Below are 60,948 nucleotides of genomic sequence, written 5' to 3' on the forward strand. Positions count from 1 at the left end.
AGAGGCTACCAGACCTGTTGAGTTTTTCCACCATTTTCTATTCCAAATGGGCAGAAGTCAACATTGCAAACGCACCTTGATATTTCGATTTTGGGAATCAGCCAACGCAACAGCTTACCTTCTCCAAACCCATGTCGTTCAGCCACAAGTGTTGGAGAGAGCCTGCCACTGGGAGGAAGGCAGTGTCGCCGATCTGTCTGATGGGATTGTTGGATAGTCTCAGCTCATCCAACATGGACATCCCCGCCAGAGCGATGGTGGGCACTGCCGTCAGCTTGTTCTCGTCCAGGAACAGTTTCTGGAGCTCCCCGACGGGCCGCAGGGCGGTTGGGGAAATGTAGGTGATGTTGTCCCCTGTCAGGTGGAGCCAGCGTATCTGCTCAGCCCCCTCCATGTTGTCATCGGTCAGTCGGGGGATGGGATTGTGTTCCAAGTGGAGGGCGAAGAGGTTGGGTAGGAGCTTGAAAGCTCCCTTGGGTACGTATGACAACTTGTTGTGGTCTAAGTAGAGATAAGTCAGGTCGAGCAGGCCCTCAAACATAGCTGGCTGGAGACTGGATATCTCGTTGCCGGACAGGTAAAGATAAATTAGCTTCTTCAAGCCTCGGAAGGCACCAGTGTGAATGTCATGAATTCTACACTTCTGCATATGAAGCGAAACCAGGTTTTTTAAATTTGGGAATGAACCTTTGGGTACAAGGTGGAAGTCATTATAACGGATGTCAAGTAACTGAGCGTCAATGGGAAAGCCCTTTGGAATCTTTCGTAGACCTTTCCCTTCACAGCTAGAATGCTGTAAGTCATGTTGGCAGTCACAGAGCTCCGGGCACGGACGCTTTTCTTGATTACTTGTGTCCGGCTTACTCTCCAACTTGAGTTCCTCCTCATCTTCATAGTCCGAGGGCTGGCTGACACACTTCAGGTCAATCAGCCGGAGCGAATCCAACCGTTCGCCCCGAAATACCCCGGGCGTGCTGCAGAACACCTCAGCCTTGGGCCTGGTGAAGTTGGCCATCCATTCCCGGAAAGGCCTCATCAAGCAGTTACACTGGATTGGGTTCCCCGTCAAGTTGATCATCCTCAAGCTCTCGAGCCCCTCCAGGGGCTGCAGGGCCTGCAGCTGATTGGAATGGAAATCAATCATCGCTAGCTTCGGGCTGTGGATGAAGGCGGCGTGAGATACCTCCTGAAGGGCCATATTGTCCAAAGCCAGGCGCTTCAGCGATTGCATCCGGATGGACTCTTCTCCGAGGTACGTCATGGGGTTCTGGCTGAGGTCCAGTCTGGCCACATTTTTGAGCCTGGATAAAGCTTCAGTCGGCAGATACTGGAGTTCATTGTCATCCAGACTCAGTCTCTTCAGTGTCCAGAGTCCAGCGAAGGCCTCGTCCGCAATGTTGTTGAGCATGTTCTTGGACAGGCGTAGGTGTTTAATTTGCTGTAGGCCCTGGAAGACTAAAGGAGGGAGGTAGACCAGGAGATTCCCTTCCAGGTTTAAGAAGTTCAGGAACCCCAGCTGGCTAAAAGCACCAGGCCTGATCTCCTCAATCTTGTTGTTGTCAATGGTGAGTTGTTGAAGGGACATGAGGCCGTCAAAGGTCTCCTGGAAGATGAATTCGATGTTATTGAAGCCTAGGTTCAGGTAGACCAGTTGACCCAGTCCACGAAAGGCACCCTCTGCAAGGTGCTGAATGTTACATTTCTGTAAATTTAAGTGGGTGAGATAAGGAATGGGCAGGAAAGCTCCGTGTGGAATCAAGTTGATATTGTTGCCCTTGATATCCAGCTTCTTTGTGGCCTGTAACAGAGAGATCGTTAATGCAGAAGTCACACCTACGTTTTGTATCAGGCAAGTTTCACTTCTTTCTCTGCTATTGTCTTTACATGATGGATCGGACAGAGACAGCATGGACTGGCAAAAGGGAAATCATGCTTGACAAATCTACTGGAATTCTTGGAGGGTGTAACTAGTAGAGTTGATGAGGGGGAGCCAGTGGACGTGGGTTATTTGAACTTTCAGAATGCTTTCGACAAAGTCCCACAGAAGAGATTAGCGTATGAAATTAAAGCACGTGGGATTGGGGGAAGTGTATTGAGATGGATCGAAAACTGGTTGGCAGACAGGAAATAAAGTGTAGGAATAAATGGCAGGCAGTGATTAGTGGGGTACCGCAGGGATCAGTGCTGGGACCCCAGCTATTCACTATATATATTAATGATTTAGATGAGGGAACAAAATGTAAATTTGCAGATGACACAAAGCTGGATGGGACGGTGAGCTGTGGGGAGGGTAAGCGTCCTTTCTGGTTGTATCACAGCTTGGTATGGCTCCTGCTCTGTCCAAAACCGCAAGAAACTACAAAAGGTCGTGAATGTAGCCCAATCCATCACACAAACCAGCCTCCCATCCATTGACTCTGTCTACACTTCCCGCTGCCTCGGCAAAGCAGCCAGCATAATCAAGGACCCCACGCACCCCGGACATTCTCTCTTCCACCTTCTTCCGTCGGGGAAAATATACAAAAGTCTGAGGTCACGTACCAACCGACTCAAGAACAGCTTCTTCCCTGCTGCTGTCAGACTTTTGAATGGACCTACTTTATGTTAAATTGATCTTTCTCTACACCCTATGACTGCAACACTACATTCTGCACCCTCTCCTTTCCTTCTCTATGAACGGTATGCTTTGTCTGCGCGAGAAACAATACTTTTCACTGTATACTGATACATGTGACAATAATAAATCAAATCAAATATTTCATGAGACCAAGGAATTAACTAAATGCCAAAGATTGCAGGTGTAGCCAAGTTTTCTAGGTATGCAGAGGTTGATACAGTTAGGCTCCAGACACTTTAAGATATCATGTCACAGAGTCGCAGAATCCTACAGTGCAGAAGAGACCCTTCGGCCCATCGAGTCTGCACCGACGCATGGAAGGCTCTGACCTGCCCACCTAATCCCACTTGCCAGCACTTGGCCCATAGCCTTGAATGTTATAGCGTGCCAAGTACTCACCCAGGCACTTTTTAAAGGATGTGAGGCATCCCTCCTCTACCAGGCAGCGCATATCTCTCATATCTCTCTCATTGGTACAAAAGACTCCAGCAAACTAAGTAGAAAGTTAAATGTTTGTTTATGTTAAGAGGGGGAGCGGATTGTTCAGGAAGCAGTTTGTGAGAGGTCGGAGCCAGTTACGATCTTGGAGACCTTGCTCCTTCATTACGCTCTTTCTAAATGTGTTTTCCCTGAACAGCCTCTCTGTTGGAAGCTGGCCTCCCCCGGCAGGAACTCAGCACTGAGTGTGTCTGACCCAAGTCTACAGCAACTCAGTGAACCGCATCCGATATTTCCAACTAACTGGTCAATGGTAAACTCGCAGACTGACTGACGATGGACTTGGCCCAGCGATTCACAACTCCGCATATAACATGGACGAGAAAGGCCATTCAGCCCATCAAGAAAAAAAACCAGTTGATATTCTCCCCCATTCAGCCTCTAATTTCTGATCACAGGATTCAGTGTTTGATGCATTAGCGGGAAGTTAATTCCAGTGTTTGATCAGTCTACGTGAAGCGTTCAGTATTAAATGGGCTGATCGTTAGTGTAAAAGTGTCTTTGTTAATTAGATGTTAATTGTATCCTTAAGATACACAGGTGAAAGGTCATTGTTTAATTAAGTACTTAGAGCGCATAGAAACATAGAAACTAGAAGCAGGAGGAGGCCATTCGGCCCTTCGAGCCTGCTCCGCCATTCATTTTGATCATGGCTGATCATCGAATTCAATATCCTGATCCCCCCCTTCCCCCCATATCCCTCGATCCCTTTAGCCCCAAGAGCGATATCTAATTTCTTCTTGAAATCACACAACATTTTGGCCTCAACTACTTTCTGTGGGAGTGAATTCCACACATTCACCGCCCTCTGGGTGAAGAAATTTCTCCTCACCTCAGTTCTCAAAGGTTTACCCCTTATCCTCAAACTATGACCCTTAGTCTGGAACTAGGAACCATTGGGAACATTCTTTCTGAATCTACCCTGTCTAACCCTGTTAGAATTTTATAAGTTCCTATGAGATCCCCTCTCACTCTTCTAAACTCCAGTGAATATAATCCTAACCGACTTAGTCTCTCCTCATATGACAGACCTGCCATCCCAGGAATCAGCCTGGTAAACCTTCGCTGTGCTCCCTCTATAGCAAGGACACCCTTCCTCAGATAAGGACACCAAAACTGCACACAATACTCCAGGTGTGGCCTCACCAATGCACTATACAATTGCAGTAAAACATTCCTATCCCTCTACTCAAATCCTCTCTCACTGTACAAAGTGAGACTGCTGGGCAACAGGTTAAGTGTGTAGGAGTTGGGTGTATGCAACACGGCATTCTGCAAATAAGGGAACTATCAAGAAAAGGATTTGTGTCTAGTTTAACCACCTGGTTTGGGAATCCATTTATCAGTCCTAACCTCTGTGGAAGCACTGGTGTAGCTGGTGGAACCTAGGCTAGCACATGTAAATTATAGAAACCCTACAGTGCAAAAAGAGGCTATTCGGCCCATCAAGCCTGCACTGACAACAACCCCACCCAGGCTCTATCCCTATAACCCCACGTACTTACCTTGCTAATCCTCCTGACACTAAGGGGCAATTTAGCACGGCCAATCCACCTAACCCACACATAGAATCATAGAATCACTAGAGTGCAGAAGGAGGCCATTCGGCCCATCGAGTCTGCACCAACAAAAATCTCACCCAGGCCCTATCCCCGTAAATTTATCCCGTTAATCCATGCATCCCAGGACACTAAGGAGCAACTTAGCACGGCCAATGCACCTAACCCGCACATCATTGGACTGTGGGAGGAAACCGGAGCACCCGGAGGAAACCCACGCAGACACGGGGAGAATGTGCAGACTCCGCACAGACAGTGACCCAAGCCGGGAATCGAACCCGGGTCCCTGGCGCTGTGAGGCAGCAGTGCTAACCACTGTGCCACCGTGCCACCCAAAAGGGATAGAAGGATACACTGATAGGTTTAGATGAAGAGGAATAGGTGGAGGCTTAGGGGCAGTGTAAAAATAGTGGAGTTTAATTCTGTCCCCCGCCCCGCCTCTGTTTCCCAACAATAGTCATATAGAGTAGCCAAAGGAGAGGTGCAGCTGTTTAGCGACACTAATGAGCCTTTGTCTACCCTGGAGACAAAGAGTATGGCTGAGGTACTGAATGAATATTCTGCATTTATCGTCACTGAGGAAGAAGATATTGCCGAAGACAGAGTGAAGGAGAAGTCTGGTGGAGATACTGGAATAAAAATAGAAAGTGTTGGAAATACTCAGCAGAGCTGGCAGCGTCTGTGGAGACAGGAACAGAGGGTAGGATTTTCCAGTCCCGCCGAGAGTGACCCCCCCCGACCCCGCGACAGGTTTCCTGACAACAGGACTGATGAGCCACGCATAACATCAGCGGGAACTGGAAGACACGCCGCGCGGTGGAAAATCTGGCCCAGAGTTAATGTTTCAGATGCGAATCTTCTTCAGAACTGAGGTGAGGTGGAAATGTGATGGGATTCACACCATTGGAGGGGGGGGGATAAGGGGAGGAAGAAGAAAAGGGATAGGGTAGAGGGTGGGAGAGGTACAAAGATGCCATGGAACAGAACGCCAAGGGAACGTTAATGGTTGTAGTCAAGAAACTAAGAGTTGGTCCCGGGTATGTGTGAATGGCAGAATAATCAACAACTCTGTCTGAAAAATAAGATTCATACCAGCACATGGTAAAGAAAAGAGTCATAAAGGAGGACAGAGTTGTGCTCTGTAAGTGTTGAACTTGATGTTCAGTCCAGAAGTCTGACAAATGCTCAATTGGTAGATGAGGTGTTGCTTCTCAAGTGTACAATAGAATCATAGAATCTCTACAGTGCAGAAGGAGGCCATTCGACCCATCGAGCCTGCACCGACAACAATCCCACCCAGACCCTTTTCCCGTAACCCCACATATTTACCCTGCTAATCTTCCTGACACTAGGGTCAATTTAGCACGGCCAATCAACCTAACCCGCACATCTTTGGAGTGTGGGAGGAAACCGGAGCACCCGGAGGAAACCCACGCAATATTATGTACAATTCTGATCGTCACACTACCAGAAGGGTGTGGATGCTTTGGAGAGGGTACAGAAGAGGTTTACCAGGATGTTGCCTGGTCTGGAGGGTATTAGCTATGAGGAGAGGTTGGATAAACTTGGTTTGTTCTCACTGGAATGACGGAGGTTGAGGGGCGACCTGATAGAGGTTTACAAGATTATGAGGGGCATGGACAGAGTGGATAGTCAGATGCTCTTTCCTAGGATAGAAAAGTCAAGTACTAGGGGGCATAGGTTTAAGGTGCGTGGGGAAAAGTTTAGAGGAGATGTGCGAGGCAAGCTTTTTACGCAGCGGGTGGTGAATGTCTGGAACGCGCTGCCCGGGGAGGTGGTGGGAGCAGGTACGATAGCGGCATTTAAGGGGCAACTAGACAAATACATGAATAGGATGGGAATGGAAGGATACGGACTCTGCAAGTGCATACGGTTTTAGTTTAGGCAGGCATCATGATCGGCGCAGGCTTGGAGGGCCGAAGGGCCTGTTCCTGTGCTGTACTGTTCTTTGTTCTTTGCGTTGGGCTTCAGTGGAGCATTGAAGCAGGCCAAGGATGGACATGTGGACATGAGGACAGGATGGTGAGTTAAAATGGCAGCGACAGGAAAGTCGGAGTGGCGCTTGGGGACTGAGCAGGGGTATTTTGCAAAGCGGTCACCCTGGTAAACACAGGGTGGTGGGGGAGGAGGGAATCCTCAGTTTTGGGGAAAGGAAGACGTGTCAGAAACAAGAGCCGTGAATGGTGGCGTCATCAGAACAGATGTGACAGAGACGGAGGATCTGGGGGAACGGGGTGGAATCTCAGAGGGAGCAGTGGGTATGAGGAGGCGTAGGGGAGGTCGATGTAGGAGTCGGTGGGTTTATAATGGATAATAGGAGACAATCTATCACCAGAAATGGAGACAGAGGAAGGGAAGGAAGTGTTGGGGATGAACCAGGTGAAGGTGTGAGAGGGCTGGAAATTGGAAGCAAAGTTAATGAAGTTTTCCAGTTCTGAGGGAGATAAGGAAATGGCACCGATACAGTGTCCGGGAAACAAAGTTGGGAAGGGTGGGGGCAGGTTGAGTAGGAGCAAGGAATGTTCTACACACCCTACAAAAAGACAGGCACTACTGGGAGAGTGCGAGTACCCATAGCAACACCTTTTATTTGGAGACAAGTTCAAGGAGAAATTGTTGGATGAGGGAACGGGTGGAGGGGGCAGTGATGAGAGGGGTCTGGTTGGGCCTCTGCTCAGAGAAGAGATGGTGAGGTCTTGGTGTCCAGGTGGGGGATGGAGGTGAACATAAGAACATAAGAAATAGGAGCAGGAGTAGGTCATCTAGCCCCTCGAGCCTGCCCCGCCATTCAATAAGATCATGGCTGATCTGAAATGGATCAGTTCCACTTACCCGCCTGATCCTTATAACCCCTAATTCCCCTACCAATCAGGAATCCATCTATCCGTGATTTAAACATATTCAACGAGGTAGCCTCCACCACTTCAGTGGGCAGAGAATTCCAGAGATTCACCACCCTCTGAGAGAAGAAGTTCCTCCTCAACTCTGTCCTAAACTGACCCCCCTTTATTTTGAGGCTGTGCCCTCTAGTTCTAGTTTCCTTTCTAAGTGGAAAGAATCTCTCCCCCTCTACCCTATCCAGCCCCTTCATTATCTTAGAGGTCTCTGTAAGATCCCCCCTCAGCCTTCTAAATTCCAACGAGTACAAACCTAATCTGCTCAATCTCCTCATAATCTACACCCCTCATCTCTGGTATCAACCTGGTGAACCTTCTCTGCACTCCAAGGCCAATATATCCTTCCGCAAATAAGGTGCAGAGAGATTGGATGTTCGTAGTGAAGAGGAGGCGGAAGATGGATATGAAGATTGATGTCGAGATGGGTCCTGCACTGGCCTATCGAGTGTTTTCCAGCACTTTCTGTTTTCAGTTCAGGCTAGGAAACTCCACCTCTCAAAACCCAAACCAGGAAACCGGCACGGTGGAAGGAGTAGCAAACTCGATAGGTGCCTTTGAGAATCCGCCCAGTACAAACCTCTGGTATGGTGATGGGCACCTCCGTCAGCTGTTTCTTGATACAGGTCACCACTCGCTGAATGTTGTCACAGATGCAGTAAGGTGGACAGGCCACAGTCCTGCCCACAAGGGAAGTGAGGACAGCTCCCAGGAACCAGTGACTGGAACACAGCCAGAACATCTGAAAAAAATAAAACCACTCCAGTTAGATGAGTGCTTCCCAAACCTTTCCCAGTGTGACCCCCCCATCTGACTGCCTCTGACTTGGTGTATGCTCACCTCACTATAGGAAGGATATGATTGCACTGGAAGGGGTACAGAGGAGATTCACCAGAATTAAAGCAAATCACTGCGGATGCTGGAATCTGAAACCAAAAGAGAAAATGCTGGAAAATCTCAGCAGGTCTGGCGGCATCTGTAAGGAGAGAAAAGAGCTGACGTTTCGAGTCCAGACGACCCTTTGTCAAAGCTAAAAGGCACAGAAAGTGGGAGATATTTATAACCTGTTGGACTTTAACCTGGTGTTGTGAGACTTCTTACAGATATTTATACTGCAGGGGGAGGGAATGGAAGATGAGTCATAGCCACAGAAACCAGGGGAAAGGCTGCTAATGGCAGCCCATAGAGAGAATAGAAGCTGTGAATGGCCAAACGGCAGAGAAGCTGAAATCAGAGGGTAAACTGTGACAGATGAAGACGTGGGGGGACGGGGGAGATGGGTGGGAGAGAGGCAAAATTGAGGAAAAAGAGGAAAGAGGAAGCAAAGGGGGAGAAAAGGAGGGATAATTCACCAGGATGCTGCCTGGGATGGAGCGATAAGGAGAGGCTGGATAGGTTTGGATTGTTTTCTCTAGAGCAGAGAAGGCTGAGGGGGGACATGATTGAGGTGTATACGATTATGAGGGATATGGACAGGGTGAATAGGGAGCAGCTGTTCCCCTTGGTTGAGGGGTCAATCACGAGGGGGCAGAGTTTGAGGGTGAGGGACAGGAGATTCAGAGGGGATTTGAGAAAAGGAATTTTCACTCAGAGGGTGGTGGGAATCTGGAATGCGCTGCCTGGGAAGGTAGTGGAGGCTGGAAACCTTACAACCTTTAAAACATATTTGGATGAGCACTTGAAGCATCACAACATTCCTGGATGTGGGACAAGTGCAGGAAAATGGGATTAGCGCGGCTTTAGTGGTGGTTATTGTCGGTGCAGATTCGATGGGCTGAAGGGCCTTTTCTGCTCTGTACGACTCTATAACACTATGACGCCCCCCCTAACCCACAAGTTTAAAGGGTACGAGAGCTGTTGAGCAATGGTGGAGGTTGCCAGCACCAAAGTAAAACAAAACAGCAGTGTAGTAACTTTCGGTAATGAATTGGGAAGATGGTGGCGTTGGGGTGATAACGCTGGACTAGTAATCCAGGGGCCCAGGCTAACGCACTGTTCACATGGGTTCAAATCCCACCATGGCAGCTGGTGGGATTTAAATTCAATTAATAAATCTGGAATTGAAAACTAGTCTCAGTAAAAACCCATCTGGGTCCTGTAGGGAAGGAAATCTGCCGTCCTTACCCAGTCTGGCCTACATGTGACTCCAGAGCCACAGCAATGTGGGTGACTCTTAACTGCCCTCTGGAATGGCCGAGCGAGACACTCAGTCCAAGGGTGATTAGGGATGGGCAACAAATCGGGGCGGCACAGTGGCACAGTGGCACAGTGGCACAGTGGTTAGCGCTGCTGCCTCACAGCGCCAGGGACCCGGGTTCGATTCCCAGCCTCGGGTCACTGTCTGTGCGGAGTTTGCACATTCTCCCCGTGTCTGCGTGGGTTTCCTCCGGGTGCTCCAGTTTCCTCCCACACTCCAAAGATGTGCTGGTTAGGTAGATTGGCCATGCTAATTTGCCCTCAGTGTACCAAGGTGTGTAGGTTAGAGAGATTAGTGGGGTAAATATGTGGGCTTACAGGGATAGAGCCTGGGTAAGATACTCTGTCGGAGAGTTGGTGCAGACTCAATGGGCTGAATGGCCTCCTTCTGCACTGTGGGGATTCTATGAGTGATTTGAAAAGATTCCAGCAGCCACACCGGATATTCTGGGAATGAGCAGTTTCTAAGCTGAGACCCCGCTGTGTGGGATTGTCAAGCTGCATCCTGATAGATTCACACACCAGAGAAAACAAGGCTGAGCATTCGAGCAAAATGCAGACTCCCCAGAACTCGGTGCCAAGCCATCGCAGTCAGTCCGCGAGTGGCACTGAGCTGGCTAACCTTGGCCAGGTGTTGACCCGCAAGCGAGGCTCAAATTGGCATCGGCACAACCCGGCCACAAAAGGGTTGGCATTAACCCCCAGGTTCCCAGCTCCCCGCTTGCCAAGTGCCCCCCATACGGCCAGGATGCGGGTGGCACCGTGAGCTCGCCAGGCGAGGTGCCAACCCTCGCCATCGGAGTCACCGAAGGTGGAACAGTGCCCGGCCCTCAGAGAACGGAGCAAAGAGGGTAAATTAACAGTAAAGTTACTTACCTGCCGACGAATCAAATTTAAACACCTACCTTTGACGATGGCGGGGTCTGCCTGGGAGCGCGACTCGATTCTGTCACTACCTTAACTCGAATGGGCAGCGGAGAGGGAAAAAGGGAGCGTTTTGTGTGGACTGAAATGTGTAGACCTGTCCCCACCCTGCCCACCCCGCCCCCCCCCCCGCCCTCTCCCTCCCTCTCCCTCCCTAACTAATTGTTTTACCCACACTGTGGTTTCAGGAGCAGAAACTTGGAATCTGTTTGAGAAATGTCCTGCAGACAGGCAGCCCGGAGCGGTAGCCCGACCCTCGGGATGTGACAGGAGAGATTAGCTATCTTCACATTCCTGCCAGAGAGGGGGCCTGAAGTCCTAGCAGAGGCTGCGAGTGCTCGTACCGGAGAGAGAGGGGAAGGGGGGGTGTGGTAGGTGGAGGGCAGGGGGGGTTGGGGCTGAGAGACCTGGAATTTTCCACTGCCTGCAGAATCATCCAAGAATTTTTATTTCCTGAATTCACCGCTCTGGAGGCAGGAACAAAGGGATCTTTCTCCTCGGCCGTTCACTGGCTCTGTTTACTGAGACTCAGGCCTGACGAACTGTTTTCTGTTCGAGTTCATTCCTGTCGGGGGCACAGAGACGGGTCAATAGGCACTGCCAGTCAACCCCCTGTCGACATCCTGCACTAAGACTGACAGCTTAAGCCGGCTGTTCCACCGGGAGTGCCTCACTGGCAGGAGCGACGCAGTTCTCACCTCGTATGGGACAGGGTCTTACAACCACGTTCGCCCCAAGACCAGGAAACTCCCGCCCAAGGTTGACAGACCTTTCCATGGTCTGCCCCTCGCCTGCTACGGTTCCCGTGGCGGACGGAACGGGAAAATTCCATCCATGCTTTTTCCCAACAGGGATGCGGCGAGGGAATCACTGGTTAGCGATTTGATTAGACCCCCGGCTGATTTTCTTATCCCTCCTCTCCGACGCCGGGAGTGCAGAGAGCGCGTAACAGTTTCAACATTTCAACAAAACAGAAAGGTTGGAGGTCACCATTTCCTTCCCCATAAAAATGCCTCGGCCAATCAGACTTGCCTGGTTTGCACTTAAACAAAAGCTTGGCAGTTAACTGCTCCCTGGTGCATTCTCCATGAGAACCTGCCTCTACAAATCAGAGTTGCCTTGACAACCAATCAGGACCCTCTTCTCATGCAGTATAAATTGTCCGCTTTTGAGATTTGGTATTCTTGCGAATCTGTCCTGATGAGTTCAAGACCAAAAACTTCGACAGCATGTCTCTTTTTTCCAGCTGTACTCAGTTAATATTCAGGGCCCGGTCAGGAATTTCTGCTCAGTTGGGCCACTAGGGAGGGGTGTGGGGGATGGCTGCGCAACCTCCTGAGGACAAGCAGACGGAATCAGACTTGTTCTGACTGAGAGAGGCCATCCCCTCTCAATAGATTAGTGTCCTGGGCAAAGCTATGCGACCACGTGTGGCTGCACGAAACCCGAATGGTGAAAAACAGCAGCAACTTGCATTTATATAGCACCCCCAACATAGTAAACCACCCCAAGGCTGGTTATAGGAGTGTAATCAAACAAGGGGTTAACACTGAGTCACCTGAGGCGAGATTAGGACGGATGGTGACCGAAAGTTTGGTCAAAGAGGTAAGTTTGAAGGAGGATCTTACAAGAGGAAAGCGAGGTAACGAGACAATGTGGGTGGAGGCCTGAGCTTAATGCTCCCTCCACCCACATTGTCTGTATCTTTAAGACCTGGCTGGCTTTAGGGATTTGCATTCTAATCAGTATTCTGTACCGTGATTTTGTGTCTCTGTGCCCTGTTTGAGAGCAGATTTCCACTCCATCTGACGAAGGAGCAGCGCTCCGAAAGCTAATGGTATTTGCTACCAAATAAACCTGTTGGACTTTAACCTGGTGTTGTTAAAACTCTTACGGTGTACCTACACCACAGGGACTGCAGCGGCACAAGGAGGCAGCTCACCACCACCTTCTCAAGGGGCAATTAGGGATGGGCAATAAATGCTGGCCCAGTGAGTGACACCCACATTCCGTGAATGAATAAATGAAAATCCAGTTACCGTAACAGCAAGTTCAAAGGACAAAGAAAGAACAAAGAACAATACAGCACAAGAACAGGCCCTTCGGCCCACCGAGCCTGTGCCGACACAGGATACCTTTCTAAACTAAAGACCCTATGCCTCTACACGGTCCATATCCCTCTATTCCCTGCCTATTCATGTATCTGTATAGATGCCTCTTATATCTATTATATCTGCTTCTATCACCTCCTCTGGCAGTGCATTCCAGGCACTGGAATTCCTGATGGTCTTTGACGATGCTTGGTGCATCTCCACTAAGATGTCCTTCAATAAAGAGTTTCCAAACTCTTCTAAAATAATGTTTGCAAGTGACTCAGAGTGGATCGACAGTGGCTCTGTGTCTGTGTGGAACACAGTAAGGAGTCTAACAACACCAGGTTAAAGTCCAACAGGTTTATTTGGTAGCAAATACCATAAGCTTTTGGAGCGCTGTCCCTTCGTCAGATGGAGTGGAAATGTGCTCTCAAACAGTGCAAACAGACACCAGACAGTGCAAACAGACGCGCATCTCCATTAAGGACGGTCACCTCAGCACCTCACTGTACCGCAAGCCCACGGATAAGCTCACGATGCTCCACTTCTCCAGCTTCCACCCTAAACACGTTAAAGAAGCCATCCCCTACGGACAAGCCCTCCGAATACACAGGATCTGCTCAGAAGAGGAGGATCGCAACAGACACCTCCAGACGCTGAAAGATGCCCTCATAAGAACAGGATATGGCGCTCGACTCATCGATCAACAGTTCCGATGCGCCACAGCGAAAAACCGCACCGACCTCCTCAGAAGACAAACACGGGACACGGTGGACAGAGTACCCTTCGTCGTCCAGTACTTCCCCGGAGCGGAGAAGCTATGGCATCTCCTCCGGAGCCTTCAACATGTCATTGATGAAGACAAACATCTCGCCAAGGCCATCCCCACACCCCCACTTCTTGCCTTCAAACAACCACGCAACCTCAAACAGACCATTGTCCGCAGCAAACTACCCAGCCTTCAGGAGAACAGTGACCACGATACCACACAACCCTGCCACAGCAACCTCTGCAAGACGTGCCGGATCATCGACACGGATGCCATCATCTCACGTGAGAACACCATCCACCAGGTACACGGTACATACTCTTGCAACTCGGCCAACATTGTCTACCTGATACGCTGCAGGAAAGGATGTCCCGAGGCATGGTACATTGGGGACACCATGCAGACGCTACGACAACGGATGAATGAACACCGCTCGACAATCACCAGGCAAGACTGTTCTCTTCCTGTGGGGGAGCACTTCAGCAGTCACGGGCATTCAGCCTTGGATCTTCAGGTAAGTGTTCTCCAAGGCGGTCCTCACGACACACGACAGCGCAGAGTCGCTGAGCAGAAACTGATAGCCAAGTTCCGCACACATGAGGACGGCCTAAACCGGGATATTGGATTTATGTCACATTATCAGTAACCCCCACAGCTTGCCTCCTGGGCTTGCAGAATCTCACTAGCTGTTCTGTCTGGAGACAATACACATCTCTTTAACCTGTGTTGAATGCTCCCTCCACCCACATTGTCTGTACCTTTAAGACCTGGCTGGCTGTAGAGATTTGCATTCTAATTAGTATTCTGTAACTTGATTTCTGTGTCTGTGCACTGTTTGAGAGCAGATTTCCACTCCATCTGACAAAGGGGCAGCGCTCCGAAAGCTTATGGTATTTGCTACCAAATAAATCTGTTGGACTTTAACCTGGTGTTGTCAGACTTCTTACTGTGAAACTCCAATAACAGAGTATTGTCTGGCCGACTCTCTCTCTCTCTACTGATACCCTGTCATTGCTGTCTGCGCATGGGGCAAACCTCAAACAGCAGAGAGACTTAGTCTGGTTAGTGTCTCACACAGCCCAGTCTGTTATTGCACAAGGGAGAAAGAGATGGAAGGTAATGCGGCGAGTGTGAGATAAGGTCGGGTGGGAGGAGGCTTTTATGGAGCATAAACACCAGCCTGGACCAGTGGGGCTGAATGGCCTCTTTCTGTGCTGAACAAACTATTTCATTATCCTGAGTGCTGCTACAAGCATCAGACAGGGTCAGGTCTTGCCTAGACTGCACTCTTTTCTCAATGAGATAATAAATTCCTGTTTGAGATGGATGTAAAAGGTCCCAGGGCACTATTTTGAAGAAGATTTGATTTGATTTATTATTGTCACTGTATTAACGTACAGTGAAAAGTATTGTTTCTTGCGCGCTATACAGACAAAGCATACCGTTCATAGAGAAGGAAAGGCGAGAGTGCAGAATGTAGTGTTACAGTCATAGCTAGGGTGTAGAGAAAGATAAACTTAATGCAAGGTAGGTCCATTCAAAAGTCTGATGGCAGCAGGGAAGAAGCTGTTCTTGAGTCAATTGGGGGGTGAGCTCAGACTTTTGTATCTTTTTCGCAATGGAAGAAGGTGGAAGAGAGAATGTCCGGGGTGCGTGGAGTGCGTGGGGTATGGGATGCAGGCAATACGATGGTTAGCACTGCTGCCTCGCAGCACCAGAGACCTGGGTTCGATTCCTGGAGTTTGCACGTTCTCCCTGTGTCTGCGTGGGTTTCCTCCGGGTGCTCCGGTTTCCTCCCACACTCCAAAGATGTATCGGTTAGGTGCATTGGCCATGCTAAATTGCCCCTTGGTGTCCAAAGATTTAGGTTAGGGAGATTACCGGGGTAAATACGTGGGGTTACGGGGATAGGGCGAGCTGGTGGTCCTGGGTAAGATGCTCAATCAGAGAGTCTGTGCAGACTTGATGGACCGAATGGCTTCCTTCTGCTCTGTAGGGATTCTACGATCAGCCTGGTTCCTGGGCCTATATTTATACCTCAACCAACAGCACGCAGACAGATGATCTGGTCAGTCGCACATGGCTGTTTGTGAGAACTTGCTGTGCACATGTTGACTTCCTGGTTTATTTTCTGTTTCCTATTTCCTACATTACAGCAGTGATTACACTTCCCCCTACCGCATGGTAGGTTGTTGCACAAGGTTAAATCTCATGGGATCCAGGGTGAGGTATCTAAATGGATACAAAATTGGCTTCTTGACAGAAGCCAGAGGGTGGTTGTAGAGAATTGTTTTTCAAACTGGAGGCCTGTGACCAGCGGTGTGCCTCAGGGATCAGTGCTGGGTCCACTGTTATTTGTCATTTATATTAATGATTTGGATGAGAATATAGGAGGCATGGTTAGTAAGTTTGCAGATGACACTAAGATTGGTTTCATTGTGGACAGTGAAGAAAGTTATCTCCAATTGCAACGGGATCTTGATCAATTGGGCCAGTGGGCTGACGAATGGCAGATGGAGTTTAATTTAGACAAATGCGAGGTGATGCATTTTGGTAGATTGAACCAGGGCAGGACTTACTCAGTTAATGGTAGGGCGTTGGGGAGAGTTACAGAACAAAGAGATCTCGGGGTACATGTTCATAGCTCCTTGAAAGTGGAGTCACAGGTGGACAGAGTGGTGAAGAAGGCATTCGGCATGCTTGGTTTCATCGGTCAGAACATTGGATACAGGAGTTGGGACGTCTTGTTGAAGTTGTACAAGACATTGATAAGGCCACACTTGGAATACTGTGTGCAATTTTGGTCACCCTATTATAGAAAGGATATTATTAAACTAGAAAGAGTGCAGAAAAGATTTACTAGGATGCTACCAGGACTTGAGGGATTGAGTTATAAAGAGAGGTTGGATAGACTGGGACTTTTTTCTCTGGAGCGTAGGAGGTTGAGGGGTGACCTTATAGAGGTCTATAAAATAACAAGGGGCATAGATCAGATAGATAGTCATTATCTTTTCCCAAAGGTAGGGGAGTCTAAAACTAGAGGGCATAGGTTTAAGGTGAGAGGGGAGAGATACAAAAGTGTCCAGAGGGGCACTTTTTTCATACAGAGGGTGGTGAGTGTCTGGAACAAGCTGCCAGAGGTAGTAGTAGAGGCGGGTACAATTTTGTCTTTTAAAAAGCATTTAGACAGTTACATGGGTAAGATGGGTCTAGAGGGATATGGGCCAAATGCGGGCAATTGGGACTAGCTTAGCGGTTTTAAAAAAAAAGGGTGGCATGGACAAGTTGGGCCGAAGGGCCTGTTTCCATGCTGTAAATCTCTGTGACTCTATGACTCTATAAGAGATAGTTTATTGGCTGTCGAGTGCTGTGGTCCTGAGAGGCGGTATAAAAATGCAGCTGTAGTGACATTTACAGCACAGAAGGAGGCCATTTGGGCCATCGAGTCCAAAGTCTTTCATTTCACTTAACATTTCGAGGAAAATAAACCAGGATGTCAGAGGCCAAAAACTGTCCTCGACCCTCAAGCCCCCCCTCCCCCGCCCTCCGCCCCCATCACCCATCCACCCCTTGCCCAATCCCCCTCTGAGAAGGAAGGATTGGACACAATCTTGCTGTGTCTGGTTCTTGGTGTGTGTGCCAAATGTTTTATTAAAGCCTGGGATGTCTGCTAATTCTTGATTAAGGAGAATTAAAAGGTGTCTTCAAGGGAGAACTGTCACTGAAAAAAGAGCTCTAAAGAGGTCTTGGAGGGAGGAGTGTGTTTACCTGTTAGGAATCAACCTAGTGAACCTTCCAGAGGTGGCACGGTGGCAGAGTGGTTAGCACTGCTGCCTCACAGCGCCAAGGACCCGGGTTCAATTCCTGACTTGGGTCACTGTCTGTGTGGAGTCTGCACGTTCTCCCCGTGTCTGCGTGGGTTTCCTCCGGGTGCTCCGGTTTCCTCCCATAGTCCAAAGATGTGCGGGTTAGGTGCATTGACCTGAACAAGCGTCGGAGTGTGACGACTAGAGGAATTTCACAGTAACTTCATTGCAGTGTTAATGTAAGCCTTACTTGTGACTAATAAATAAACTTTAACTTTAAACTCTGAACTGCCTCCAATGCAAGTATCATTCTCTCTCTCCCTGTGCGATGCCCAAAAAGGGTTTTGGAAACCACGGACTTCCATTTGTTGGCCCATGGTTATACTTGGCAAGGTACTGAAGTGGTTTGCCATTGCATTGTAAGTAGCCCCTAAGTACTCTTAACTGTAGAGGCACGGTGGTATAGTGGTTAGCACTGCTGCTTCACAGCGCCAGGGATCCAGGTTCAATTCCCGGCTTGGGTCACTGCCTGTGTGGAGTCTGCACATTCTCCACGTGTCTGTGTGGGTTTCCTCCGGGTGCTCCGGTTTCCTCCCACAGTCTGAAAGATGTGCAGGTTAAGCGGGATTGGCCACGATCAATGCTCAGGGTTACTGGTATAGGGCAGGGGTGGGTGAGCCGAGGTAGAGGGCTCTTTCAGAGAGTCAGTGCAGACTCATTGGGCTGAATAGCCTTCTTCTGCACTGTAGGGATTCTATAGAATGCCCTGGATGCTAGCCCAGTCCTGCTGGAAGATGTAAACATCAGCTGTACACAATATCAGTGTGAATTGAAATGCTGCAATATTCTTGGTATTGTTCAACGAGTACAGAAAACAGAATGAATCTGTCGTGGTATGTAAAACACAAGCTTTATTGGAGCACAGTTTACAGCTCTCATTACAGCCCCCATGAGAAGATCACTTCATGTGATGATGCACTCAGTATCTCACTGGCGTATTAAACAGTCTCATTCAGCCTCTGATCTTCAGGTAAGTGTTCTCCAAGGCGGCCTTCACGACACACGACAACGCAGAGTCGCTGAGCAGAGACTGATAGCCAAGTTCCGCACACATGAGGACGGCCTCAACCGGGATCTTGTCACACTATCTGTAACCCCCACGACTTGCCTGGGCTTGCAAAATCTCACTAACTGTCCTGGCTGGAGACAATACACATCTCTTTAACCTGTGCTTAACCCTCTCTCCACTCACATTGTCTGTACCTATAAAGAATTGATTACCTGTTAAGACTCGCATTCCAGACATTATCTTATAATTGAGTTTGTGTCTATATACGCCCTGTTTGTGAAACAAATCCTGTACTCACCTGATGAAGGGGCAGCGCTCCAAAAGCTCGTGCTACCAAATAAACCTGTTGGACTTTAACCTGGTGTTGTGAGACTACTTACTGTGCCTACCCCAGTCCAACGCCGGCATCTCCACATCACAGTTTCAATAAAACCATTATACTACACCTCCCCCTGCCATCACACATTCCCTTTCTATATTGCAAAAATCAAGCAAACCACAACTTTAAACTCTGGTGTATTCATGGATTAGAATCACAGAAAGTTTCCAGCACAGAAAGAGGCCAGTCGGCCCATTGTGCCAGCACTAACTTAAAAAGTCGGGGAAAAGATACAGAAGTCTGAGGTCACGTACCAACCAACTCAAGAACAGCTTCTTCCCTGCTGTCATCAGACTTTTGAATGGACCTACCTTATATTAAGTTGATCTTTCTCTACACCCTAGCTATGACTGTAACACTACATTCTGTACCCTCTCCTTTCCTTCTCTATGAACAGTATGCTTTGTTTGAATAGCATGCAAGAAACAATACTTTTTAAAATTTGTTCTTTTTGCAGAAGGAGGCCATTCGGCCCATCGAGCCTACACCAACAACAATCCTATCCTATCCCCATAACCCCACATGTTTACCCTCCTAGTCCCCCTGACACTAACGGGCAATTTAGCACGGCCAATCCACCTAACCAGGACATCTTTGGAGTGTGGGAGGAAACTGGAGCATCCGGAGGAAACCCACGCAGACGCGGGGAGAACGTGCAAACTCCACACAGACAGTGACCCTAGGCCGGAATTGAACCTGGTTCCCTGGCGCTGTGAGGCAGCAGTGATAACCACTGTGCCACTGTGCCGCCCTCTCAGGATGTGTCATGTTTCCAGCGTCACTTAATTCTGTTTAATTTGTGCTCAACCATTTTCCAGAGATTTCAATAATTCATAGAATCCCTACAGCGCAGAAGGAGGCCATTTGGCCCATCGAGTTTGCACCAACTCTCCATCAGAGTATCTTACCCAGGCTCTATACCTGTAGCCCCACTCATTTACCCCACTAATCTCCCTAATCTAGGGACACTGAGGGCAATTTAGCATGGCCAATCCACCTAACCGGCACATCTTTGGACTGTGGGAGGAAATCGGAGCACCCGGAGGAAACCCACACAGACACGGGGAGAATGTGCAAACTCCAGACAAATTCCTGCACTTCCACTTCAGCTGCGCAAAGCTGCATGATAAAACCTGAAAAATGTACAAATCCCATTTTAATTGAACGGGCCATTATTTTGCAGGTTAATTGGGAATCCAAATCAGTAAATTCTCACCCCTCAAGAATGCACTGTGGTTACTCAAGTTTGTCAGTGCGACTGTTACTGGGGTTCACTCGGTGAGGAAGATGGGCACCTGGTTTCACAGCAGCATCAATTTGAAAGTATATTTTCACTGTATACACGTGACAATAATAAACCAAATCAAAATCAAATCAAAAACCAGCCACCCAGCTCAATCCCACTTTCCAGCTGTTGAACTGTGGCCTGGCAGATTGCAGCTCTTGAGGTGCACATCTGGACACCTTTTAAAGAGTTGAGGACCCACACCAAGGGTGGCACAGCGGCACAGTGATTAGCACTGCTGTCTCACAGCGCCAGGGACCCGGGTTCGATTCCCGGCTTGGGTCACTGTCTGTGTGGAGTCGGCACATTCTCCCCGTGTCTGCGTGGGTTTCCTCCGGGTGCTCCGGTTTCCTCCCACACTCCAAAGATGTGCGGATCAGGTATATTGGCCATGCTAAATTGCCCCATAGTGTCAGGGGGACTGGCTGGGGTGGATGCGTGGCATTATGGGGATGGGGCCTGGGTAGGATTGTGGTCGGTGCAGACTCGATGGGCCGAATGGCCTCCTTCTGCACTGTGGGATTCTATGATTCTATGACCACCCTCTGGGTGAAATCTCCCCCGTCCCGTGCATCTATTCTTCAGCCTGAGGCCTGTAACCACCCAATTTCTGCAGTTTTGTATTTTGTATTTTATTTCTGCTCTGCTTTGAACGTTAATATTTAAAGTCATTTGGGTTTTTTCACTTGGTTGACACTAATCTTAACCGAGCTATGACTGTGCTTGGATTAATTAGTCAATAATCCGTAGTGATCTGTTTTTCCAGATCTTGCTTTCCCTCTATTCTGGCCGCACACATGTTGATTAGGGCTAAGTTTTAAATTTTTACTTTTAATCACAGAATCGCTGCAATGTGGAAGGAGACCATTCGGCCCATTGGGTCTGCACTGACCCTCTGACAGAGCATCTTACCCAGGCCCACGCCAACACCCACGCATTTACCCTACACATTTGGGACACTAAGGGGCAATTTAGCATGGCCAGTCCTGCACATGGGTTTTTTTGACAATCGACAATGGTTTCACAGTGATCAGTAGACCACGTAATATTATCACTAGGCTATTAATCCAGAAATTTAGCTAATGTTCTGGGGACCCGGGTTCGAATCCCGCCACGGCAGATGGTGGAATTTGAATTCAATAAAAAATATCTGGAATTAAGAATCTACTGATGACCATGAAACCATTGTCGATTGTCGGAAAAACCTATTTGGTTCACTAATGTCCTTTAGGGAAGGAAATCTGCCGTCTTTACCCGGTCTGGCCTACATGTGATTCCAGAGCCATAGCAATGTGGTTGACTCTCAACTGCCTTCTGAAATGGCCCAGCGAGACACTCAGTTCAAGGGCAACTAGGGATGGGCAATGGCCCAGCCAGCGACACCCATGCCCCACAAATGAATAAAAAACATCCTTCCTAAAGCGACCAGAATTGGGGCCTAACCTGTGCCTTGCTTGTCATCTTGGGGAGTATCATTAATTCCAGATATTCCAGGATGTGAGGGTCTTGGGACAATGCAGAGGGGGATTGGCCAAAATGGTTCTGAGGATGGGGAAGATTTTAGCTCCAGGGTTAGGGTTGGAGATGATAGGGGTTGTTCTCCATGAAGTGAAGGAGAATCAGCGGAGATTTGATCGACGTGTACAAGATTGTCTACCTTATCCAAATCTGGCACAAAGAAAATCTCTCCCCAAACGCTGATGCAGAACTAGGGGACACAAATTTAAGACTTTGTGAGAGAATTGCAGGGGTTTTGAGAAGGTGAACCTTCCTAACGCAGCGAATGTTAATGACCTTTGAACTCGCTGTCCACAAGGGTGGTGGTTGCTGAGACCATCAACCACTTCAAAAGAAAATTGAGCGGCCGATTGGAGGAAATAAACTTGCAGAGTGGGGGGAGTGGGACTGACTGGATTGCTCTGTTGGGGGGCTGGCATGGACTTAATGGGTTGAATGGCCTCCTTCTGTGCTGTAACTGATCTTAGGGCACAGATGGCAACCATACCCCTAAGAATTAGAAACAAATAGGAACCTAGAAACTAGAAGCAGGAGGAGGCCATTCGACCCTTCAAGCCTGCTCTGCCATTCATTTTGATCATGGTTGATCATTGAATTCAATATTCTGATCCCCCCCTTCCCCCCATATCCCTCGATCCCTTTAGCCCCAAGAGCGATACCTAATTTCTTCCTGAAATCAGACAACGTTTTGGCCTCAACTACTTTCTGTGGTAGTGAATTCCACACATTCACCACCTTCTGGGTTAAGAAATTTCTCTTCACCTCAGTTCTAATCCTCAAACTATGACCCCTAGTTCTGGACTCCCCCACCATTTGGAACATTCTTTCTGAAACGACCCTGTCTAACCCTGTTAGAATTCTATAAGTTTCTATGAGAACTCCTCTCACTCTTCTAAACTCCAGTGAATATAATCCTAACCGACTTAGTCTCTCCTCACACGACAGACCTGCCGCCCCAGGAATCAGCCTGGTAAACCTTCACTGGACTCCCTCTATAGCAAGAACATCCTTCCTCAGATAAGGACACCAAAACTGCACACAATACTCCAGGTGTGGCCTCACCAACGCCCTATACAATTGCAGCAAAACATCCCTATCCCTATACTCAAATCCTTTCACTATGAAGGCCAACATACCATTTGCCTTCTTTACTGCCTGCTGTACCTGCACGCTTCCTTTCAGCGACTGATGCATGAGGACTCCAAGGTCTCGCTGAGTATCCACCTCTCCCAATTTACACCCATTCAAATAATAATCTGTCTTCCTATTATTGCTACCAAAGTGGATAACCTCACATTTATCCACATTATACTGCATCTGCCATGCAGATGCCCACACACTCAGCCTGTCCAAATCACACTGAACCATCTCTGCATCCTCCTCACAGCTCACCCTCCCTACCAATTTTGTATCATCTGCAAATTTGGAGATAATACATTCAGTTCTCTCTTCCAAATCATTAATATATAATGTGAACAGTTGGGGTCCTAGCACAGATCCCTGCGGAACCCCACTAGTCACTGACTGCCAATCAGAAAAATACCCATTTATGCCAACTCTTTGCTTCCTATCTGCTAACCAGCTTTCTATCCAACTCAAGACATTACCTGCAATCCCACGTGCTTTAACTTTACACAGTGGTCTGTTATGTGAGACCTTGTCGAAAGTCTTCTGAAAGTCTAAATAAACCACATCCACTGGTTCTCCTCAGCCAACTCTACTAGTTACATCCTCAAAAAATTCCAATAGATTCGTCAAGCATGATTTCCCTTTTGTAAATCCATGCTGACTTTGTCTGATTATAACCACTGCCTTCGAAATGCTGAGTTATGAAATCCTTGATAATGGATTCTAACAACTTCCCCAGTACCGACGTTAGGCTCACTGGTCTATAGTTCCCTGTTTTCTCTCTACCTCCCTTTTTGAATAGCGGGCTTACATTAGCTCCCTCCAATCTGTAGGAACTATTCCAGAATCCAAAGAATTTTGGAAAATAACCACCAATGGATCTACTATTTCCAAGACCACTTCCTTAAGTACCCTGGGATGAAGATTATCAGGAGCTGGAGATTTATCCACCTTCAATCCCATCAATTTCTCCATTTCTCTACTAATGCTGATTCCCTTCAGCTCCTCACTAAAACATGTTTCTCTCAGCACTTCTGGTACATTATTCATGTCTTCCTTTGTGAAGACTGAAGCAAAATACAAATTTAATTCCTCAACCATTTCTTTATTCCCCGTTATGAATTCTCCCGTTTCTGACTGTAAGGGGCCTTCATTCATTTTTGTCAATCTTTTTCTCTTCACATATCGATAGAAACTTTTACAGTCAGTTTTTATGTTCCTCGCTAGCTTACTTTCATACTCCATTTTCCCTTCTTAATCAATCCCTTGGTCCTCCTGCTGAATTTTAAACTGCTCCCAATCCTCGGGCCTATTGCTTTTTCTTGCCAATTTGTATGTTTCTTCCTTGAATCTGAATCTATCTTTAAATTCCCTTGTGAGCCATGATTTGGCCACAACTCCCTTATCACCCTTGCGCCAAACAGGAATAAACAACTTCTGGAGTTCATCTATTTGTTCTTTAAATTCCTGCCACTGCCAGTCCACTGTCTTTCAATACATGCTTCATACCACCATAGTTACCTTTATTGAGATTCAAGACCCTGGTCTCAGAATCAACTGCATCATCATCCACTTTGACAAAGAATTCTACCATATTATGGTCACTCGTCCCCAAGGGTTCTCTCACAACTAGAATTAAGCACAGTAAGTAGTCTCACAGCACCAGGTTAAAGTCCAACAGGTTTATTTGGTAGCACGAGCTTTCGGAGCGCTGCTCCTTGACTCACCTGACGAAGGGGCAGCGCTCCAAAAGCTTGTGCTACCACATAAACCTGTTGGACTTTAACCTGGTGTTTAACCTGGTGTGAGACTACTTACTGTGCCCACCCCAGTACAACGCCGGCATCTCCACATCATAACTAGAATTAAGCCAGTTGTTCACCCTTATTGGCCAGGTTAGAATAAAGATGGCCACTTGGGAGCGGTTAACAGAGACTGCCTGAGTAGAAAAAGTACATCTTTTCTAAAGACGAGGAGGGGCAAATGGGACAGAGAAAAAGTTGTTTTCCAACACTGGATATGTCCCTGCTCTTTGCTGCTGTCCTTTGCTGCGTTTATCAGTCGGCAGGAACGGAGTATTTTTATTTTATTTTTCTCGTTCCTCTCCCAGGCTCGCAGACAATGGCAGGAAGTGTTGGCTTCCAACCTCAGTTTCCTGTCCAACGCACTAGCAGGAGCCACACGGAGTCTTGTCCACAGTTCGATGGACCGTCCACTGCCTACAGCAGCCTTCTCTGACACCCAGCACCCAGGGACAGTGAGCCGAATAACTTGCTGGCAGTAACAGCCACACTGAGCTGTTTAATACCCCGACGGCAATGGGCCCAGCAGTGGACATTCTCGCCCGCTCTCCCTCCCCTGCGGTGAGTACAAATGGTTTCCTTTGTTACTGCTTTCTGTTCACTAGTACGGCGGAAGCAAAAGGCAGAGAAGACCCAGCCTGGCTGAGTGCTGGGGTCTCAGTGATTTACTCCCCTCTCTCTCTCTAATATTCTCCATCTCTCTCTCTCTCTTAGTTGTGGGTGGCACTCAGGCGGAGGTTACACATGCCACTCCCGGGTAGTCTGGGCTGGTTCTGGGCTGCCGTACTGATAGGGTGCCACTCTGCCCAAGGTGCCCTCTTTCAAATGAAACATTTGTGGATATAAAATATCCGCCATGTTATTGGGGATAACAATGGCGGTTCCTCCCAGCGACCTGGCCATTTCTCCACACACCTGACCAAAGCCAAAAACAGATTTGTAGCTGGGAATTTAACCTGCCGCTGTTTGTGGGAGCTTGCTGTGCACAAATTGGCTGCTGTGTTTCCTGCCTTGCGACGCAGGCAATGCTGTAAGGAGGGCTTCATTGGCGTATTGGGGCTTCCTGGGAATGTCAACATTGGATGAAAGCTTTCCTTTTCCCACCGAGGCACCTCTTTCTGTGGCTCCAGCCTGCTGACCAAATACTGAACCCTAAAGGACTCAGCAGAGGCCAGCCCCACCCCTAGACACTAGCCCCGCCCTCAGACACCAGCCTGCCCTCAGACACCAACCCCGCCCTCAGACACCAGCCCCACCCTCAGACACCAGCCCCACCCCCAGACACTAGCCCCACCCCCAGACACTAGCCCCGCCCTCAGACACCAGCCTGCCCTCAGACACCAGCCCTGCCCTCAGACACCAGCCCCACCCCCAGACACTAGCCCCACCCCCAGACACTAGCCCCGCCCTCAGACACCAGCCTGCCCTCAGACACCAGCCCTGCCCTCAGACACCAGCCCCACCCCCAGACACTAGCCCCACCCCCAGACACTAGCCCCGCCCTCAGACACCAGCCTGCCCTCAGACACCAGCCCCACCCTCAGACACCAGCCCCACCCCCAGACACTAGCCCCACCCCTAGACACTAGCCCCGCCCTCAGACACCAGCCTGCCCTCAGACACCAACCCCGCCCTCAGACACCAGCCCCACCCTCAGACACCAGCCCCACCCCCAGACACTAGCCCCACCCCCGGACACTAGCCCCGCCCTCAGACACCAGCCTGCCCTCAGACACCAGCCCCGCCCTCAGACACCAACCCCGCCCTCAGACACCAGCCCCGCCCTCAGACACCAGCCCCACCCCTGGACACCAGCCCCACCCCCAGACACCAGCCCAGCCCTCAGACACCAGCCCCGCCCTCAGACACCAGCCCCGCCCTCAGACACCAACCCCGCCCTCAGACACCAGCCCCGCCCTCAGACACCAGCCCCACCCCCAGACACTAGCCCCGCCCTCAGACACCAGCCCCACCCCTGGACACCAGCCCCACCCCTGGACACCAGCCCCATCCCCAGACACCAGCCCAGCCCTCAGACACCAGCCCCGCCCTCAAACACCAGCCCCGCCCTCAGACACCAGCCCCGCCCCCAGACACTAGCCCCGCCCTCAGACAGCAGCCCCACCCCTGGACACCAGCCCCACCCCCGGACACCAGCCCCACCCCTGGACACCAGCCCCACCCCCAGACACCAGCCCCGCCCCTGGACACCAGCCCCACCCCTAGACACCAGCCCCGCCCTCGGACACCAGACCCACCCCCCAGACACACCTTCGGGCACCAGCCCCGCCCCCAGACACCAGCCCCACCCCAGGACACCAGCCCCACCCTCGGGCACCAGCCCCACCCCCCCAGACACACCTTCGGGCAAGAGCCCCACCCCCAGACACCAGGCCCGCCCTCTGACACCAGTCCCGCCCTCGGACACCAGCCCCATCCCCAGACACCAGCCCTGCCCCCAGACACCAGCCCCACCCCCGGACACCAGCCCCGCCCTTGGGCACCAGACATGGGGAGAACGTGCAGACTCCGCACAGACAGTGATCCAAGCTGGGAATCGAACCTGGATCTCTGGCGCTGTGAAGCAGCAGTGCTAACCACTGTGCCACCATCACAGTTTCCCATCACACTCCCTCCATCACTGTCCACCACCTCCTCAGCCCAAGGATCCTGGGTCTAATTGTAGCATTGACTCAAGGGCCGAATGGCCTCCTTCTGTGCTGTAATTATTCTGTAGTCTTTTTTCCAGAAACATATTTTATTCATTACATTTGTAGAACTCCATTACTAAACATTGAAAAATACAGAGAGTGCAATAAAATTCAACTTGTCTCCACACACAGTGTGTTCCTCTCTGCAGGGCCTCAATTCCCCTGATATTCACAAGGTTCCCTCCATGTCTGGCATATTGCCCAAGGGGGTTCTGTACCATTCCCAGCCCCTCAGTTCACAGTTGCTGAAAGGTCTTAGACAGTGGCCTTCCGCCATTGTTTCTCTGCAGTGGCTGTACCAAGCTATTTTTGGGTGGCACGGTGGTTAGCACTGCTGCCTCACGGCGCCAGGGACCCGGGTTCAATTCCCAGCTTGGGTCACTGTCTGTGTGGAGTTTGCACGTTCTCCCCGTGTCTGTGTGGGTTTCCCATCCCTGGGAACAGCCCGTAGAGCACAGAGTCTCCGTCCCTGGGAACAGCCCGTAGAGCACAGGGTCCCGCATTACCGAGCTGCTCGGGATGAACCTGGACAAATACCACCTCATCTCTCTCCAGAACTTTCTTTACAAAGACACATTCCACAAGGAGGTGGACAGCGGCTGCTTCGCCACCACAGTCACCTTGAGGGTAGCGTGCAGAGGGGGGCGGGGGGGGCGGAGATCAGGGGCTGTAGGAAGGATCTGATGGGGAAGGTCTTTCTCACCACCAGCCAAGCTCGGTCTTGGTGCTGGTGTGTAAGTTGTGGTGATGAGGCGTTCTGCCAGATGACACTGACAGTCTGCTCAGGGAACCTTCCGACAGGATCCGCCATCTCCGTTTCCCTCAGGGCCTCGAGGACGTTATGTCCGGTTCACTGCCTGATGGGCTTGCGGTCAATGTTGTGCATAAACCTTTCCACGGGGGACAGGTGGTACGGCACAGTCCAACTACTTGGAGCTTCAGACAAGGTGAAAAAACTGGCTCCTTAATTATGCTGGCTGCTTTGCCCGAGGCAGCGGGAAGTGTAGGCAGAGTCAATGGATGGGAGGCTGGTTTGCGTGATGGACTGGGCTTCATTGACGACCCTTTGTCTTGGGCACAGCAGGAGCCTTACCAAAGCTGTGATACAATCAGAAAGGATGCTGGTTGTGCAATATAGCAGGTTCCACAGGAAATGTTGCCATAGGATGACCATTGGCAAACTGGTGGTGAGTTAACCCGATGATCGCCACACCTCAGGCGAGGGGCAAGGTGGAGAAGGCAGGGCCTCCATGGATGTCCTCAGCCTGTACGGGAATTGAACCCACGCTGTTGGCATCGCTCACCAGAAGCTGCGCAGCCAGCTGAACTAAACCAATCCCCGATAACAAGTTCTAGAAGACAGAAGGGATGCAGTGCCAACTCCCATCCTCCCTTCCTCTGGGTCGTGCTGACTGTGGTACCGAAACGTTGATGCCTCAGGTGCAAGGTTGGATTGTGATTGCCCGCAGGCTATTCGACCACTGAAGGTGTCACAGTCAAACCTGATGCTGCCAACATTCCCACAATGGGGAACTCCACAGGCAGCAAGAGAAAACCAGCCACCAAAGGAACCGGTGATAGGCGATGTGTGGAGTTTCCCCAACATTAAAGGGCGGCACGGTGGCACAGTGGTTAGCACTGCTGCCTCACAGCGCCAGGGGCCCGGGTTCGATTCCCGGCTTGGGTCACTGTCTGTGTGGAGTCTGCACGTTCTCCCCGTGTCTGCGTAGGTTTCCTCCGGGTGCTCCGGTTTCCTCCCACAGTCTGAAAGATATGCGGGTTAGGTGGATTGGCCATGCTAATTTACCCCTTTGTGTCAGGGGGATTAGCAGGGTAAATAGATGGGGTGACGGGGATAGGGCCTGGGTGGGATTGTGGTCTTTGCAGACCCGATGGGCCGAATGGCCTCCTTCTGCACTGTAGGGATTCTATGATTCTATAAACCCCAAGAACAAATTACCAAGGAACAATCCCTGGAATTATCCCCATCCCTGCGAATGAATAAACCAGGACAATTCTCAACCCAACTGCTGCTCGGCCGGATGTCAATAACTGAAGGATTGAGTCATTATACGGGCGGCAGCACTGCACTGGATGTAAAGTGCTTGCGATGACCTGGTTAAACATCGCTATAGAAATGAAAGTCCAAACTTTTTTTGAAAGTTCATTGTTGGGATGTGGGCGTCGCTGGCTGGGCCAGCATTTATTGCCCATCACTAATTGCCCCTTGAGAAGGTGGTGGTGAGCTGCCTTCGCTGCACTCCATGTGGTGTAGGTACACCCCCAGTGCTGTTAGGGAGGGAGTTCCAGGATTTTGACTACGATATAGTTTGAAGTCAGGATGGTGAGTAACTTGAAGGGGAACTTGCAGGTGTTGGTGTCTGCTTCCCTTGTCCTCAAGAAGGCAAATGGAATGTTGTCCTTCATTGCTAGCGGGATGGAGTTTAAAAAAAGGGAGGTTATGTTGCAGCTGTATAAGGTGCTGGTGAGGCCAACACCTGGAGTACTGTGTACATTTCTGGTCCCCTCAGGAGATTGTCACTAACTTCAGGAAGCGTAGTGGAAAACATGCCCCTGTCTACATCGATGGGGACAAAGTAGAAATGGTCGAGAGCATCAAGTTTTTAGGCGTCCAGATCACCAACAACCTGTCCTGGTTCCCCCCACGCTGGCGCTATAGTGAAGAAAGTCCACCAACACCTCTATTTTCTCAAAAGACTAAGGAAATTTGGCATGTCCACTACAACTCTCACCAACTTTTACAGATGCACCATAGAAACCATTCTTTCTGGTTGTATCACAGCTTGGCACAAACTTGATGCTCTCGACCATTTCTACTTGGCTCCTGCTCTGCCCAAGACCGCAAGAAACTACAAAGGGTCGTAAATGAAGCCCAATGCATCACACAAACCAACCTCCCATCCATTGACTCTGTCTACACTTCGCACTGGCTCAGAAAAGCAGCCAGCATAATTAAGGACCCCACGCACCCGGACATTCTCTCTTCCACATTCTTCCGTCGGGAAAAAGATACAAAATTCTGAGGTCACGTACCAACTGACTCAAAAACCTCTTCCCTGCACGCAAGAAATAATACTTCTCGGTTTACTAATACCTGTGACAATAATAAATCAGATCACTTGAGAAAGGCTGTACTGGCACTGGAGGGGGTGCAGAGGAGATTCACTAGGTTGATTCCGGAGTTGAGAGGGTTGGCTTATGAGGAGAGACTGAGTAGACTGGGGCTATACTCATTGCAATTTAGAAGAATGAGGGAGATCTTATCGAAACATATAAAATTATGATGGGAATAGATAAGATAGAAGCAGGGAAGTTGTTTCCACTGGCGGGTGAAACCAGAACTAGGGGCATAGCCTCAAAATAAGGGGGTGCAGGTTTAGGATTGAGTTGAGGAGGAACTTCTTCACACAAAGGGTTGTGAATCTGTGGAATTCCCTGCCCGGTGAAGCAGTTGAGGCTGCCTCATTGAATGTTTTTAAGGCAAAGATAGATACATTTTTGAACAGTAAAGGAATTAAGGGTTATGGTGAGCGGGCGGGTAAGTGGAGCTGAGTCCACGAAAAGATCAGCCATGATCTTATTGAATGGCGGAGCAGGCTCGAGGGGCCAGATGGCCTACTCCTGCTCCTAGTTCTTATGTTCTTATGTTCTACTAAATGGTTTGGAAGTTGCTGTTGAAGGAGTCTTGGTGAGTTGCTGCAGTGCATCCTGTAGATGGTACACATGGTTGCCATTATGCATTGGTAGTGGAGGGAATGAGTGTTTGTGGATGGGGTGCCAATCAAGTGGGGTTACTTTGCCCTGGATGGTGTCGAGCTTCTTGAGTGTTGTTGGAGCTGCACCCATCCCGGCAAGTGGGGAGTATTCCATCACACTCCTGACTTGTGCCTTGTAGATGGTGGACAGACTTTGGAGGGAGTCAGGAGATGAGTCACTCGGCCTCAGGGTTCCCAGCCTCGAACCTGCTCTGGTAGCCACAGTATTCATAAAGCCGATACATTTTAATTTCCGTTCAGTGCTAACCCTCAATGATGGTAATGTTGAATGTCAAGGGGGGGATGGTTAGATCGTCTCTTAGAAACCCTACAGTGCAGAAGGAGGCCATTCGGCCCATGGAGTCTGCACCGACCGCAATCCCACCCAGACCCTACCCCCATATCCCTACATATTTACCCGCTAATCCCTCTAACCTACACATCCCAGGACTCTAAGGGGCAATTTTTAGCATGGCCAATCAACCTAACCCGCACATTTTTGAACTGTGGGAGGAAACTGGAGCACCCGGAGGAAACCCACGCAGACACGAGGAGAATGTGCAAACTCCACACAGACAGTGACCCAAGCCGGGAATCGAACCCGGGTCCCTGGAGCTGTGAAGCAGCAGTGCTAACCACTGTGCTACCGTGCCGCCCTAATGGCCGTCTCTTGCTGGAGATGGTCATTGCCTGGCACTTGCATGGCGCGAATATTGCTGGGCAAATGTTTCTTTCAGATACGTGAAGGCATGGTCAGCAATGGTGAAGCGATGGAGGTGCATAAGAGTTTAGAATTGAAGCAGTGAGGAGATCTCAGAGGGCTGTGGGCCTAGATGAAGTTACAGAGATAGGGAGGGTCCAGGCCAGGGAGGAACCTGACCGTGACAACGGAGGCAATGGTGGACTGGGAGCCAGTGGATAATTCAGCGACGAATGGTACTCTCTGTGAATTGGGGTATAGGATGCAGAGATTAGCAGTGAGCTCAGGTTTGTGGCGAGTGGGAGGAGCCTGAATCTCATCTGAAGCCTCCAAAAGCATGGAGGAGAGTTTCACCAACAGCTGGCCTGAGGCAGGAGTGCTGCACTGTCAGAGGGACCATCTTTCAGATGAGACATTAAAGCCAAGACTCCCATCTGCTCTCTGGGTGATCCCAAAGGTTCTGTTTTGAAGAAGGGCAGGGAATTTCTCCCCAGTGTCAAACAAAGAACAGTACAGCACAGGAACAGGCCCTTCGGCCCACCAAGACTGTGCCCACACAGATGCCTCTCCAATCTAATATCTTCTTGCTTCTACGCGGACCATATCCCTCTATTCCCTGCCTTTTCAGTTAAAGTTCAAGTTAAAGTTTATTTATTAGTGTCACAAGTAAGGCTTACATTAACACTGCAATGAAGTTACTGTGAAATTCCCCTCGTCGCCACACTCCGGTGCCTGTTCGGGTCAATGCACCCTAACCAGGGCATCTTTCAGACTGTGGGAGGAAACCGGAGCACTCGGAGGAAACCCACGCAGACACGGGGAGAACGTGCAGACTCCGCACAGACAGTGACCCGAGACTGGGAATCGAACCCAGGTCCCTGGCGCTGTGAGGCAGCAGTGCTAACCACTGTGCCGCCCTTGTATCTATCCAGATGCCTCTTGAACGTTGTTATAGAATCTGCTTCCACCACCTCCTCCTGCAGCGCGTTCCAGGCATTCACCACCCTCTGTGTGAAAAACTTGCTCCTTACATCTCTTTTAAACTTTCCCCCTCTCACTTTCAACCTATGCCCCCGAGTAATTGACCCTTTGACCCTGGGAAAAATACTCTGACTATCCACTCTATCCAAGCCTGTCATATATATATTAATGATTTGGATGAGGGAACAAAATGTAACATCTCAAAGTTTGCAGATGATACCAAGTTGGGTGGGAGGGTGAACTGTGACGAGGATGCAGAGATCCTTCAGAATGATCTGGACAGGTTGGGTGAGTGGACAAATCAATGGCAGATGCAGTATAATTTGGATAAATGTGAGGTTATTCACTTTGGAAGCAAAAACAAGAAGGCAGATTACTACCTGAATGGCTGTAAATTGGGAGAGGGGAGTGTGCAGCGGGACCTGGGTGTCCTTGTGCACCAGTCGCTGAAGGTAAGCATGCAGGTGCAGCAGGCGGTAAAGAAGGCAAATGGTATGTTGGCCTTCATTGCGAGAGGTTTCGAGTACAGGAGCAGGGATATTTTGCTGCAATTATACAGGGCCTTGGTGAGGCCACACCTCGAGTATTGTGTGCAGTTTTGGTCTCCTTTTCTGAGGAAGGATGTTCTTGCTCTCGAGGGAATGCAGCGAAGGTTTACCAGGCTGATTCCGGGGATGGCGGGACTGATGTATGAGGAGAGATTGATCAGGTTAGGATTGTTTTCGCTGGAGTTCAGATGAATGGTGGGGATCTCACAGAGACTTATAAAATTCTAACAGGTCTAGACAGGGTAGATGCAGGGAGGATGTTCCTGATGGTGGGGGAGTCCAGAACCAGGGGTCACAGTCTGAGAATTCAGGGTAGACCATTTAGGACGGAGGTGAGGAGACATTTCTTCACCCAAAGAGTAGTGAGCCTGTGGAATTCATTACCACAGGAAGTAGTTGATGCCAAAACATTGAATGTATTCAAGAGGCGGCTGGATATAGCACTTGGGGCGAATGGGATCAAAGGTTATGGGGAGAAAGCAGGATTAGGCTATTGAGTTGGACGATCTGCCATGATCGTGATGAATGGCGGAGCAGGCTTGAAGGGCCGAATGGCCTCCTTCTGCTCCTATCTTCTATGTTTCTATAATCTTGTAAACCTCTATCAGGTTCCCCCTCATCCTCCGATGCTCCAGTAAAAACAATCCAAGTTTGTTCAACCTTTCTTCATAGTCCATATCCTCCAAACCAGGCAACATCCTGGTGAATCTCCTCTGCACCCTTTCCAATGCATCAACATCCTTCCAGTAGTGCGGCGACCAGAATTGTACACAATACTCCAAATGTGGCCTAACCAAAGTCTTATACAGCTGCAACATGATTTTCCAATTCCTAAACTCAACGCTCCGACCGATTAAGGCCAGCATGCCTTAGGGAACTGTGGATCTGCAGGCCTAGATCCCTCTGTATGCTTCTGTTAACAATGCAAAAACAGAATACCTGGGTCATTATCCCGTTGCTGTTTGTGGGAGCTTGCTGTGCACAAATTGCCTGAATCATTTCCGACAATACAACTGTGATTACACTCTGTACAGTATTTCATTGGCTGTAAGGTGCTTTGGGACGCTTGGTGATCATAGAAGGCGCTATATGAATGCAAGTCTTTCTTTCTGGCTGCGTAATGGATGCAACGGACTGGTTCTGAGTTGGGATGATTCACTGGGACCACTGAGGGGTTCAGTAGCTGCGCTTTCACACTCAGTGCTCACTGACTGCATTCATCTTTGACCCTTGACAAGTTTGAAAGCTGCTTGCGTTCCGGTTGGGTTTCTCAGTGGCTCTCGCCCAGAGGTCAGTGTATAAAGTGTGGAAAGCAAACAGCAGGAAAGCGAGAGGTTGCCTGTGGCTCTCTGATAAGGGAATCCTGTCTGGGATTGTCCACTTCACAGCTCCACTCCAGCCATTCATGTAATCAATTATCTTAGGTTCAGTTTGTCAATTAGCTCGTTTGCAAACCAGGGAACAGGTTTTCTTTCACACACTTGTCTGCAATTGAGGGTGGAATTGACCATTATTAGTGCGAGTGTCACAGCAGGCAGGAAAAGGGGCTTTGGTGTTGTTACTAAAGGCCGTCCCAATACAAAAAAGCAAACACAAAACTCCTCCAACCCCGTGTCCTCCGGTTTCCTCCCACAGTCCGAAAGACGTGCTGGTTAGGGTGCATTGGCCATGTTAAATTCTCCCTCAGTGTTACCCGAACAGGTGCTGGAGTGTGGGCACCCCTCCACCCCATTCAATCCCCCGGCATTGCCCCCTGGCTCTCCCCCAAGTATGGCCCTCTTCTCCCTGAGCGATGCACTCCCCTGGCGGGTTCAGTCCCCCAGGTGCACACTGTGAGACAGCAGTCATAACTCACATTGCCATTCCCCCACGCCAACGTGAATGGATAATATAACGGCCGGGGTGGGGGTGGGTGAGGAGGGGAGTAATCTTTAGTTTAGTTTATTTATTAGTGTCACAAGTAAGGCTTGCATTAACACTACAATGAAGTTACTGTGAAAATCCCATAATCGTCACACTCCGGCACCTGTTCGGGTACACTGAGGGAGAATTTAGCACGGCCAATGCACCCTAACCAGCACGTCTTTCCGACTGTGGGAGGAAACCGGAGCACCCCCATATCTCTACATATTTACCCGCTAATCCCTCTAACCTACACATCCCAGGACTCTAAGGGGCAATTTTTAGCATGGCCAATCAACCTAACCCGCACATCTTTGAACTGTGGGAGGAAACTGGAGCACCCGGAGGAAACCCATGCAGACATGGGGAGAACGTGCAAACTCCACACAGACAGTGACACAGACAGGAATTGAACCCAGGTCCCCTGGTGCTGTGAGGCAGCATTGCTAACCACTGTGCCGCCCATCTTATTCTCAGGTATAGAGGGCTGTTAGCTAGATTTCAATTTATTCTAATGAGGTTCCCAATGTTGAACGTTGGGAATCCCCTTACATCACTGCCCCACCCCCTCCTCCCCCCCCCCACCTCCCTCCCCTACTGTGGGGACAATTGCGGGAGGACTTCCCTCTGACTAATAGCATGCTTTGGGCCTCTCCTGAGATTTTTGCGCTACTGTTGCCATTCACATCCAATCCAAACGGGGGCGCAAAGCACCAGCCATGGTCTCTCCCACCCATCCATCTAAATCCAACAAGGAGATGGGGCAATGGCGCTCTGATATCCTACAGTTGCGAAGATGGTTGAGGGATGAATGTTGGCCAGGAGACCTGGGATAGCCTCACTGCTTCTTTTCAAGATGGAGCCAGGGGATCTTTTACTGAGAGGGCCTTAGTTTAACACCTCATCGTGGGGAGCCGATGGCCCAGTGGTATTATCACCAGACTATTAATCCAGAAACTCAACTAAGGTTCTGGGGGCCTGGGTTCGAATCCCGCCACGGCAGATGGTGAAACAGCATGTTGAATGATCTCAAATAATAACAACAATCTATATTTATATAGGGTTTAAGATCTCCCAAGGCGATACAGTTCAGTGTTTTCAAATAGAGACTGACACCTAGCCATGTCAGGAGGTTTTAGGGGAGGTCAGAGGTCGAGTTCAGGTGCATTGTAAACGTAGGAAGGTTTTTAACAAATTTAGCGTTTAGGCAGCTGACAATATCGCTGCCAATGGTCGAGTAAAAGAGGTGGAGAATGTGCAGGAGGCCAGAGATGTAGAGTCTTTGTGTACGGGATACAGTTGGTACAAGGAAAACCTGATGGATTCCTTTACAGGTGCAAAACAGAAAAATGTCTACCTGTGTAATGATGGGTCGTTGCTGTTTATGAAATAATTGCTGTATCCTAATGTGTGATAAACATTACCCAACTATTTCTTCTCTCGTTCATACAGAACATGCCATTCTTTGGGATCCTCCTGTGCACGATGACACTGATGCAACACTTTACTCTGGCAGTGAACTCTGCTGCCCTTTCAATGGACGTCCAGTGTTCAAACGGCTGCACCTGCCAACTTTACCATCACGTCAGCTGTGCCAACATCAGCCTCGGTGACTTTCCCAGCCAGCTGCCCGCGGCCACCACACAGCTGCAGTTCAGCTCCAGTCTCCTGCCAGTCATCCCAGCGGGTGCCTTCCTCAACCTGTCCCACCTGACCACTCTGTACCTGAGCAGCAACGGGATTGAGCAGGTCAGGCCAGGCGCCTTCAATGGACTGAGCCAATTGCAGTTCCTCCATCTCAACAACAACAGCATTGGCGCTTTGGAGACTGGAGTATTTGACGATGTAACCGCGGTGACGTTCCTGTATCTGGATAACAATCTCATTGCCAACTTAACACCAGGTATTCATTTTACCCATCTGCGTTTCAATGTTCCTTAACAAGGTTGGAAGCGATAGCTTGCTGAGTAATTGAAACATTAATGTGCATTTATAACGTGTCTTCAATGTAGTAAAAGGTCCCAAAACTCTCCACAGGAGAATTGGCAGAAAAAGATTTGCTTCATACCACACCCGGCGCTTTCAACATTCACTCCCTCCACCACCGACGCACAGTGTCAGTGTGTACCATCTACAAGATGCACTGCAGCAACTCACCAAGGCTCCTTGAACAGCACCTTCCAAACCTTGTGACTTCTACCCTCTAGAAGGACAGATACCTGGGAACACCACCGCTTGCAAGTTCCCCTCCAAACCACTCACCATCCTGACTTGGAAATATATCGGCCGTTCCTTCACCGTTGTTGGGTCAAAATCCCGGGGAACTCTCTCCCTAACAGCACTGTGGGTGTACCTACACCACATGGTCCGTAGCGGGTTCAAGAAGGCGGCTCACCACCACCTTCTCAAGGGGCAATTAGGGATGGGCAATAAATGCCGGCCCAGCCAGCGACGCCCGCATTCCATGAATGAATTTTCAAAAACTGTGGATGTGGATATTTCTGTAGTTGGCTTTGCACATGTGTGAATATCATGGGCCCCCTTTATTAATAAACAGTGAAACAGTGAGAGGAAAAGACTTTGCTCTCTCAGACTGTCCCACACATTCACCCTTACTCATTTATTCCAATATAAACACTCTCCAATCCTTCAGCAACTCCAGAAATAAAAAGTCACCCTACCCCACCAGCTCTGGGAGCCCCCTCACTCCACCCACCCTAACAGGCACACACAGGAGACAAAAGCGTCAAGACTTTCTTGGGGAGGACAACAAACCATCCTTCAACCAACAACCTACCCACCAACATCCCTCCCAGGAAATCCCCAGGATCTTTTATCCCACTGATACACCATCAATCGAGCAAAGACTAGTTTGTATGCAAGAACAAATAGGCTTTTATTAGCAAAAGACCTGGAGCACACCCATGCCGATGAACTGGTCCAGACTGAGGCAGGGGGGTGGGCAGCAGTTGCCTTTATACCTGGGCCAGGCGGGGGAGGAGTCTCGGGTAGGGCCGGCAGGGATGTGTCCAGGCATGTCACATATACAGGAAATAAGCTAACAGTGGTTTACCACACTCACCACCTAACCTCTTCCCTCCCCCCACTCCCAGTAGCCCACCTACTACCCCCTCAGTAGCCCACCCACTAACAAAACCTTCCCCTTCCCCCCTGAAAAAACAGAATCCGACTCAGCAACAGACACAAAACCTCCCCAGCCAAGAAACCCTCCCCCAAAAAAACAACCCTCCAACATACACCGCTTGAACATCCACCCCAGCACCCGGAAACATGTAAACACCCAACCTAGCAGCCCCATCCGCCTAATACACACCACCTCAACAACCACCTCCCCCCAACCACCTAAAACACGACAGAAGCAGACCATCACCCTGTTTCCCTTTGTCCTTTCCCCCCCCCCCCCATCCCTTCTCTTCTGCCACAGTACGGTACCCCCCACACACCACCACACACAAGAAAAAACTAACATGGATAATAATATATAATATATAAGAAAAAGGCCCAGAAGACAACAAGCCACAGGATAAAGGCAAGGCGTCACCGGGGGCAACAAGGGTTGGACGTGAGCCGAAAGAAAAGTGGCAAAGCACAAAGCAAAGGGGACACGTCCTCTAACTGTCCAACCCCCAAAAATCTCCAATCCACTTTGAGACCCTGTGATCTCCAGGATGAGGTGACCAGATAGAAATCCAGGCCTTTTTGGAATAAGATACCCGGGAAGCTTTCTCTCTGACCCATAACCCCCATCAGCTGTGCATTCGGCCAAGAAGAGATCATTTTGGCCTTGAGAATTCCGTGCGGTATCTCACCTTTTGTACGAGGTGGCCTCCACGGCAGACAGAACCAGGTCCAACTCTCTCCGTCTTAAGACGGGCGAGGAGAAATTTCTTCTCTCAGAGGGTCGTTAGTCTTTGGAATACCCTTGCGCAGAGAGTGGTGGAGGCAGTGGGTCATTATATATATTCAGGGCCGGGTTAGACAGAGTTTTGATTGACAGGGGAGCTGGGAGTTATGGGGAACAGGCAGAATGTGGAGTTCAAGCCACAGTCAGGTCAGCTGCGATCTAACTGAATACAGAGTAGGCCGAATGGGCCCCAAATCCTATCCTTCAGGTTCTTATGACTTTTATAAAAGAGTCCCAGCTCTTTTAGTCAATCTTATTAATTTATTTGCATTAAACTGGGACTGAACCTCACGTCTTTCCGCTGTGTTCGTTCCAAAACCTCAAAGTCACCCATCACGTGAGGGGACCAAAACTGGACACAGTATTCCAACTGAGATCTGACCAGGGAAAAGTCTTCTAATTAATTACAACTATATATTTTTTAATTCATTCATCACTGACCGACCAGCTTTTGTTGTCCGTCCCTAGTTGCCTTTGAACTGAGTGTCTCGCTCTGCCATTTCAGAGTCACCCACATTGGTGTGAGTCACATGTAGTAAGAAGTCTCACAACACCAGGTTAAAGTCCAACACATAGGCCAGACCGGGTAAGGACAGCAGATTTCCTTCCCTAAAGGACATTAGTGAACCAGATGTGTTCTTCCGACAATTGACCAAGGTTTTATAGTCATCAGTAGATTCTTAATTCCAGATATTTTTAAATTGAATTCAAATTGCACTGTCTGCCGTGGCGGGATTCGAACCCGGGTCCCCAGAACATTAGCTGAGTTTCTGGATTAACAATCTGGCGATAATCCCACTTGGCCATCGCCTCCCCATTAAGTGTCCCACAGATACAATCCAACATCCTGTTCACTGCACGGCATTGCTATCGAACCTTTAGTGATCTGTGTACCCGGACATCCTGCCCTCCTTCTTTATCTAGTTTCTTTGATGTTTTTGTCCGAAGGGTGTATGAATGTTGAGCATTATGTATAACACAACACTTAACAAAATGATTTACGAGTCACATATCCTCCGCACCAAACACATCAAATTCTTCCAGCAGCTGCCATGAGTCACCCACACTCAAACTGGATCATCTGAAGAACTGCTGGCCTGTAAGTTTAAAGTTTATTTATTAGCGTCACAAGTTGGCTTACATTAACACCGCAGTGAAGTTACTGTGAAAATCCCCTTAAATGTCGCTATCGTACCTGCTCCCGCCACCTCCCCAGGCAGCGCGTTCCAGACATTCACCACCCTCTGCGTAAAAGACTTGCCTCGCACATCTCCTCTAAACTTTTCCCCACGCACCTTAAACCTATGCCCCCTCGTACTTGACTTTTCTACCCTAGGAAAGAGCATCTGACTATCCACTCTGTCCATTGCCACTCATAACCTTGTAAACCTCTATCAGGTCGCCCCTCAACCTCTGTCGTTCCAGCGAGAACAAACCGAGTTTATCCAATATAAAAGCAAATTCCTGTGGATGCTGGAATCTGAAACCAAAAGAGAAAACGCTGGAAAATCTCAGCAGGTCTGGCAGCATCTGTAAGGAGAAAAAAGAGCTGATGTTTCGAGTCCAGATGCCTGTTTGTGTCAAAGCTAAAAGGCACAGAAAGTGGGAGATATTTATACTGCAGGGGGAGGGAATGAAAGATGAATCATAGCCTCAAAAACAAGGGGAAAGGCTGCTAATGGATGTTCACAGAGAGAATAAAGGGTGTGAATGGCCAAACGGCAGAGAAGCTAAAATGAGAGGGTACGCTGTGACAGATGAAGATGTTGGGGGAGGGGGGGGGGGGGATGGATGGGACAGAGGTAGAATGTAGAAAAGGGAAGCGGGGAGAAAAGGTAAGGGAAGGGGGGTAAAGTAGGGGGAAAGAGTGGGGGGGGGGGGGAAGAAAAATGAAGAAGGACATTAAAGAAATAAGAGGTAGAGAAGAGTAAAAAATTAAATAAAATAGAATGAAAATAAAGGGGTGGAGGTGGGGCAGATTTAATCACCTGAAGTTGTTGAATTCGTGTTAAGACCGGAAGGTTGTAAAGTGCTTAGCTGGAAGATGAGGTGCTGTTTCTCCAGCATTTTACAGTCTCCACATCCTTCTGGTAGTGTGGTGACCAGAATTGTACACAATATTCTAAATGAGAAAACATGGGGAGACTCCGCACAGACAGTGACCCGAGCCAGGAATCGAACGCGGGTCCCTGGCGCTGTGAGGCAGCAGTGCTAACCACTGTGCCACCCCCATGATGTTGGAGGTAAAGGATTGGTAAGCTCACAGTAGAGATAACTGTGTCATTTTCAGGTTGGCAAGCTGTACCTGGGCGCTCTCAAAGGGATCAGCCTCTGTCTTTCCAGTGAAAACAATCCAAGTTTATTCAACCTCTCCTTAGAGTCAAAATCCTCCAGACCAGGCAACATCCTGGTGAACCTTCTTTGCATTCCCTCCAAAGCTTCCACATCCTTCTGGTAGTTGATGACCAGAACTGCACGCAATACTCCAAATGCAGCCTAACCAAGGTTTTATATAGCTGCAACATGATTTCCCAACTCCTGTACTCAATGCCCCGGTTGATGAAGGCAAGCATGCCACTTATAGGGAACTGTGGACCTGTACGCCCAGATCCCTCTGTATGTTAATGTTCCTGAGGGTTCTGCCACTTACAGTATAATTCGCACCTAAATTTGATCCTCCAAAATGCATCACCTCACATTTGTCCGGATTAGACTCCATCTACCATTTCTGTGCCCAAGTCTCCAATCTATCTCTATCCTGTTGCATCCTCTGACAATCCCTGGCACTATCAGCAACTCCACCAATCTTCGTGTCATCCGCAAACTGACTAATCAAATTTCCTCCAGATCATGAATGTACTAGGGGGCATAACTATAGGGTTCATGGTGGGAGGTATAGGAGGGATGTCTGAGGTAGGTTCTTTACTCAGAGAGTGGTTGGGGTGTGGAATGGACTGCCTGCTGTGATAGTGGAGTCGGACACTTTAGGAGCTTTCAAGCGGTTATTGGATAGGCACATGGAGCAAACCAGAATGATCGGGAGTGGGATAGCTTGATCTTGGTTTCGGACAAAGCTCGGCACAACATCGAGGGCCGAAGGGCCTGTTCTGTGCTGTACTGTTCTATGGTCTGTCATTTATATATACTACAAACAACAGAGGTCCCAGCGCTGATCCCTGTGGAACACCACTCGCTACAGGTCTCCATTCTGAAAAACACCCTTCCACCGCTACTCTCTGTGTTGGGAATCTGGAATGTGTTGCCTGGGAAGGGAGTGGAGGCTGAAAACCATTGGATGAGCACTTGAAACATCGTAACATTCAAGGATCTGGGACAAGTGCAGGAAAATGGGATTCGTGTGCCTTTAGTGGTGGCTATTGTTGGTGCAGACTCGATGGGCCGAAGGACCTTTTCTGCATTGTAAGACTCTATGGGCCCGATTTTACCATTTTGATTCTAAGTGCTGAATCTGGGTGTGATTCAGATCCGACTTGGAAACCTGCTTTCAGGCGCCCCCCATACGGACTCAGCCTGACATAGAAGTCACAAATCTGAACCGCACTGTGGGCGGGGCTTATTGCGGCCGAAACGCTGCTGCTCCGATCGGAGCCTTCAACCGCGCATGCACAGAGAAAAAAAAAATTTGAAAAACACCCCCCTGTCACATCGCGTCCGGGCCGGATAAAGCAGCCCCCATAGATATTGCCCCATCCCCACAACATAACTGTCCCCCTTATCCACCCCCCCCTGCTACCCAGACTGATCACGACCCCCTGCCCCACTTACCCCCCATCGATCGCCCACAGAGTGGCAGCGGACCCCCGTCCCCTCCCACCAGAGATCCATCTGGCCCTCCTCCCCCCTCCTCCCCATCCTCCCCCCATCCCACCAGAGATCCACCTGGCCCTCCTCCTCCCCCCCCCCCCACCCTCTCCCCATCCCACCAGAGATACATCTGGCCCTCCTCCTCCCCCCACCCCCCTCACCCCCTCCCCCCCCCCCCACCAGAGATACATCTGGCCTTCCTCCCCCGACCACCACTCCCCCCCCCCCCCCCCCCCCCCAGCCACCAGAGAGCGATCGGGCCTCCCTCCCCCCCCCCCCACCCCACCAGAGAACGATCTGGCCTGCCTCCCCTCCCCCCACCCCACCAGAGATCCATCTGGCCTGCCTCCCTCTCCCCCACCACCGATCTGAGTCAGAGCGCCGCCGGAAGCTCTGAACTTACCTCCTCAGAAGCTGGAGTGCCCGAATCAGACCTTTGTGAACCATGTCTATTTCGTGCCGATTCTGGATGGGCGAACGCGGTGGTGAAGGGGGAAGTGCCGGTAAGTTTGGGGACGCAGCCCATTAAGTCAAATTAAATGCGTGCAAATGCATTTAAATTGACATCACGCCTGTTTCGGGCGCGGTCCCGATCGCGGCCATTTCCGGGCCTTGGTAAAGGGGGAATCGGCGTGAACGCGGGCACGGATCGCGCTATTCGCCTCACGCCCGACTTTACCAAGTTTTTGTACCTGAAAATGGGCGCGACGCGATGGTAAAATCGGGCCCTATGACTGTATTAGTGAAGAATTCTCTGTGTTTTTAATGAGTGGCAGACAGATCGCAATGTAGGAACAGCACAGATAGACTTAGAGTCTATAAACATCCTAACCCACGGCACAAAGACTCCCAGTTGTTGGACTATCCACCAGGAAGGTTGAGTTTGGGGGAAAGAGGTGGTAGGGAGACACTGACCCTTCCAGATAAAAGGGGCAGATTTGGGATCAATTATTTTTGAAAAGGCTTTGAAGCTTTTTTTAAATGTGCAATGGAGAGAGAATCACAGCAAAAAAACCCCCAGGAAAGTGTTGTCGTACAGAACATGGGTATTGTCGAAAAGAGAGACATGTTGTCGAAGCTTTTCTTCTTGAACTCACCAGGACAAACACAAGAATGCCAAATTTCAAATTCTCACCACAATGTATATTACAGGGCGGCACGGTAGCACAGTGGTTAACACTGCTGCTTCACAGCTCCAGGGACCTGGGTTCGATTCCCGGCTTGGGTCACTGTCTGTGTGGAGTATGCACATTCTCCTCGTGTCTGCGTGGGTTTCCTCCGGGTGCTCTGGTTTCCTCCCACAGTCCAAAGATGTGCAGGTTAGGTTGATTGGCCATGCTAAAATTGCCCCTTAGTGTCCTGAGATGTGCAGGCTAGAGGGATTAGTGGGTAAAATATGTAGGGATATGGGAGTAGGGCCTGGGTGGGATTGTGGTCGGTGCAGACTCGATGGGCCGAATGGCCTCTTTCTGTACTGTAAGGTTTCTATGATTTCTACAGAGAAAATTGGTCGGCAGGTCATCTTTGATTGCCAAAAGCATTGCCATGGAGAAAGCAAGTTTCCGGATAATTCAAAAAAGACACAAAGCTTGGACAGATTCTTTTTGTTTGCGGAGAATGTGTGTTGCTTCTAGCAAGTGTAAATGAACCAATCATGAGCTCAACTGATTATCTTAAATCAGAGTTGACTCACCAACCAATCATCACTCTTATCTCCTGTAGTATAAATTGTTGTGAGAGTTAGAAATTTGGCATTCTTGCAGCAGTCCTGATGAGTGTAAGATGAATAGTTTCAGCAACATGTCTCTGTTTATAGCAATATTCCCGTTCTTTACAACCAAGTGACAGATGCATCTTAAATATCACCGTAATCCTGAAATGTCCAAAATGGAAAATGTTTGGTCGTACAGAACATGGATATTGTCGAAAAGAGAGACGTGTTGTCGAAGCTTTTCATTTTGCACTCACCAGGACAAACACAAGAATGCCAAATTTCAAACTCTCACCACAATTTATACTACAGGGAAAAGGGTGCCGATAGGAATCTAAGCCAAAACCCATAGCTCCCAATAACCCAGTTGTACGTCACCTCAACAGGGCATCCCTGCTTCTGTCTTTTGCAGTTCCAGATGTTTTAACAATGAATGGCTATATATTTTTATATCATTCTGAATCCCTTTGCCCTTTCCTCACCAGATGTTTTCTCCTCCTTGGGAAAATTGAATGTTATCGACCTCCACAACAACCGTCTCACTGCGCTCTTGGACCAGACATTCCGGAAACTTCCAGCTCTGCGCTGGCTTTTCCTCAGCAATAACCACATCAGCGCCATCTCCCCGAGGGCCTTTAGAGGCAACAGGGTCCTGAGGGAGCTTTACCTCGACGGCAACCAGCTGACTACAGTGCCAAGCTACGCCATACGTTCCTTGAGGAGACTAAACATCCTGCAGCTAAGCAACAATGCCATTTCCAGATTGAGTTCCAACGCTTTCAGCCAGAAGCTGAAGTTCCTGCAGGAAGTTTATTTGGACAACACGCTTCTGGAGGAGGTCTCCCCATGGGCCTTTCCCAGGCTTCGAGCCTTGAAGGTTCTGAGCATGAGGGGTAACCGGCTGGTAACTCTTAGCTTCAGCAGCGCCTTCCAGTCCATTGAGCAATTTGGGTTGAGTGGGAATGCCTGGAGGTGTGACTGTGGCCTGATCTGGCTCCGGGATTGGCTTCTGAAGCAGAATATGACTGGCCAGAGTGAGGTCTGGTGCAGTACTCCCAGTGTCCACAGGGGGAAACCTCTGGTCAAAGTGCAGGTAAACAAAACAGAAAAGTTTCATTCATGTAGCGCCTATCACTACCTCAGGATGTCCCAAAGAATATTACAGCCAATTAAGTACTTTTGGAAGTGATATATTGAAAACAAGACGCCAATTCATTCTCAATGAGGTCCAAACCTAAATTGAAATTATTTCCAACTCCGTTATCTCCAGATACTCTGAGGTGTGGGATTATAGAATCATAGAATCCATACAGCGCAGAAAGAGGCCATTCGGCCCATCGAGTCTGCACCGACAACAATCCCACCCCAGGCTCTATCCCCGTAACCCAACATATTTACCCACTAATCCCCCCTAAGGGTCAATTTAGCACGGCCAATCCTCCTAACCTGCACATCTTTGGACTGTGGGAGGAAACCAGAGCACCCGGAGGAAACCCACGCAGACACGGGGAGAACGTGCAGACTCCACACAGACAGTGACCCAAGCCGGGGCATCGAACCCGGGTCCCTGGCGCTGTGAGGCAGCAGTGCTAACCACTGTGCCACCCGTCGTCTCGACTGTCACCTGAGTTTCGGGAAGACTGGCACTGGATAGTTGCACCCAGTTTCCATTCAGCATCACCCTCCCTAGGGATTCCTTGTACCGTTCCCCCTCCCTGGAGTGCAGTGCGGGACCCACCTGCCCGGGGTGGGGGTGGGAGGAAGCGGCCAACAGGGAAACTCTGTCAGGTGACACGGGACCCGAATATGGCAAATATGATCATCATCGCGGGTCATGCATCTGAAAACTAACGTTAATTGGTCCTCATGGCTCACAGCTGGTGTTGAAACAGTGATTAGGGAATAGTATTTGGCATCTTTTACTTCATGAGTGAACTGTTTTCTGAGCCACTCTGCCAGTATAGTGACAAAATCATCCTAGGTTTTGTGCGTTAAAAAGTTGGTCTTCCCAGAGCCTCAATATTGATAACTTTTCAAATACTCTTTGAGAAGTTTGTCAAATTCACTGAGGTATTCACGGCAGGCTAAAACATATTACCCCTTTGGGTTGACAGTTGATGGGGAGGCGATGGCCGAGTGGTATTATCACTCAACTATTAATCCAGAAGCTCAGCTAATGTTCTGGGGGACCCGGGTTCGAATCCCGCCTCGGCAGATGGTGGACTTTGAATTCAATAAAAAATATCTGGGATTAAGAATCTACCAATGACCATGAAACCATTGTCAGAAAAACCCATCTGGTTCACTAATGTCCTTTAGGGAAGGAAATCTGCCGTCCTTACCTGGCCTGGCCTACATGTGACTCCAGAGCCACAGCAACGTGGTTGATTCTCAACTGCCCTCGGGAAACTAGGGATGGGCAAGAAATGGTGGTCAGCCAGCGACGCCCGTGTCCCACAAATGAATAAAAAAAACTTATCGGGCGAGATTCTCGGGCCTCCCAGCCGAGTGTTTCCCAGGGTGGAAGGCGACGCATTGTTGGCAGGCAGCGGGATTCTCTGGTCGCGCTGCGGTCAATGGGATTGCCTGCTGATGTCACCCCACCGCTAAACCCACGGGCGAGGCTATGCCGCTAGCGGGACCAGAAAATTCCGCTGGCGGGAACGGCCGGAGAACTCTGGCCACCAGCTCCACTTACAGGTAGTCCCAAAGAAGACAGCAGATTGACTGTGGCAACAACATGTCTCAGCACTGTCCTCATGTAAGAACACTCAAAGAACAAAGAACAGTACAGCACAAGAACAGGCCCTTCGGCCCTCCAACTCTGCGCCGATCATGATGCCTACCTAAACTAAAACTGTATGCACTTACGGAGTCCGTATCCTTCCATTCCCATCCTGGACTAGGTGATTTTCACAGTAACTTCATTGCGGTGTTAATGTAGGCCTATTTGTGACTAATAAATAAACTTTTAAAACTTTATTCATAGTTGCCCCTTAAATGCCGCTATCGTACCCGCTCCCACCACCTCCCCGGGCAGCGCGTTCCAGACATTCACCACCCTCTGCGTAAAAAACTTGCCTCGCACATCTCCTCTAAACTTTTCCCCACACCCCTTAAACCCATGTTCCCTAGTACTTGACTTTTCTACCCTAGGAAAGAGCATCTGACTATCCACTCTGTCCGTGCCACTCATAATCTTGTAAACCTCTATCAGGTCGCCCCTGAACCTCCGTCATTCCAGTGAGAACAAACCGAGTTTGTCCAACCTCTCCTCATAGCTATTACCCTCCAGACCAGGCAACATCCTGGTAATCCTCTTCTGTACCCTCTCCAAAGCATCCACATCCTTCTGGTAGTGTGGCGACCAGAATTGTACACAATATTCTAAATGAGGCCTAACTAAGGTTCTGTACAGCTGCAGCACGACCTGCCAATTTTTATACTCAACGCCCCGACCGATGAAGGCAAGCATGCCGTATGCCTACTTGACAACCTGATCCACCTGCGTTGCCACTTTCAGTGATTGGTGGACATGTACGCCCAAATCTCTGCCTGTCATAAAATTCAAACTGAGCCAATGACGCAGAATCAATTCTTCCAGATTATTTACATCTTTGAACGAATGCACACCAAGCTTTAATATGAGCTTTGGAAGCTTGATAATCAGCAAGATCTCTTCCAACGTTTCTCCAGTTCTCGATGGGTGCTTCCTTCCATTTACTAGACTCAGGGAATAATTTGCAAACAGCAGGAGGACAGTGTTGAGACATGTTGCTGCCGCAGTCAACCTTCTGTCTTCTTTGGGACTGCCTGTAAGAGGAGCTGGTGGCCAGAATTCTCCGCCTTAGAGGTTTCTGAAAAACTCAACCCATTTTCAGTCATCCCATTTCTCTTCACCCTCAGAAAATGGGACTTATGAAGATTTCTCACCTGCCTCCAACCTCAAACTCTTTTCATAAAGTGCTCTGGTTTCCTCCCACACTCCAGAGATATACAGTTTAGGTGGATTGCCCATGCTAAATTGACCCTTAGTGTCCCAAAATGTGTAGGTTAGGGGGATTAGTGGGGTAAATATGTGGGGTTACGGGGTGATGCGCATCAATTGGACACGAGGCACGAAGCTTCGGTAAAAGAAGGCTTTTATTAACTAACAATGGAACTAACAGAACTTTAACACACTATCCCAGACTGAAGAGGTCCCGCCCGAGCAGGGGGTCTTATACCTCTCCCAGGAGGCGGAGCCCGACTGGGATGTGCCACAACAGTAACAACCACAGGTGTATCAATCCCACCCTAGCCCAACAACAACATTAGAACAATCCCACAGTGGGAACCAACGATGGTTCACCACACGGGGTTAGGGCCTAGGTGGGATGTTCTGTTGGAGAGTCGATGCAGACTCGATGGGCCAAATGGTTTCCTTCTGCACTGTAGGGATCCTATGATCAGGTCGCTCCTCAGTCATCGCTGCTCCAATGAAAACAATCCAAACCTATCCTCTTCATAACTTAAATGTTCCATCCCAGGCAATTTCCTCTGCACCCCCTCCAGTAAAATCACATCCTTCTTATAATGTGGCGACCAGAACTGCACACAGCTGTGGCCTCACCAAAGTTCTATACAACTCCAACATGACTTCCTTGCTTTTGTAATCTATGCCTCGATTGATAAAGGCAAGTGTCCCATATGCCTTTTTCACCACCCTACTAACATGTCCGTCCATCTTCAAAGATCTGTGGACAAAGACGCAAAGGCCCCTTTGTTCCACAGAACTTCCTAGTGTCCTGCCCTTCATTGAATACTTCCTTGTTGAATTACTCCTTCCAAAGTGTATCACCTCACACTTTTGAGGATTAAATTCCATTTGCCATTTATCTGCCCATCCCATCTATATCTTCTTGTAGCCCAAGACACTCAACCTCACTGTTAACCACCCGGCCAACCTTTGTGTCATCAGCAAACTTACCAATTCTACCCCCCACAAAGTCATCTGTGTTGTTTATATAAATGGCGAATAATAGGGGACCCGGCACAGATTCCTGCAGTACGCCACTGGACACTGGCCTCCAGTCTCTAAAGCAGCCTTCTGTCATCACCCTCTGTCTCCTACAACTGAGCCAATTTTGAATCCACTTTATCAAATTACCCTGTATCCCACGAGCATTTACTTTCTTTATAAGTCCGATGTGGGACCTTGTCAAAGGCTTTGCTGGAATCCATATAAACTACATCGACTGCACTACTCTCGTCGACACACCGGGTCACCCCGTCACAAAATTCAGTCAAATTTGTTGGGCATGATCTTGCTCTGAGGAAGCCATGCTGACTATCCCTGATCAAGCCTTACCTCTCCAAGTGGAGGTAGATTTTCTCCTTCAAAATCTTCTCCAGTAGTTTCCCAACCACCGATGTGAGACTCACTGGTTTGTAGTGCCCTGGCTTATCTCTACAACCCTTCTTAAATAGTGGGACCACATTAGCTGTTCTTCAATCGTCTGGTACCTCTTGTGTGGCCAGAGAGGAATTAACAATTTGTGTCAGAGCCCCTGCAATCTCCTCCCTTGCCTCCCACAACAGCCTGGGACACAATTCATCTGGACCTGGAGATCTGTCCACTTTTAAGTTAAAGTTAAAGTTTATTTATTAGTCACAAATGAGGCTTACATTAACACTGCAATGAAGTTACTGTGAAATTCCCCTCGTCGCCACACTCTGGCGCCTGTTCGGGTCAATGCACCTAACCTGCAAATCTTTGGAGTGTGGGAGGAAACCGGAGCACCCGGAGGAAACCCACGCAGGCACGAGACAAACATGCAAACTCCACACAGACAGTGACCCAAGCTGGGAATCGAACCCGGGTCCCTGATGCTGTGAGGCAGCAGCGCGAACCACTGTGCCACCGTGTCGCCCCCTTGCCAACACTTCCAATACATTGTCCTTTCCTATGTCAATTTTCTCCAATTTTCCATATTACCTGTGTTTTCTGGTTTATTTAGTACGGAATATTCTATCATACCCAGTGGGACAGATTTTGGCCATAAGACAATGGGTGGGATTTTCCAGCCGCACTCACCCCAAGGCCAGAAATTCCCATCCAAGGTCAACGGACGTTTGCATGGTCCACCCCGCCTGCCACGGGAATCAGGAAAATCCCGGTCAATATCCTCAGGATAGGTTTCTTCCCTCACTTCAGCAGAAGCATCAGCAATATCTTGTAGTTCCATTCCCATTTCCCGGTCCACTTTCAACTTTTTCAGGCGATGTGGTATCTCTGCAAATCGGCAAGTCGAAGTCACCAGATAATTCGCCCATGTTTCTGATTGAGAATAATTGCGCAGTTTGTGAACTGTTCAATACTTCAAACTTCTTAAAGCGAAACGGAAAAATGTCTGTGTGTCGAGTTTCATCCTTTTGCTTCACCTTCAGTTTTCTGCTCTTTCAAAGATGTGCGGGTTGGGTGGATTGGCCAGGCTGAATTGCCCCTTACTGTCAGGGGGACTAGCTAGGGTAAATGCATGGGTTTACGGGGGTTAGGGCCTGGGTGGGATTGTGGTCGGTACAGACTCGATGGGCTGAATGGCCTCCTTCTGCACTGTAGGGATTCTATGATTCAGTGCCAGTATATCTTTTGGCGGCCAGATTTATCGTGTTGCTTCATATTGGCCGATCTGTCCTGATGTTAACAAATGAATTTTCTGAAAGACCTAGCTTTTTGTGCCTTCCTCAGCCCTGGGGTTCAAATGGCCCCGATCACCTTGACAACCTTGCCTGAGCTGCTGCCTCAGGCTTCCTGGCTATGGTATGGCTTTGCCCTCGGATGCCCAGCCCACCTCAACCCCCGGCCTGGGGGTTGGATCACCCCCTCTGCTCTCCTTGATGACCACCGACGCCTTCTCAGTCATGCTGGCCTGATCAAGTCATAGAATCATAGAATCCCTACAGTGCAGAAGGAGGCCATTCGGCCCATCGGGTCTACACCGACCACAGTCCCACCCAGGCCCTGTCCCCGTAACCCCACATATTTACCCCACTAATCCCTCTAACCTATGTATCCTGGGACACTAAGGGGCAATCTAAAACTAGAGGGCATAGGTTTAAGGTGAGAGGGGAGAGGTACAAAAGGGTCCAGAGTGACAATCTTTTCACACAGAGGTTGGTGAGTGTCTGGAACGAGCTGCAGAGGTTCTAGTAGAGGCGGGTACAATATTGTCTTTTAAATTGCGTTTAGACAGTTACATGGGTAAGATGGGTATAGAGGGATATGGGCCAAACACAGGAAATTGGGACTAGCTTAATGGTAAAGGACGGCATGGACAAGTTGGGCCAAAGGGCCTGTTTCTATGCTGTAAACCTCTATGGCTCTATTTATCATGGCCAATGCACCCAACTGGCACATTTTGGAGTGTGGGAGGAAACCAGAGCACCCGGAGGAAACCCACGCAGATATGGGGAGAATGTGCAAACTCCACACACACAGTGACCCAAGCCGGGAATCAAACCCAGGTCCCTGGCGCTGTGAGGCAGCAGTGCTAACCACTGTGCCACTGTACCACTCATAAAGTCGCCCCACTGCGTTGCTTCCCTTGACGACTGTTGGCACCTCCTCGGCCTTCACCTCGAGCTCTGCTCGACGGCACCCTCGGGTGCTGTGCTGATTCGCTGGGTGCCTGCCTGGCTATCTGGCCTCCTGACCCTGGGTCAGTAATTGCTGCTTTGTTTTATAATTTTAGGTTGCCCACCCACCGCTCTCAGCCCTGGGAGTTGAGCCCCCCATTCCTCCCCTCAATGAGTGCCATCCAGTGCCTGCCTCCTCGCTTGGCCCTCACACCCCCTGAGGCAAGCTCCACCACCTCCCTGTTGGCTCAGGCTGCCCACCCGGCTCTCTGCCCTCCTCAGCCCCAGCTCAGAAACCTGGCTGCTGCCTTTCCTAAAAATACTTTTCAGAGATTCCCATTACTGATCTTTCTCACTCCAAGTCATTGGAGACGGTACAGTGGTTAGCACTGCTGCCTCACAGCGCCAGGGACTCAGATTCGATTCCCAGCTTGGGTCACTGTCTGTGTGGAGTTTGCACGTTCTCCCCATGTCTGCGTGGGTTTCCTCCGGGTGCTCCAGTTTCCTCCCACACTCCAAAGATGTGCGAGTTAGGTGGATTGGTTGTGCTAAACTGCCCCTCAACGTCCAAAGATGTGCAGCTTAGGTTGATTGGCCATGCTAAATTGCCCCTTGGTGTGAGGGGGATTAACAGGGTAAATACATGGGGTTATGGGGACAGGGCCTGGGTAGGCTCTGTCGGAGTGTCAGTGCAGACTCGATGGACCGAATGGCCTCTTTCTGTGCTGCAGCGAGTCTATAACCTCTCAATGATCTTGGACAGTGTTTTCCCTCTCTAAGGAGACTCATCCAATCAGAGTCCAATGTTGCTGTACATTGCTCACTGATTGGTTTAAGAAATACAAATGGGCCTATCAGCAAATTCAGAGCTATCGGGCTCTGGTTGCTGCCCTCAAAGCCACCGGCCAGCACGGAGCCTCACCACTGGTCTGGGCCCTGTGCTAAGCACAACGTGCTGCATTGTAAGTCCGTCTCTGCTTATTATCAGATGCAAAGTTAATTGGAATCTAGAGTTAAGGACAGAGTGATGGAGCACTTAGATAAACTTGAACTGATTTAAAGAGAGGGAACATGAGGGTTTAGAGATGTGTTACAGTTCACTCTGGGAGTCTGGGTTGCTGCACTTTCCCATGCGTGTTGTAGTCTGGAGCTATGGACCGTGATGGTCGAGGCTCCAACATTCTTTCCATCACACGCCTGACCAGGAATCTCTCCCACTCTCACCGCCTGACATTGGCGTGTGTTTGGGAGGATTTTACAGGTTGACACTCAACCTGTTTGACAGTATGTTATGTAAATTAGGCTTACATTCCCTGGAACACAGAAGGTTAAGGGATGGTTTGACTGAGATTTGAGGTATTTTGAAAGGAAGTTTCCTTTCCTTTTGGGCTAGCACGGTGGCACAGTGGTTGGCACTGCTGCCTCACAGCGCCAGGGACCTGGGTTCGATTCCCGGCTTTGGGTGACTGCCTGTGTGGAGTTTGCACATTCTCCCTGTGTCTGCGTGCGTTTCCTCCGGGTGCTCCGGTTTCCTCCCACGCTCCAAAGATGTGCAGGTTAGGTGGATTAGCAGGATAAATGTGTGGGGGTTACGGGTTAGGGCAGAGGGGTGGACATGGGTGGGGTGGTCTGTTGGAGACAGACTTGATGGGCCCAATTACCTCCTTCTGCACTGTAACAATTCTATGCCGGCCTCTGCTCCTTGTCTGTGCCGTTTCCCCATAGTCCTCTATCCCTCGATCTATCAAATATTTATCCACCTCCATTTTAAATACTTCTAATGATCCAGCCTCCAGCACCCTTTGGGGCAAAGAATTCCAGAGATTCACTACCCTCTGTGAGAAGAAATTTCTACACATCTCAGTTGTAAATGACCGGCTCTTTATCTTGTCGTCATGTCCCCTTGTTCTAGACTCTCCCATGAGTGAAAACATCTTACATGGACATCTTAGCAGGATCTTTTATGTTTGAATAAGGTCACCCCCTCACTCCTCTAAACTCCAAGGAATACAGGCAGTAGTCTATTTCATCTCTCTTGATAGGACAACCCTCTCATGCCAGGAATTAGCCTGGCGAACCCCCTTTGGACTGCATCCAGTGCTAGGAGGTGGAGGGAAGGAAATCAGAGCTTGAGGCTCAGAGAGCTGAAGGCCTGACTATCAGTGGGGAAATGATTAAAATTGGGGATACACATCCTTCTTTATATACTTGCTTCCAGCAACAAATGATTTGATTTGATTTATTATTGTCACATATAATGAGATACAGTGGAAAGTATTGTTCCTTGCATGTTATACATTCAAAGCGTACTGTTCATAGAGACAGTAAGAAGTCTCACAACACCAGGTTAAAGTCCAACAGGTTTATTTGGTATCACAAGCTTTTGGAGCACTGCTCCTTCATCAGGTGAATGGAAAGGTGGGGTTCACGAACACAGGATATATAGACAGAGACACAATTGCAAGATAATGGTTGGAATGCGAGTCTTTACAGGTATTCAAGTCTTTACAGGTACAGACAGTGCGAGTGGAGAGAGGGATAATCACAGGTTAAAGAGATGTGTATTGTCTCCAGCCAGGACAGTTAGTGAGATTTTGCAAGCCCAGGCAAGTCGTGGGGGTGACAGATAGTGTGACATGAACCCAAGATCCCGGTTGAGGCCGTCCTCATGTGTGCGGAACTTGGCAATGCTAGCCAAAAGCTGTCGAACTTTAACCTGGTGTTGTGAGACTTCTTACTGTGCCCCACCCCAGTCCATCGCCGTCATCTCCACATCATGGTTCAGAGAGAAGGAGAGTGGAGAATGTAGTGTTACAGTCATAGAATTAAAGCATTGTTAGAGAGTTTAAACGAGCTAGGATAAAGTTTCAGAAGCATCGAAAGAGAGTAAAAGATAGAATTATCAAAGGTGTTCACCAAGGAGAGGGGCCATGTTTTTGAGGAAGAGATGGTGTCACAGGCTGATAGGCTGGAGGAAGTAGATGTTCGGAGGGAAGATGTACTAGCAATTTTGAATCAACTGAAAGTTGCTAAGTCCCCTGGGCCTGATGAAATATATCCTAGAATTCTTTGGGAGGCAAGGGATGAGATAGCAGAGCCTTTGGCATTGATCTTTGCGTCCTCACTGTCCACGGGGGTGGTGCCAGAGGACTGGAGAGTAGCGAATGTGGTTCCTCTGTTTAAGAAAGGGAATAGAAATGACCCTGGTAATTATAGGCCGGTTAGTCTTACTTCGGTGGTCGGTAAGTTGATGGAAAAAGTCCTTAGGGATAGGATTTACGACCATTTAGAAAGATGCAGCTTAATCCGGGATAGTCAGCACGGATTTGTGAAGGGCAAGTCTTGCCTCACAAATTTGATAGAATGTTTTGAGGAGGTAACTAAGTGTGTAGATGAAGGTAGTGCAGTTGATATCATATACATGGATTTTAGTAAGGCGTTTGATAATGTCCCCCACGGTCGGCTTATGAAGAAAGTAAGGATGTGTGGGATAGAGGGAAGTTTGGCCGATTGGATACGTAACTGGCTATCTAACAGAAGACAGAGGGTGGTGGTGGATGGAAAATTTTCGGACTGGAAACCGGTTACCAGCGGAGTGCCACAGGGATCAATGCTTGGTCCTCTGCTATTTGTCATTTTTATAAATGACTTGGAGGAGGGGGCTGAAGGGTGGATCAGTAAATTTGCTGATGACACCAAGATTGGTGGAGTAGTGGATGAGGTGGAGGGCTGTTGTAGGCTGCAAAGAGATATAGATAGGATGCAGAGCTGGGCTGAAAAATGGCAAATGGAGTTTAACCCTGGCAAATGCGAGGTGATTCATTTTGGTAGGACAAATTTAAATGTGGATTACAGGGTCAAAGGTAGGGTTCTGAAGAATGTGGAGGAACAGAGAGATCTTGGGGTTCATATCCATAGATCTCTGAAGGTTGCCACTCAAGTGGATAGAGCTGTGAAGAAGGCCTATATATAGTGTGTTGGCGTTCATTAACAGGGAGTTTGAGTTTAAGAGCCGTGGGGTTATGCTGCAACTGTACAGGACCTTGGTGAGACCACATTTGGAATATTGTGTGCAGTTCTGGTCACCTCACTACAAGAAGGATGTGGAGACACTGGAAAGAGTGCAAAGGAGATTTACCAGGATGCTGCCTGGTTTGGAGGGTAGGTCTTATGAGGAAAGGTTGAGGGAACTTGGGCTTTTCTCTTTGGAGCAGAGGAGGTTGAGAGGAGACTTGATAGAGGTTTATAAGATGATGAGGGGGATAAATAGAGTGAACGTTCAAAGACTATTTCCTCGGTTGAATGGAGCGGTAACTAGGGGGCATAACTATAGGGTTCATGGGGGGAGATATAGGAAGGATGTCCGAGGTAGATTTTTTACTCAGAGAGTGGTTGGGGTGTGGAATGGACTGCCTGCAGGGATAGTGGAGTCAGAAACTTTAGGAACATTTAAGAAGCTATTGGATAGTCACATGGAGTACTTCGGGATGATAGGGAGGAAATAGCTTGATCTGGGTTTCAGACAAAGCTCGGCACAACATTGTGGGCCGAAGGGCCTGTTCTGTGCTGTACTGTTCTAATGTTCTAATGTTCTAATTAGAAGGTATGCTGGGCCCAGTTCGCAAGAAGTCGCCACACTGTGACGCCATCTTGAATTTTAAAAATGGATGTCTCCCTTACAGTATGTCAACTGTAGATTTTTTTCTTTATTCTCTCATGGGATGTGGGCGTCACTGGCTGGGCCAACATTTGTTGCCCAACCCTAATTACCCTTCAACTGACTGGCTTGCTAGGCCTGGAGTCACATGTCAGCCAGACTGGGTAAAGATGGCAGAGTTGCTTCTCTAATGGGGGCATGAACAAAGAACAAAGAACAGTACAGCACAGGAAACAGGCCCTTCGGCCCTCCAAGCCTGTGCCGCTCATTGGCCCAACTAGACCATTTGTTTGTATCCCTCCATTCCCAGGCTGCTCATGTGACTATCCAGGTAAGTCGTAAACGATGCCAGCGTGTCTGCCTCCACCACCCTACTTGGCAGCGCATTCCAGGCCCCCACCACTCTCTGTGTAAAAAACGTCCCTCTGATATCTGAGTTATACCTCGCCCCTCTCACCTTGAGCCCGTGACCCCTCGTGATCGTCATCTCCGACCTGGGAAAAAGCTTCCCACTGTTCACCCTATCTATACCCTTCATAATTTTGTACACCTCTATTAGGTCTCCCCTCATTCTCCGTCTTTCCAGGGAGAACAAGCCCAGTTTACCCAATCTCTCAGTGAGTAAAGCGGATGGGTTTGTAACAACAATCGATGGTCACCATTACTGAGACTAGCTTTCAATTCGAAATTTATTAATTGAATTTAAATTTCACCCGGGTGGCACGGTGGTTAGCACAGCTGCCTCACAGCTCCAGGGACCCGGGTTCGATTCCCGGCTTGGGTCACTGTCTGTGCGGAGTCTGCACGTTCTCTCCGTGTCTGCGTGGGTTTCCTCCGGGTGCTCCAGTTTCCTCCCACACTCCAAAGCTGTGTGGATTAGCCATGCAAAATTGCCCCTTAGTGTCAGGGTGTTAACAGGGTAAATACATGGGGTTACGGGGATAGGGGCCTGAGTGGCATTGTTATCGGTGCAGACTCAATGGGCCGAATAGCCTCCTTCTGCACTGTAGAGTTCTTATGATTCTAAGATGCTGTGGCAGGATTTGAACCCACGTCCCCAGAGCATTAGCCTGGGCCTCTGGATTCCTAGCTCAGTGACATTACCACTATGCCACCATCTCCCCCAGGTTTGTCAGCTTGTGTTTACTGATGCCACCGGCCATTTTTGGAGAACATTATCAGCTTTACGAATCCTCAGATCCCAAACGGGAGAAATCTGTACAAATATGGATGCAGTTTTCGCAACATAGCAAACACACTCCATCTAGAGAGACATAACCTACTTAGCTCAACCCAGGGAACCCAAACACAAGCAGAACGGTCCCCTAAAGAGAAATTCCTGCGGTTGGACTGCTAAAATTACATTGCTTATTATTAGCTGGGCACTGATCAATATACCTCATATCATCTCCCCTCAGCCCCACTGAGCACTGGTGTGCAGGATTCTCAGGAACAGACCCCTTTATATCAGCATATACGCAGTAGAAATAATAATTAAACTATAATTTGCAGGTTATAAAAATTTCCAGGTGTATAGAATCATTGAATCCTACAGTACAGAAGGAGGCCATTCGGCCCATCGAGTCTGTACCAACCATAATCCCACCCAGGGCCTATCCCCATAGTCCACATATTTACCCTAGCTAATCCCACTGACACTAAGGGTCAGTTTAGCATGGCCAACCAACCTAACACGCACATCTATTGGACTGTGGGAGGAAACTGGAGCACCCGGAGGAAACCCACACAGACACGGGAAGAACGTGCAGACTCCGCACAGACAGTGACCCAAGCTGGGAAACGAACCCGGGTCCCTGGCGATGTGGGGCAGCAGGGCTAACCGCTGTGCCACCGTGCCGCCCTGGAAGATATCCAGGGCTGAGGGGGGCTGGCTAACCGAGGGCAAGGAAGGGCCCTACAATAGCCAGGCAACCTGAGCCAGCGGCACGGTGAGGTCCTCAAGGGGAATAGCGGCAACTCCACAGCTGAGGAGGGCAAAAGAACGCCCGCTCTGCCAGAAAATTCATTTGTTAAAATCAAGAAAGATGGGTCAATATTATAAATAAATTATAATTTAATTAACTCAACTTATTGGGCAGGATTTTCCATGCCCACCCCACCCCCCCGCAGTGCATTCTGTGATGACCCACCATTGGCCAGCAGCGAAATCTTCCAGTCCCGCCGATGTTGACGGGTTTTCCTGTTGTCCTCTGCGCTGGGAAACCCGTGGTGGGGTGTCGCTGTTGGTGGGACTGGAAGATCCCACTGGAGGAACCGACCTCACCATTCTAGCCCTTGTGGAGATAGTGTTGGATGGAGTTGGGTGGGAGGAGGCTTGTGTGAAGCTTAACCCCAGCGATTAGGCTGAGTGGGTGTTTCTTGTGTAAATTCAATCTATGTATATCCTCCAGTTCAGACGAATGAGGGGGGAATCTCATAGAGTCTTACAACATTCTAACAGGACTAGACAGGGTAGATGCAGGGAGGATGTTCCCGATGGTGGGGGAGTCCTGAACCAGGGGTCACAGTCTGAGGATTCGGGGTAGACCATTTAGGACGGAGATAAGGAGACATTTCTTCACCCAAAGAGTAGTGAGCCTGTGGAATTTGCTACCACAGGAAGTAGTTGATGCCAAAACATTGAATGCATTCGAGAGGCGGCTGGATATAGCACTTGGGGTGAATGGGATTAAAGGTTATGGGGGGAAAGCAGGATTAGGCTATTCAGTTGGACGATCAGCCATGATTGTGATGAACGGTGGAGCAGGCTCGAAGGGCCGAATGGCCTCCTCCTGCTCCTATCTTCTATGTTTCTGTGTTAACGATGATGTTCTCTTCCTCAGACGCAATATCTGACTTGCCCTTCTGATAATCTGAACACCTCTACCACATCGTCTGTAACCACCAAGGACCATAGTTCAGCTCCCCAAAGTACTGCTCATGCCACCCCACCAAACGCCAACGGCAGAGGGGCAACGCCGAGGGCAAACACTTTCGAAAACCCAACCCCCACCAACGCCGACCCCTGCCTCTCCGAAAGGATCACGGAGGTCATTGTGAGTGAAATCACCACAAGCTCCTTGCTGGTGAACTGGAACATTCTGGAAGACCTGGGCGATGAATACGAGCTGTGGTACAGCACGGGCGGAGAGAGGCAAAGCCTGCGGATGATCGGTGGCGTCCGAGAGGTGGAACTGGGTGAGCTCCAGGTCGGAGCTGGTTACAGAATCTGTGTCGTTCCTCAGAGCAGCCTGATCAGCAAATGCACCGGCCCTTCTGATAACCAGTGCACGGTGGCACAAACCCTGGGTCTGCCCAGCAACTCGGAGCCCGTACAGTCTGAGGGCAAGAAGGGACAGTACGCCCTCGGGGCAGGGATCACGGTGATGGTGATCCTATTAATTATCATCGCCTTAATCGTTGTCTTCAAGCTGAGATCAAGCCGCACTGGCTTCCAGAGACACTATGATGAGGATGCTTGCACCTACATCGAGAATTTCGAAATTGACCAAAGCAAGATGGACTTTGACAACCTGGACAGTGCCTACGACAACGCCATTGACGAGGGCAACATGTGATTTCCCTCTCGGGGTTCAAAGTGCAAAGGTCAGGACTGAGGGTCCGCTGGGACTGGGCCAGGAACCTGGATACAGCCCTTCTAACCAGCGACTGGAACGCACATGGCTTCGATAATTCAAAATAGACAATGGCTAATTTATCCAAATCCTTTGGAAGAGGAACCGCGTGCCATCGCTAAAAACTAATCATTTAATCCTTCATCCTGCCCAAATGATTTATAGATTTACTGACGCACTGACCCTTGCTGCCGGGGAATGATCATCACTCTGAAGGGGGAAAGACATCAACGCCAATGTTATTCTGGTGATATCACACCGATCCATAATTTGCCAAGGCAAAGATCTTTCGACATAAGCATTGTGCCCAGCATTTCAAAAGAGAGGATAAAAAGCAAATGTCTGCGGATGCTGGAATCTGAAACCAAAAGAGAAAACAAGAAGAGGGAATCAAAAGGGAGC

The 60,948-nt window shown here is 49.3% G+C and overlaps 2 protein-coding genes across 2 annotated transcripts in view; one reads left to right on the plus strand and one right to left on the minus strand.

The window, feature by feature from the left end:
• Nucleotides 1-11,060, minus strand: part of LOC144508937 (chondroadherin-like protein) — a 26,317-nt gene extending 15,257 nt beyond the window's left edge. The window contains exons 1-3 of the mRNA XM_078237150.1: nucleotides 10,885-11,060; nucleotides 8,170-8,331; nucleotides 119-1,798 (exon numbers count right to left, since the gene is read on the minus strand). Coding sequence (XP_078093276.1) covers nucleotides 119-1,798; nucleotides 8,170-8,331 — 1,842 coding nt within the window. The 5' untranslated portion in view covers nucleotides 10,885-11,060. The remainder of the gene's footprint in view (nucleotides 1-118; nucleotides 1,799-8,169; nucleotides 8,332-10,884) is intronic.
• A 13,875-nt stretch (nucleotides 11,061-24,935) lies between these two features.
• Nucleotides 24,936-60,586, plus strand: LOC144509175 (uncharacterized). The gene is made up of 4 exons (XM_078237604.1): nucleotides 24,936-25,119; nucleotides 36,629-37,079; nucleotides 45,123-45,730; nucleotides 59,755-60,586. Exons 1-4 carry the CDS (start codon nucleotides 25,075-25,077, stop codon nucleotides 60,487-60,489), a joined length of 1,839 nt encoding a protein of 612 aa, XP_078093730.1. The 5' UTR covers nucleotides 24,936-25,074; the 3' UTR covers nucleotides 60,490-60,586.
• Nucleotides 60,587-60,948: the final 362 nt, after the last annotated feature.

This window comes from Mustelus asterias, chromosome 21 (genome assembly GCF_964213995.1).
Source record: "Mustelus asterias chromosome 21, sMusAst1.hap1.1, whole genome shotgun sequence".
In the NCBI taxonomy this organism is placed as follows: domain Eukaryota; kingdom Metazoa; phylum Chordata; class Chondrichthyes; order Carcharhiniformes; family Triakidae; genus Mustelus; species Mustelus asterias.

Excerpts from the sequence above, each read along its gene's own strand:
- LOC144509175 (XM_078237604.1), top strand. The coding sequence starts at position 25,075 with ATGGGCCCAGCAGTGGACATTCTCGCCCGCTCTCCCTCCCCTGCG. Across the intron at positions 25,120-36,628 it reads CCCGCTCTCCCTCCCCTGCG|AACATGCCATTCTTTGGGAT; the intron begins GTGAGTACAAAT and ends TCGTTCATACAG. Across the intron at positions 45,731-59,754 it reads AACCTCTGGTCAAAGTGCAG|ACGCAATATCTGACTTGCCC; the intron begins GTAAACAAAACA and ends TCTCTTCCTCAG.